The 70,888-nt window shown below is 43.6% G+C and overlaps 6 protein-coding genes and 2 pseudogenes across 6 annotated transcripts; all 8 read right to left on the bottom strand.

Annotated features, from left to right (window-relative positions):
• Window positions 1–4,632: 4,632 nt before the first annotated feature.
• Window positions 4,633–5,220, bottom strand: LOC136148399 (interferon omega-1-like). The gene has a single exon (XM_065907926.1). It carries the CDS (start codon window positions 5,218–5,220, stop codon window positions 4,633–4,635), a length of 588 nt encoding a protein of 195 aa, XP_065763998.1.
• Window positions 5,221–10,643: 5,423 nt separating this feature from the next.
• Window positions 10,644–11,213, bottom strand: LOC136148490 (interferon alpha-1-like). Its single transcript, XM_065908064.1, has one exon. It carries the CDS (start codon window positions 11,211–11,213, stop codon window positions 10,644–10,646), a length of 570 nt encoding a protein of 189 aa, XP_065764136.1.
• A 5,188-nt stretch (window positions 11,214–16,401) lies between these two features.
• On the bottom strand, window positions 16,402–17,032 carry LOC136148387 (interferon omega-1-like; annotated as a pseudogene).
• Window positions 17,033–28,052: 11,020 nt separating this feature from the next.
• On the bottom strand, window positions 28,053–28,639 carry LOC136148408 (interferon tau-like; annotated as a pseudogene).
• An 8,045-nt stretch (window positions 28,640–36,684) lies between these two features.
• On the bottom strand, window positions 36,685–37,272 carry LOC136148416 (interferon tau). Its single transcript, XM_065907945.1, has one exon. The coding sequence runs from the start codon at window positions 37,270–37,272 to the stop codon at window positions 36,685–36,687; it is 588 nt and encodes a 195-aa protein (XP_065764017.1).
• An 8,046-nt stretch (window positions 37,273–45,318) lies between these two features.
• LOC136148417 (interferon tau) lies at window positions 45,319–45,906 on the bottom strand. The gene has a single exon (XM_065907947.1). It carries the CDS (start codon window positions 45,904–45,906, stop codon window positions 45,319–45,321), a length of 588 nt encoding a protein of 195 aa, XP_065764019.1.
• An 8,044-nt stretch (window positions 45,907–53,950) lies between these two features.
• On the bottom strand, window positions 53,951–54,538 carry LOC136148418 (interferon tau). Its single transcript, XM_065907948.1, has one exon. The coding sequence runs from the start codon at window positions 54,536–54,538 to the stop codon at window positions 53,951–53,953; it is 588 nt and encodes a 195-aa protein (XP_065764020.1).
• Window positions 54,539–62,582: 8,044 nt separating this feature from the next.
• Window positions 62,583–63,170, bottom strand: LOC136148410 (interferon tau-like). The gene has a single exon (XM_065907940.1). It carries the CDS (start codon window positions 63,168–63,170, stop codon window positions 62,583–62,585), a length of 588 nt encoding a protein of 195 aa, XP_065764012.1.
• Window positions 63,171–70,888: the final 7,718 nt, after the last annotated feature.

The following is a 70,888-nucleotide window of genomic DNA, read 5'->3' as shown; positions in this document are numbered from 1 at the left end:
TGCTACCAAATTACATGAATGTGGGAAACGACTGGAAGAATACAAGACCACGCACGCTAACGGGTGAGTTGTGAGGGATGGAGCAGAGCATCCCCATGGCCACCAGCAGGGAAACCAGGAGTCCAGAAAGTCAGCACTTCCCCTGGGCCTCAGGGAAACAGCTCAGGTCCTGCACTGAGCTAAGCCGCCCTCCAGGCTGCTTTCGCTGCGCCCCAAAGGCCGGGAGGGGGCGCCCGATCTCTCAGGAACTGACAGACCGGCGCCACAAACCCAGCTGGACCCGCCTCCAGGTACAGAGCGGCCAACTCGGGCGGCGGATCCACGGGGAGAACTCGGGGGTCGCCCTCGGCGGGAGCCGCCACAGCCCAGGCAGCGCCTGGGGCCGCGTGAACAGAGAGGAAAGTTCTTTTTCGGCCCGACTGCCCAGGGCAGCTTTGCCGCTGCTTCTGTCAGAGCCTTTGATGTCTGCACCTGCCCTTGTATCCACCCTCCCCTTCCTGGGAGAAGATTTTACCCAGAGCGATTTACACCGGTGACCGTTTATGCTGCGATTGGTGGCTGGAAATCAGAGCATGTTGTGGTATGTTTTCAGATTTAGGACTGCTTCTGAGGGAAAGGACTAATTCAGGGACAATGGGAAAGGCATCTACAGTCCGGACAGAAATCTACTGGATATTGGGACCCTCCAGTGGGAAGACCTGGGGACAAGATTGAACATTAAAGGAGCCCCAGGGGAAAGAGAAAATGATTTCATTCAATATTAATATACATGTGAATATAAAAGGTTTATCTCTGCTGTAATGTTGTTTGAAAAATCTTTTAAAATGTACGTCTTAAACTCACATCAAATTGAAATATTTTCCTTATGCCACAACAGTACTTTTAAGTTCCTGGCATTAATGGAAGCAAAATCATCAGTAATGTATTCAAATTGCTACTTTGTATATATCTTATTTCTCTTCAACTGAGCAAATGCCATATTTGACAAACTTCAGTTCAGTTCAGTTCAGTTGCTCAGTCGTGTCTGACTGTTTGCGACCCCATGGACTGCAGCACACCAGGCCTCCCTGTCTATCACCAGCTCCCAGAGTTTACTCAAACTCATGCCCATTGAGTCAGTGATGCCATCCAACCATCTCATGCTCTGTCGTATCCTTCTCCACCTGCCTTTAATCTTTCCCAGCATCAGGGTCTTTTCAAATGAGTCAGTTCTTCGTATCAGGTGGCCAAAGTATTGGAGTTTCAGCTTCAGCATCAGTCCTTCCAGTGAATATTCAGGACTGATTTCCTTTAGGATGGACGGGCTGGATCTCCTTGCAGTCCAAGGGAATCCTGAGAGTCTTCTCCAATACAGTTGACAAGCATCAATTCTTTGGCGCTCAGCTTTCTTTATAGTCCAAGTCTCCCATCCATACATGACCACTGGAAAAACCACAGCCTTGACTAGATGGACCTTCGTTGGCAAAGTAATGTCTCTGCTTCTTAATATGCTGTCTAGGTTGGTCATAACTTTCCTTCCAAGGGGTAAGCATCTTTTAATTTCATGGCTCCACTCACCATCTGCAGTGATTTTGGAGCCCAAAAAATAAAGTCTGACACTGTTTCCACTGTTTCTCCATCGATTTGCCATGAAGTGATGGGACTGGATGCCATGATCTTTGTTTTCTGAATGTTGAGTTTTAAGCCAACTTTTTCACTCTCCTCTTTCACTTTCATCCAGAGGCTCTTTAGTTCTTCTTCACTTTCTGCCACAAGGGTGGTATCATCTGCATATCTGAGGTTATTGATATATCTCCCAGCAATCTTGATTCCAGTTTGTGCTTCATCCAGCCCAGCATTTCTTATGATGTACTCTGCATATAAGTTAAATAAGCAGTGACAATATATAGCCTTGACTTACTCCTTTTCTATTTGGAACCCGTCTGTTGTTCCAGGTCCAGTTCTAACTGTTGCTTCCTGACCTGCATAGAGATTTCTCAGGAGGCAGGTCAGGTGGTCTGGTATTCCCATCTCTTCCAGAATTTTCCACAGTTTATTGTGATCCACACAGTCAAAGGCTTTGGCACAGTCCATAAAGCAGAAATAGATGTTTCTCTGGAACTCTCTTGCTTTTTCGATGATCCAGCAGATGTGGGCAATTTGACAAACCAATGACCCGGTAACTACCTTACATAACCAATCTCAATTTACAAAATCCATTTTTCCTTCCATTTCTTTTAACCAACGGTCATCTATTAAGCATTCATGTTTTTATGTAGTCAGTTTTTCTTTGGAGAATTTCATCAACTTTTTCAAAACTTCAGATCATACGGATAAGTTGCTTAAAAACCTACAATCTCAATGCTTTTGATTTCAGCATCATGTGTGCTCAGTAGGTACCAACTGTGAAATAGGCAGTTGTGTATATGATTGCAGCATGCATCTTTGGAAGATCTCACCAGCAAGACATAGTTTTAAAGCCCTGGTAATTAGAGTAGGTTATGGCCTATTTTATGAGTTTGAAGGGAAAGCAGTGCTGAGTCTTGAACACAGGAAAACCACAAGTGTCTTTGTCACAAGTGAAACTCAGACTGGATACCAGCCAGACGGCAGGAGTGCAGTGTGAGTGTGGAGCCTGGGATCCAGCTGAGGACCTTGAAATCTGTGTGTCTTCTAGCTGGAGATCACAGAGTTTGAACAGAAATGAATAATGAACTTCTTTACATGAGTAAAGTGACAATGGAAGAGCAATGGGTGCATTGTGTATGGATCAGAAATTCACAGAAGAAACCTACATTTCCAGTGAATATGATGGGGAAAGGCTGTCACCTATTCTAGCATACCAGTCTTAAAACTAAAGTCTCAACTCCACAGGTCTTCTCAACTCTACGCTGTGATGCTGGGGCTCCAGTTCCTTCCAGCACATTTCTCCTTTGCCTGCAGATTGTTTTTCTTTCAGAGTTCTCCCGAACCAATTCCAAGAGGTGGACCAGAAGGTTGGAGTATGACTGATGACAACCACCATCAATTAGGAAAAGGAAAGGTAATGGTTGCTTCTAGATGCTGTCTGTCACCAGTCAGATTGGCAAAACCTAAAAAGGATGATAAGATCCTGTTTTGGTCAAAGTGTGAGCACATAGAAGGACTTAAATGGTCTTGAATATAGATTAATGTAGCCATTATTCTCGTGAGAAGTTGGCAATATGCATGTGCAAGGTTTATGTATTTTGACCAATCAAATTGACTTCATGGCCCCTTCTTGAGACAAAGACTCTCACTTGCGTATAAGACACCTGCATACACTTCTAGCAGTCTCTCCTCTAAAGGCATAATTTCTGAGAAGGAGTGACTCTAGGAGGTGACACTGCCAGCACTTAGGGACTGAAGTTTTGATGGAACATTGAGCACAGGAGAGTTCACACACTGAATATACTGTGAAACTAGCACCCGAGTTAAATATTTTGACCGAAGACCTAGCGTCTTTCCAGTGTTGCCTTTCAGTCACTGCCTCAGGCCAGCTGTCCTGTCTTGTCCCTGGGGGCAGCTACTCTGGGACTCTCACTGTCCTGATTATTTCTGCCAGGCACACTTTTATCCTTCTTGTAATATGGACTCATTGGTCCAAACAGTAGTCCTATGAAAAACTACTGTAATTTTCCCCATACTTGAGGAGAAGATCAAGACAGCATGTATGCCTGCGCACAGGCTAAGTTGGTTCAGTCCTGTCTGACTCTTGTGACCCATGGACTGTAGCCCACGAGGCTCCTCTGTCCATGGGATTTTCAAGAAAGAATATTGGAGTGGGTTGCCATGTCCTTCTCCTTAGTGTTTGTGACATTTTTCAGGGTCACACTGCTGTGAAATAGCAGAGCTGCAATTCAAAGGTTTTGAAACTTTGAGAACTCTCCCTTCACTTGTGCTGTCTTCCAGTGATTTCCACTGAGAGAAACTCTGAAGCTAGAAACCATCACAGAACACAGCTCCTGTGTTGGAGGCAATGAAGTTATTGTGTAAGGGAGTGGACTGTTCAGTAAAGCAGGACTGAGGAGAAGGTGGGAGGAAGAATAACAGGTGTCAGGATCAGCCACTCAGCACCTCATGTTGGCAACTTCCCTGGAGGAGGTGAGTCCTCCCCCCACATACTGACACCAACCATTCCTTGCTGACTGGGTATAAACTAGCTATACTGTGACTTCAGGACTAATCATTTACCACGGTTTCAGAGACTCCTTTCTGCCTGTTTTCTTTGGGGGTGGAGGCGGGGCTGCACTCCACAGCTTGCAGAATCTTTGTTTCCTGACCAGGTATCCATGGTACCTGAGCTTCTCACAGTGGAAGCACAGAGTCCTAACCACTGGACTGCCAGGGAATTCAGGAATTCCATCTTTTGAGAATCATTTCCTGAAAAGTGGCAGAACTATTCTGTAGTATAAATGGACAAATGCTATTCCAGAATAGGTATAGACAAAATAAGTATGTGGACTGATACCCCTGTAGCTGAATAATTTCTATCTACTATCCTCTTACTACTGACAATGTATTGGTTGATCTAAACCAATAAATTTTGTGGCCGAAACAGAAATCAGAGTCTTCGGAAATGACTACAGGTAACTGTATAAGGGTGATGTGGCATCTTAGTCAGTGAGGGTCATGTCAAGGTGAGATCAGGTCTCCATCCATCATTCTTAACTTTTCTTGCAAGCTGGTTGATGAAGAGAAGGATCTCATGATTTCCAGTCTGACGATTTCCCAGGCACAGTCGCTGTATTCCTTCTCTTGCAGGTAGACATGGATGCCCTGGAAGTACCTCTTCACGGCCAGTGTGGGGCCCATCCTTCCCAGGGCAGAGTCTTCCTCTCCCATCACCTGCCCCAGGCAGGCATCCAGGTCGTCCAGCTGCTGATGGAGTCCAGTGCGGAGCTGCTCCAGGAGGGTGGTGTCCCAGGCAGCAGAGGAGCGCTCTGTGTGGAAGAGGTTGAAGCTCTGCTGGAGCATCTCGTGGAGCACAGAGATGGCCTGGGCCTCCTGCAGCTGGCCGCCCTCCACCATCTCCTGGGGGAAAGCGAAGTCCATTCTGTCCTGCAGACAGAAGCGAGGGGAGAGTCTCCTCATTTGGCCCAGGAGCCTGAGGGTCTTCCTGCCAACCAGCGCGTGGTTCTGAGACAGGTCACAGCCTAGGGATCCTCTAGGGTCGTAGCTGACTAGCACCAGGGCCGTCAGTAGAGAGAGCACGAAGGCCATGGGGAAGATGAGGCTGCTGCTGGGCTGGCGGAGATGGTGTCTGGCGGAACCTTGAGGTAGGTTCTCTAATGCCATGCTTTCTAAGCAAGGCCATTAAATAGGGAACACGGTAGTTTTCATGTTCTATTTGTTTCTGTACACTTTTACTTCCTTTTTTGTTTTCTGTTATGTATTTTCAATACAGTCATTGAAATGTTTTCTATCTAGACTATTAATTTTGTCTTCTCCTAGTAACTTCAGATGTGCCCATCCAAATGGATATTTCTCAATAAAATGAGAACGTTTTTATTATTAAGCACTTTTACTTAAGCTGTTCAACACTTTTCTGCTCAGTTTCTGGGCTGGAGGATGGAGATTTAGTGATGGTGTTGTCTCTCACTGGAAGCTTATGTCACACAATCTAGTGAGTTTCAGTCTTTCATTCAGGCATTTGATTCCACTGGGCATTGCTGTTCCTCTGTGTATTCTTCCCTCTGAGAATTCAGGATGCTGAGAGCCAGGCCACTCGATCAAGGGGAAATAGCATTCTTTCCTTTGCTTGAGTGTAATGTTTCACTTAGAGTTTCTGCAGTCATTTAGGGACTTGTTTGTCAGAATTTGTCTTGCTGCCCCTGCCCTGGTTCTAATTCAAGCTGAGGTAAGAACAATAAAGCGAAGTAAAGAAGGCAGAGGGACTGTCTCTCTATCATTTTTAAGACTTTAGTTTTTTTGTTGTTGTTTCCCTTTGCCACTTTCCTGGAAAGTAAATTTCATGGAAAGTAAAACAGTTGCTTTGTGGCCAAAAGAAAACTAATCTAAGTCTGAATGTCTAAACATGAATGAAGGGAAGTGGTTTTCCCCGACACAATGATGTATTCTGAGTTAGCAAACTTCAGTGCAGCACAGCTGGGGATGAGGCTGTGGCAGAGGGGAAGCATGAGGCCAGTGTGAACAGCAGAAAGGCTGGGACATTGCTGCTTCTGACAGAAGCTCAACAAAGGTTAAGTCCCGGTCAAGTGACTGTCCTTTACTTTGCAAGATCAGCTACTTCATTTTTCTTTCAATTAATCCATGTAGGATTAGTTTCAAGAGAGAAAGAAGAAGTGGAACTCACCACCTAACAAGAGATGGACAACTAGAATGCCAATTGCTGGAATACTAACCCTCTCTGGCAGTGTCTTGGAGACCAGCCTTGCTGAGCATCTCTCTAGGCAATAAATCCACTCATGCAATGAGAAGCTGCTTTGAAAAAAACTAGATAGAAATGGAATTAAATGATTCCAAAACATCCTGATTTTAATCTAGGTAATAGTAATGATGATATTAAAAATTATACCTGAATTTTATTTCCTGCTACTAATGGACTGGCCACTTTTCAAGTTCTTTAGAATTTTAACTGAATCCTCTCGTTAACTCTTAGGGTCACAGTTACTTATACTCCTGGAGAAAAATATAAATCTAGACAAATGAACTATTCCAATCATAGCAAAGATCAAGAACAAACCTTGGGGGCTTTGATATGTCTGAATGATCCCATTGAAAAAAAAAAGGAAGAGTGCAAAGAAACATGACATTAAGGAGCCAGTGAAATAAGTGATAGGAGGAGAATGAGATGACAAAAACCCCTTGAATGAAGTCGCTCAGTCATGTCCGACTCTTTGGAACACTATGGATTGTAGCCTATCAGGCTCCTCTGTCCATGGGATTTTCCAGGCAAGAGTGTGGAGTGGATTGCCATTTCCTTCTCCAGGGGATCCTCGCGACCCAGGGATCGAACCTGGGTCTTCTGCATTGCAGGCAGACGCTTTACCATCTGAGCCAGCAGCAAAGCCCCAAAGACCTCTTAACCCATTTCAAATGCCAAAGGGTCACTATCTATTGTTTTGTAGGGCCACAGGGTGTGGTCTGAAGTCAGCAGAACTAAGATCTAATCATAAATAGATAAAAATCACTATTAAGTAGTTGGAAGGGAATAGATTGTTCTGCCAGCTAAAAGAAAAGCAGGAGTTTGCTCATTGTCTAGTGGTTAGGATCCAGCACTTTCACTGCTGTGACCTGATTTTAATCCCTGTTGGGGGATGTCTGATCACACAAACCTCGCAGAAGTCTAAGCTTTTATGAGTGGTTTCTTCAATGAAATATAGTAAAATAGTTTTATGAACCCTATGAGAGGTGAGCCCTACTCTCTATGTATTTTAACCTCTTGACCTTTCTTGTGAGTTTAAGAAGAAAGAAAAAGCATCCAACAGTTTCTCACCACATGAGCTCTGATGTTTCTCCTTCAGAATGACAACGAAAACATCTTTCAGCATCAGGTTCTGCAGAATGAAGTCACTACCCACTGCAGTCCCTGACCTCCAACAGGCCCTGATAGGAGTTCAGGATGGAGATCAGGAACGAGGCACTCTGCTCTGGGAAAACTGACACAGCGGGTCAGCAGAGAGTTAGATAATCTCCAGAGGAAATTTATGAACCCAATTTTTACAACTTCTCATGGGTAGAAATGCTCTGAAATCTTTCAGAGAGACATCTGTCCCTCCTGATTCTCAGCCGCTTTCTCCCAAGATATGAGTTGATCTGCACGTCACCCCTTCACCACAATCACATGCATACTGACCTCCTCTACATCCGTGGGGCACTTTCTCAGAGCTGAGGAGAGGCTGACCTCCAGCCTGCAGTCCTCAGCAAGTTCTCCCAATAAAATGAACTCTCGGGAGTCATGTTTTGGGGTTTCTGGGGTTGGTTTGTTGTTTTTATTTTGGTTGACAAGGACCCCTTCCAGGAGACCTCCTCAGGTAACCTGCTGTTCTCACCTGTATTTCTCACCTCCAGTCCAGACGGCTCATCCGGTTGTCTCCTGATGGAGTCCAGTGAGGAACCTCTACTCTATTTTCCAAATTCTGGTCAAGATATGGGTGTTGAGGAGGCCTGTGTGAGACCGAGATGGAGGAACACGTGTGCTTCCTAGACAGAAGCAGTGAAAATGTTCTCCTTAGCAGGGAGAGACTGGCTTGAATTGTGAAATAAGCCTCAAAGTCTTGTAGAGTTATCTTTTTTTTTTTTTAATTTCTAGCTCAACCTATCAAACATTATTAAGTAATACTATAGAATTGAGATGAAAACTTTATTTAGAAAATAATTTGTCAATGAAATGATATTTTTAGCACTAATATAGGAATGTTTTTTACTTGTTTAGCACCCTAATCCTCAAGAAGGTTTCCAAACCTCTCAATGTACTTTAAATGTTCCCTGAGGGGCTTCCATGGGGGCTCAGTGGTAAGGAGTCCACCTGCCAATGGGACCACATGTGGTCCTAGAGGATGCCACGTGCTGCAGAACAGCTGAGCCCGGGTGCCGCAACTATTGAGCCTGTGCTCTAGACCCCGGGACCACCACTACCAAAGCCAAGTGCACGAGAGCCTGTGCTCCCCAACGAGAGAAGCTACCAGAGTGAGGAGCCTGTGCACCCCAACTAGAGAGGACCCACCTTTGCCACAACTGGAGAAAAGGCCGTGCTGCAATGAAGACCCAGCACAGTGAATAATGAATAAATAAATATTATTTTAAAAGTCCCTCTGACTTTACATATAGCTCCTGAGTGCTATATGTCCCAACCAGAAAGAAGAGAAAGATGATTGATCCGTCAGTGTCCTGAAGATTGCCTACATTAAATACATGAATTTCCACAAAGATCTTTGTTTCTTTGAGAAATTGTATTCTTCCAGTGTGCAAGTTACTGACATATGTCCTGAGAGGAAAGCTCTGACCCACTGTTGCTAAATGTATTAAAAGCCCTGCCTGTGTCCCTTCTAGTCCATCTTGTTTGATTTTGTCTCTCAAAGATGCAAAGACACCATGATGGAATTTAACAACTTCCTTGGATGCACTGTCCCCAGGCGCCTCTTGCCCTGCTCTGTGATAACTTGCCGGGTCCTAAGGAAGAAACAATCTGCATGAGGGAGTGACCCTCGCCCCTTCCAGGACTCTGCAGGCTGCTGTGGTGTGAACGTCACCCGTGCTGGGGACACAGCTAGAGGCCAGGCATTCGTGCTCTGTCTCCGTGCTCTCAGCATCCGCTTCAGTCTTCTCATTCTCTGAAAAGGAGTGTTGTGGAGAAACACTTGCCTCAGTGCAGCTCATCTGTGTTGTTCCGTGTCCTGAGGACCCGCTGCTGCTCCAGTGAACAGTTAAACATCTTTGTTCTTCTTCCCAGGTCTCAAGCTGCTGCTGACTTTCAACTCCAAGTTTCCGGTGCTTTGGGCTTTTGAGCAAGTGAGATTCCTGAACGAGGTGAGCTCCTCCTAGTGCAATCAGCAGGGGGGAGAGCCCAGGTAGACGCCCAGAGGAGCCCTGGAGTCTCCCCCCTTGTTCACTGGGGGGCGAGCTTCCCTCTATGTACTGTGTTTCTCTGGGAGCCTGGACAGTCTGGACCTGCAGTGCTTGGCAGGCAGAGCCGGTGAAGTCATAGGAGAGTGTCTGACAGATCTAGAACTTTCTCTCAGGTTCTGCTTTTACTTGGTGGTTTGCAGGCTTAAGGGGAAATTGACAACCAGAAACCGTAATGGAGAAGGACACAGCTGTCTGAATGGAGAGGACACCTTCATGCAGAGTGAATGAGGAGAGAAATAGGGATTTCTACACTGGGAGGAAGTGAATCATTGTGATATTTGAGTGTGAGGATAAGATATTCACCTGACCTCTCACCAACTGAATACCACGTCTTTAAGCATCTTGACAACTTTTTCCAGGGACAGAATACCAGAACCAACAAGAGGCTGAAAATCCTTCCCAAGAATTCATCAAATCCTGAAGATGGAAATTTTTTTTTTAGATCGTTAGTTTTAGGTTACTTATTTTGAAAAAAATCAGAGTTACAAATAGTATTGAAGTGGTTATGTTCCCTTCAAGGTCCTCAGAGCAACAAACAACATAGCTAGAGCTAGAATATGTTTACCTCTAAAGTCCAAATCCTAAAGAGGGGTCAAGGAATTGTAAAATGGATTTTTTAATCAAGTTACCATTCAGGATTGGTGTTTCTGCTTTAACAAAAAAAACAAAATAAGTTTTTTACAGTAAGAATTTAATAAAGTAAGAAAAATCATAAGCTGACTAAATACAAAATATTCATTTTCCCGTAAGTATACATGCATAATATTATATCAACAAAATAATTTAAATATTTATAAGTAGTTAAATAAATATTAAAATAGATAAATAAATGTCCAGGTAGTTAAATATGTAGATAGATTAGCTTCAGCATCTGTGAGGAACCAGTGTCTATAGAGTAGAACATGATGTTACTTAATATTCCAGAAAACATTTGACAACCTGATTCAGTTCAGGGCTCAATGACAGCAGAAATGTGGGCCCTTGACGCGGCCGCGCAGGAGGCATGTGCTCTTGTTGGTCTGTGAGAATCATTTCCGTGTTGAACCAGGTGTGTGTCAGTCCTTCCTCCTGAATCTCTCCTGCAAGTTTGTTGAGGAAGAGAAGGCTCTCATGACTTCTGCTCTGACAACCTCCCAGGCACAAGGGCTGTGTCCCTTCTCTTGCAAATAGAGAGTGACTCTGTGGAAGTATTTCCTCAGAGCCAGGCTGGAGTCCCCCTTGAGCAGGGGAGCCCCTTGCAGCCCCTGCTCCTCCCTCAGACAGGCTTGCAGGTCAGTGAGCTGCTGGTCCAGTGCAGTGCGGAGCTTGTCCAGGAGGCTCTGGTCCCATGCAGTGGCCGAGCCCTGAGTGCTAAAGAGTTGGAAGGTGTGCTGGGTCACCTCGTGGAGCACAGAGATGGCTTGAGCCCTCTGCAGCTGGCTGCCACCCAGCGCCTCCTGGGGGAAGGCGAAGTCATTCCTGTCCTGCAGGCAGGAGGAAGGGGAGACCCTCCTCAGCTGTTGCAGGAGCGTCAGGACCCTCCTGTTGGCCAGGCTGTGGGTGTGAGGCAGGTGGCAGCCCAGAGAGCAGATGGAGTTGCAGCTGAGCAGCAGCAGGGCCAGGAGTGAGGACCAGGCTGGGGCCATCGGGGACCTTGCGGATGCTGCTGGCCTGGGAGGTGGGTGACTCTGTGAGCCTGCTCTCTAGGTTCCCTGAAGACCTTCCTTCAGGCCTGTGTCTTAAATAAGAGTCAATGGTTTCCATTTTCTGAAAGTTCCCTCTTGCTTTCTACTTTTGTTTTTGCTTTTCAATTTGCACTCTCCAATGGGTTAGGGCAGCACTTCTCAATCTTTTTTTTTTTTTTAATGTTGCCCTTCTTTCTTTTGCCCACAGAGCCTTTTTAGATATATTTTCTTAGTTGCCCCACACTGTGAAATTTTGATAACACAGATATACTGTGTATGTATTTATGTACTCTACAGGTATCTTTTCTCTGTACATAGAAAAAGAAAGTGTAAATCTTACTCTTTGTATTCAGTGTAGAATTAAGAATTACATAAAAATTTAAGCTATAATTTAAGTGTGAAAGCTAATGAATTGTATTTTAACTTTATTAACTAAGTTTTCAGAGTGACTTTTAATGTCATATATTTACTTATATAAGTGGGTATGTATCCAATTACATATTGAAATAAAATTTACATAAATAACTTTTTAATAATACCAAGGTATAGGCATACTTAAAAGTCATTTAAAGTTGCTCAAATCATTGAATAACTTAAAAATAGTTCTTTAATATTTAAGTATTTATCATTGAATTTTTTCATATCAGAAAGTAATTTTTAGTTTTACTGCCAGCTAGATACTCATCTGGATATTATCAACATTTTTTCTCTTTAATACTTGGATATGTTAAACAACTATAGTAGGATTATGTAAGAAAATATAATATTTTTGTATTTTATTTACAAATATAATTTTCCACATTTATTTAATTTCTGTAGCCCAAATCACATTGAGATTCAAACATAAACAACATGCACGAGACAGACAATGTTTGCTCATTAGTACAGAAAGGCCACCTCTCACCATATGACTTTGAGATCAAGCAAATGTTGGAGAGAAAGTCCTCCAGTGAACGATCTAGTCACCTTAGGTTGTACCACTGATCCTGAATACAGTTTGTTTATATTCCATAAACTCAGTCTCAGTGCCTCTCCAAATCTCTTCTTCATGCATTCTTCTAAAATGCATGAAAACCTGAACTTTGTAAGAATCATTTTGCCACTGTTTTGTGAAAGCTTTGTTCTTTTTCTTTTTTTCCCCTTAATTTTACAAGTTTGTTAATGAAGATGAAGTATCTGTTGATTTCCACTGCATTAATTTCTTAAAAATGGAAGCCTGTATCCTCCTCCCTTTAGGGAAAGGTTCACTCCTTGAAAGTAGATCTTCACAACCAGTTTTAAATCCTCACTTCTAGCAAATTCTCTTCTAAATTACTCTCTTGTCTCAAACACATCTCCAGCTGTTCCAGCTACTAATGATGTCCAATGTGGAATTTCTCCAAGAGGGTCTCATTCCAAACATCCTGGACCCTCTGTATTGAAGATGCTGTGGAGACATCTCAGGGAAGACAGCAGGGTGTGGGGTTTCCTGAAACTGACCAGCATCCACTGGATCCCAGACATCAGTCAGGCCTGTTTTCCAGAAATTACAGATGCAAAGCACTTGTTTTTTTTTGGAGAAACTTTAAGATGTGCCTCTTGTCTTTAGTATGATGTGTGACACCTCACAACTCAGGTAAAATTTGGGGCTGTTTTTGTGTAGACTTGTGGGCTGTGTTGGTGTTGCACCTGCCTGTATTTACTGCATTTCTGTGTGTTGCAGGATTTCAGGAGCATCTTGATCTCTGCAGAAGGGGGCATGGCAGATGGGGAGGGTTGATTTGTGGCCACGTTCCTAATCTCACACCTGCAGCCAACTGCCTCTCCCTGACAGTGCCCGGTGACCCCCCACAGAAGCTCATGGTCACCCTAGCTGCAACCGTGTCTTCCTTCATCCTTTCCGCATTTGACCACATGTGTCTTGAGCTGCTGAAGTCCTGAGCCCGGGCAGGACCTGTGCGCAGCTGGCTGGCAGCTCAGCACAGGCAGCAGCTCGGTCACCCCTAGTTCTGCTTTAGCAACCCAGCTTCTGGCTTCTCCAATAATTTGGAACCTACAAGTTAATAACATCTGACCATTAAACAGAGGTTTTAGGGCAAGGTGACAGTACTAAACTAACTGGGAGAAGTTTTTCACATTAAATAGAATTTAAAATTAAAATTTAAAAAAGAGAAGTGTATATATATATATATATATATATATATATATATATATATATATATATGCATACTAACCAGCCAAATGGGTGGGTCATTTGTGAGGTATGTATGACTCTTTTAAGTCTCAGACTATGAATTTCTGCCCTCATTTCTTAAATTTGAATTTATGGGATCACTAAACTCTCTTGCTCTCTGTTCTTTTTTTTCTGGCTAATATTATAACTTTCCCGTATATTACTTAATAAAAGTTCTTAGCCTTAGGTTTTGGGAGAAAGATTCTTTGATTCCATTTTTTTCTTTCACTTTTATTGAATGTCTCTTCTTTGTTATAGAACTAGCCATTTCAGTTCAGTTCAGTCGCTCAGTCATGTCCTGACTCTTTGTGACCCCATGGACACCAGGTTTCCCTGTCCATCACCAACTCCCAGAGCTTACTCAAACTCATGTCCATTGAGTCGGTGATGCCATCCAACCATCTCATCCTCTGTTGTCCCCTTCTCCTCCTGCCTTCAATCTTTCCCAGCATCGGGGTCTTTTCAAGTGAGTCAGTTCTTCACATCAGGTGGCCAAAGTATTGGAGTTTCAGCTCCAATCAGTCCTTCCAATGAATATTCAGGACTGATCTCCTTTAGGATGGACTGGTTGGATCTCCTTGCAGTCCAAGAGACTCTCAAGAGTCTTCTCTAACACCACAGTTCAAAAGCATCAATTCTTTGGCCCTCAGCTTTCTTCTGACGCTCAGCTTTCAGCACTCAATTAGCCATTTGGGGATCCACAGATGTTTGTGGTTCTCATTAAGCCAATGTCCTTAACCTTAGAACAATTCTAAAACTAATCAGGAAATAATGCAAGCCATAATATTTAAAAACAGAAAGGAATATTTGACTTTGACTTCCTCAGTCAGAAACAGTAAGTGAGTTTTAAAGTAGCTGTAGTAAAATAGTGTAGCAATGAGTAAAGTTCAGTAACAATATTAATAAAGCAAAAAAAAACCTCAAAAATTGCCATATTATCAGAATTAATTAGATGCTAATTAGTTAACTAAAGATTTATGCGAAAGATATACCTCTTTTTAATGAGGAAAGAAATGATATTTCAATAAAATATTTTAGGAAACTTGCTTGGCACTTGAACAGAAAGCAATTTAGATTCTCATATCATAGATCAAAAAAGGAAAAAAATGCTAATGAAATACTGAATTTAATGTAAAAACAGATGAACAAGAAAGGACACCAAATATATACCAATTCAAAAGAGGAATGAATGTGACTAGGGAGAGGCTTGATTCTATGTCCTAAACAGCGCTTGGCAAAATATACAAGAGACTGTCTAGCTCTGGGTACACAGGAGAAATGAAAAACACATATCCATCAAAAGAATGTGGCTATAACATAGAGAAAATGTATATGTCAATGATTAGAGATTATAAAATGATAAATAATGTAATTTACCAATATGAAACTAAAGTAAAGGAAGTAGCAGATAAAATGAAGCTTGGTTGTAAAACTTGATTGAGCAAAGAACTTAAATTAGCAAGCAAATAGGTTACTGTTGAAATTCACACAAAGTGATTAATTAGAACAATGCTAAATTAATTTTTAGCCAAAAAAACAATGTGTCAACTCAAGTATCTAAATAAGCAATTAGTTAAATGAAATAAGTCATATATTTAAAATGTTTTCTGGCAATTCATCCATCCTTTGAAAATTATTCTTAGAAAACAAGAGAAAAATGTACATAGCCATATTAACCCATAATCTCCTCAATGTGCCATCTTGTTTCACTGCTCCACTTCACAAACAAATTTAATTTTCTATACAGTGTCCCTAATTCTCATTCTTGTGTTTCCTTTTCAACCTACTCCCATCTGGCTTCTGCCCCGTTAATTCTACTAAACCAGATCCTGCTAAGGTCACCAGTGGCGTATGTTTCAGGTCCGCTGGGACAGTTCAGCCCTCACCCACCCTGCAGGACCTATTGCGTCTTTGAAACACACTCCTTCCCTTCAGTAGTCTCTCCCCTGATCATCCTTGTGTCCTCCTCACTGCACTGCCCCCTGCCTCAGTGCCTGTTGCAGACTCTCCTCTGCCTGGCCCTTAGTACTGAGGGTAGGAAGGATTAGGTTTAGGTCCTCTTCTCATTGTCCATTCTATTTATAAGTGACCACATGCATCCCCATGCCCTCATTACCAGACACACAGTAAACAATTTAAAACTAATACCTCTTTGCCATTTTTTAAAAATTTCCAACAGTCAGTGACTCTGAATATTATATGTCTCCAGACAACTTAGAAAGAATATATAATATTATTTTTCCTTTCCAGCATCATTTGTACCTAAAACTTTCAGTGTGAGAACATTCTTTTCCTTCACTTCTCTTTGTAGTCTTTAATATAATTGAAATGAAATAAACAGTAATACTGTTGTAATGTCCTCTTTGTAAGACTGAGAGTTTCAGTGCAATAGGGATTGCATTTGCTTTATTCACTTGTATTTCTTGGTGGCAATTACACAGTCGATCACTAGGGTACTCAATTTATATGTATAATCTGAAAGGAATGAATGAATAAATAAGTGTTACCACCCATTCTTTAATAAAATTTTTAAAATGAGTGTTTGGATTTTAATTTTTGAGTAAAGAGACTCAAATTTTCTTTGATAAGAATTGAATAAATAGAACAAAGTGCAAATTTAATAACATGAAATGGTAAACATGTTTTAGAAATTTTAATATGTACAGATGAAATGTAATTTTATTAATAATTTCCGAATATTATAAATATGATAGATGCAAGAAGGAAACATAAATAAATAATACAGAACTTCAGGGCAGGCATCACTTATGGACTGATGCCCCTGCAGATGAATGCTTTTATATCTATATTACTACTGACAAAATATTGGCTGAAGTATATAAATAAATTTGATGGCTAAAGCAGAAATGAGTCTAATGAAATGAACACAGGTGAGTGTACAAGGGTGATGTGGCATCTTAGTCACTGAGAGTCATCTCAAGGTGAGTTCAGGTCTCCACCCATCTTTCTTAACCTTTCTTGCAAGCTGGTTGGATGAAGAGAGAGCTCTCATCATCTCCACTCTGACTATTTCCGAGGCACAGTCGCTGTATTCCTTCTCTTGCAGGTAGACATGGATGCCCTGGAAACCTCTTCACAGCCAGTGTGGGGCCCGTCTTTCCCAGGGCAGAGTCATCCTCTCCCATCACCTGCCCCAGGCAGACATCCAGGTCATCCAGCTGCTGAAGGAGTCCAGTGCGGAACTGCTCCAGGAGGGTGGTGTCCCAGGCAGCAGAGGAGCGCTCTGTGTGGAAGAGGTTGAAGCTCTGCTGGAGCATCTCGTGGAGCACAGAGAAGGCCTGGGCCTCCTGGAGCTCGCTGCCCTCCACCATCTCCTGGGGGAAAGCGAAGTCTTTTCTGTCCTGCAGACAGAAGCAAGGGGAGAGTCTCCTCATTTGGCCCAGAAGGACAGACAGAAGCGAGGGGACAGCCTCCTCATTTGGCCCAGGAGCCTGAAGTTCTTCCTGCCAACCAGCATGTGGTTCTGAGACAGGTCACAGCCCAGGGATCCTCCCGGGCCGTAGCTGACCAGCACCAGGGCCATCAGTAGAGAAAGCACGAAGGCCATGGGGAAGATGAGGCTGCTGCTGGGCTGGCGGAGATGGTGTCTGGTGGGACCTTGAGGTAGGTTCTCTGATGCCATGCTTTCTAAGCCAGGCTTTTAAATAGGGAAGACAGTACTCACTGTCTGAAAATTTCTCTCCCACTTCCACTTTGTGTTTTCATACAGAGATAATCTACTTGACCTAGAAAATGTAATCAATCTGTACTTTTAATTTTTACAATAGAATTTTAATTTTCCCAATAAACTTTGGATTTGTCAATCCAAATGGATATCAAATGAGAAACTAATTAAAGGCTGAAGTTATGTAGGTATGTAAAATTTATAGACATTTACATACTTATGTACATATTTTAAGATATATATGAACATTCCTTTTCTTTGTGTCAGGACCAAAATTTTTCCCTGTTTCTGAACTACATTTCTTCTCTTTACCTTATACATAGGAAGTCAGTGTCCCTCAGGCCCTATAGGTTTCTTTATTTATTTTCTGTTTTAATCAGAGCAGAGGCTTCTAAGTATTAGCGCATGAGCTACTCAGGTGTTTCTGTTCTTTTGAGGACATTCATTCAGGTTCCCGAGGTTACATTTCACTGGGATCACAATGTCATGAGGAATGGAGTGTTTCCTGTCATTATCAGTAAACCAGGATGACATAGTCATCAGAGTTTCCAGCCCTCCAGGGTGCTCAAGAAGGAGATTTATACCTGTGGTCTAAGAGTTGTCAGATTCTAGCCACTCTCTAAGGTGAGCCCAAGGGAACTCAGAATGTGAAAAAATGCAAGATGCATGGCCCCAAGATAGCTGAGATGCATGAAAGGAATGATCTGAGTGAACCCAGTCTGAGTCTGCCTCTACCTAGACATAGAAAAGTACCAAATTCCTTACCTTGAGATAGCTGGTTTTCTTTAATTCACAAAATTACTTTTGATGTTCAGACTACCTGCCCTTTCTAGCAAACTTCTATGTAACCTGACTACTCCCCTTATCTCCTTGGAGCAGTTCTCTCAGGGTGACTTTCTCCTGAATTCCCACCAAATAAAACATAACTCAACTTTTAGGTTGTGACTGTTTTTTTAAGCTGACACTCAGGAATAATATATATTATGAAAATATATTATGAGATATATATATACATATATATATATAATATATTATATTATGAGAATAATATATCACTGTTTCTTTCCACCAATTTTTTTTTAATGGTAGATCTATATTCATCTACAGGCTATATCAATACTCCCACCAGGAATCCTGATTCTTTTCTGGTGCATGTAGGTGTGAAGATTCTAATTCCAACATAATTATGTTTCCAGCACCACCTCACTCACAAGATGGTTATCACCTCTAGTGGCACTTTTTCTCAGAAATTAGAGAGTGTCCTCAACCCAAACTCTTTGGGACTCACTTGTGAGGGCAGGCTTATCACATCCTGAGAACTTCAGAATTCTACTGTGGAGGGACTTGTCTCTTTTGTTTGCAAAACCATTCATCTTCCAGGATTCCCACCCTCTCCCTGGAGTGTTTCTGTGAAGGACTGGAGTTCTCAGTGATGACCTCCTGTTCTCCTGACCTGTGGCCCCAGGTATCAAGGGTCAGCAGCCCTCAGATGTTGACAACTAAAGTGTGGAGAGCTAAGCAGGTGGAGGCATTATCCAATTACAGTTGTTACACCTTTGGTAGACAATTTTTATTTTTCCACTACAGCTTTTATCACTCTTTTACTTAAAGTGTTGAACATTTATTTTGCTCAGAATTTCTGAGTTGGCCATAGGGAATTCCGTTATGTATTAGTAAAAGCTTATGTCACAGAAGTCGGTGACCCTCAGTTGTTCATTCAGTCTACATCCTTCTGTTGGGCTGACCTGTCGCTCCGTTTCTGTCTCCCGCTCAGAATGCAGAGCAGTGAGGCCCAAGCTCTGTCAGGAAGAAAGAGCCTTGTCTCTTTACTTACCCATGATGCTTTCTTTTAAATATAAATTGTGAGGCTGCCAGGGCTAACACTATGACAGGTGGCCCGGACCTAAGTTTTGGTTTCCCCTGAAATGGTAAGATTCCCTACCCCCATCAGGCGGCCTGGAGCCAGCCAATCAATATGCGCCCAGTAAGAAATAAAGGGAAATCTGAAAAGCCCGTCAACACCCAAGTTTGAAAAAAGCCCATGAAAGTTTGTACCAATAAAATTGCTTTGCAAACATGTAACCAATCCACTTAAGGCAGCTCCCAACTGCTTATGCATACCCTATAAATTTGGGTAACAGCTTGGGCTCGGGGCTCTCTGACCCTGCAGCACTGCGATGGATGTGGCAGGAGCCCTGGCTCGAGCCAGTAATAAACTTCCCTTTTTTGCGAGTTGCATTGTCTTGGAAGCCTTCTCTCTTCCCGCTCGGGGATTCGGGCATCGGGCAAAACATAAATAACAACAACAAAGAAAACTTAAGAACTTATTTTTTCATAGTGAAATACCAACTGAAGTTTGTCTCTCTCCCCTGTTTCATTTTAGGGTAAATACAAAAGGAAGTAAAAAAATGGCAGAGGGGCTTCACCTTATTTTCTCTCATTTCCAAGACTTTGGGTTTTTTGTTTTTCATTTCAGCTTTCCTGGAAAGCAAATCTTCAGAGTTGTTTGTGGACAAAAATAAAACAAGTGTAATTTTTAACATCATAAAAATGAAAAAAGAGAAGTGTCTTTTCTCCTGATAAAATGGCAAAGTGGAAGTTATTCTAAAAGAGTGCACTCAAACAATGGAAGGAAATATAATGTTTGATATACCTTAAACAGTCACAAAGACAGCCATGTATGCATGTTAAGTTGATTCAGGTGTGTCCGACTCTCAGCGATCCTAAGGACACGCTCCTCTACCCGCATGATTCTCCAAGCAAGAATGCTGGAGTGGGTTGCCATTTCTTCCTCCAGAGGATCTTCCCAACCCAGGATGGAGCCCTGGTCTCTTATGTCTCCTCCATCAGCAGGCAGGTTCTTTACCACTAATGCCACCCTAGAAGCCCCCACAAAGACAGCCAGATGACTCAAAAAATTGTCCATGTTGTCTAGTCCCCAGAATGGGCCCCACAGTGAGGAAGAAAGAAGAAAAGGAACAAAACTTATTTAACATATGAATTAGACAGCCCTCTCATCTGTCAGTTGGAGAGAAGCAATCTAACCTGAGGCAAAGATTTGATAGATCTAGGCTAAATTGAAGCCCTTCTCCACACTCTGAGCAAACACACACACACACACACACACACACACACACACACACACACACATGCACATACACATCCTGGTTAATTCCTGAATTGCAACTGGTTACTTTAATAGATCTGAATTCTACCCAAATAGACACACTCCAGGCTATTGGTTGGCAACAGTTGTGTTCTCTGAAATCCCTTTATGTGTGGCTGTGTTCTGTGTTACTACTGAGCCAAGGTGGAAGGGATGCAAGTGCAGTTATTATTCAGAGGGAATAATAAGTCTAAAGCAAGGCTTTAAATAGGGAAGACAGTACTCATTCAGAAATTTTCTCTCTCACGTGCATTTTGTGTTTTCATTTAGACATTTTCTATTTGACCCAGAAAATGTAATCAATCTATACTTATAGTTTTAACAATAAATGCTTTGTTTTCCCAATAAATTTTGGATTTGTCACTCCAAATGGATATCAAATAAATGAGAAACTAATTAAAGGCTGATGTAATGTAAGGATATAAAGACTTATAGACATGTACATACTTATGTACATATTTTAATATACATATAAAGATTCCTTTTCTTTGTGTCAGGAACAAAATTTTTCCTTGACTCTGGACTGCATTTTTTCTCTCCTTACCTTATACATAGGAGGTCAGTGTCCCTCAGGCCCTATAGGTTTCCATGTTTTGTTTTCTGTTTTAATCAGAGCAGAGGCTTGTAATTATTAGTACAAGAGCTAATCAGTTGTTTCTGCTCTTTTGAGAACATTCATTAAAGTTCCTGAGGTTATATTTCACTGAGACTGCAGGTCAAGAGGAATGGAATGTTTGGTACCATATCAGTAAACCAGGATGACACAGTCATCAGAGTTTCCAGCCCTCCAGGTTGCTCAGGAAGGAGGAATATAGTCCTGGTCTGACAGTTATCAGATTGCAGCCACTCCCTAAGGTGAGCCCAAGGGAATTCAGGATGTGAAAAAATGCAAGGCACATGGCCCCAGGATAGCTGAGATGCTTGAAAAGAATGATTTCAGTGAGCCCATTCTCTTGCATCTTCCCATATAAAGCAAAGTGCTAAATTCCTTAACTCGAGATATCTGGTTTTCTCTACTTCACAAAAATACTTTTGAGGTTCAGACTACCTGCCCGTACTTGCAAACTTCTATATAACCTGGCTCCTCCCCCCACCTCCTTGGAGAACTTCTCTCAGGGTGACTTGAAATATTTTCTCCTGAATTCCCACCAAATAAAACAAAGCTCTCAACTTTTCGGTTGTGACTTTTTTTTTCAAGTCCACAGTCAGGAATAATATATTAGACGTTACTGGTTCTTTCCACCGTTTTTTTACGGTAGATCTATAGTCCTCTACAGGCTGTGCCAATATCCCCACCAGGAATCCAGGATCTTTCTGGTGCACTTAAGTTTGAAGATTCTAAACCAAAATAATTAATTGTATTTCCAACTTTGCCTCACTCACAAGGTAGTTTTCACCTCTAATAGCACTTTTACTTTGGAATGACACTGTCCTCAGCCCAAACTCTCTAGTATTCACTCGTGAGGGCAGGCTTAGTACATCCTGAGGACTTCAGAAGTCTACTGTGGTGGGGGGGGGGGTTTCTCTTTGTTTGCGAAATCATTGATCTTCTAGGATCCCCACCCTTTCCCTGGAGACTTTCTGTGAAGGACCGGAGTTCTCAGTGATGACCTCCCCTTCTAACCTGTGTCCCCAGGTGTTAAGGGTCAGCAACCCTAAGATGCTGAGAGCTAAACTCCGTTTTTGTATGTAGGTGGAGGCATTATCCATTTGCAACTGTTACAACTTTAGGAGCAATTTTTATTTTGCCACTACTTCTTTTAATGTTCAAATCTTTTACTTAATCTGTCGAACGTTTGTTTTGCTCAGAATTTCTGAGTTGGCTATAGCAAATTCAGTGATGCTGTTATATATTATTAGAGGCTTATATCACAGAAATCAGTGACCTTTAGTTGTTCGTGCAGTACATCCTTCTGTTGGGCTGACTTGCCTATCCATCTCTGTCTCGAGCTCAGAATGCAGAGTCATGAGGCCAGGTTGTGTCAGAGAGAAATAGCCTTGCTTCTTTACTTACGTATGGTGTTTCATTGTAAATTTAAATAGCAACGAAAGATGTAGGAACTTAGATTTTACATAATCATTTGCTGGTCGAAGTTTGTCTCTATCCTCCTGGATTACGTTCCATTTCATCGTAGGGTTAATACAAAGGGGAATAAAAGAATGGAAGAGGGGTTTCACCTCATTTCTTTAATTTCCAAGACTTGAGATACTTTGCTTGTCATTTCAACTTTCCCAGAAAAACGATAGTTGTTTGTGGGCAAAAATAAACCCTGTATATCTGAACAGCATGAAAGTGAAGAAGGGTAAGTGACTTTTCTGCTGACAAAATGGTAAAGTGTAAGTTAAATATAAAAAGAGCTCACTCAAACAGTGGAAAAATCACAATATTTGAAGGATGTTAAACTGTCACAAAGACAGGCATGAGTGCGTGCTAAGTTGCTTCTGTCACGTCTGACTCTTTGGGACCCAATGGACAGGCTCTCCTGTCCATGGGATTCTCCCTGCAATAACACTGGAGTGGGTTGCCATTTCCTCCACCAGGGGATCTTCCCGACCCAGGGATCAAACCCAGCTCTCTTAAGTCTCCTGCAGTGGCAGGTGGGTTCTCTAGCACTAGTGCCACCTGGGAAGCCCCCACAAAGACAGCCAGATATGTCCAAAACTATCCATGTAGTCTTGCCCCCAAAAATGTCTCCAAAGTGTTGACAGAAGAAAGAAAGAAGCCCAGAACTTACTTAACATACAGAAGAAGCAAATGACAACCCAGTTCAGTTTTCTTGCCTGGAGAATTCTATGGACCGAGGAACCTGGTGGGTAGAGTACAGTTCAGTCAGTAGCTCAGTTGCGTCTGACTCTTGCGACCCCATGGACCGCAGCACAGCAGGCCTCCCTCTCCATCACCCACTTCTGGAGTTTACTCAAACTCATGTCCATTGAGTTGGTGAATACATCCAGCCATCTCATCCTCGGTTGTCCCCTTCTCCTCATGCCTTCAATCTTTCCCAGCGTGAGGGTCTTTTCAAGGAGTCAGGTCTTCGCATCAGTTGGTCAAAGTATTGGAGTTTCAACTTCAACATCAGTCTTTCCAAAGAATATTCAGGACTGATTTCTTTTAGGATGCACTGGTTGGATCTCCTTGCAGTCCAACGGACTCTCAAGAGTCTTCTTTAACACCACACGTCAAAGCATCATTCTTTGGCGATCGGCTTTCTTCATATTCCAACTCTCACATCCATACGTGACCACTGGAAAAACCATACCTTGTTGTTGGCAAAGTAATGCCTCTGCTTTTTAATATGCTCTCTAGGTTGGTCGTAAGTGACAAATGTGGTCCACTGGAGAGGGGAATGGCAAACCACTTCAGTATTCTTGCCTTGAGAACCCCATGAACAGTATGAAAAGGGTACAGTCCACGGAGCTGCAAACAAGTCATACTAAATTGAGCAAATGACATGTATTTAACCTACAAATTAGAGATCTCTGAGAGTGTCGGTTCCTAGGCAGATTGATAAGAAGTCTAGGATCCCCAAGGTCGAGAGAAGGGTCTGGCACTCTCCAGGAGGATGTAGGGTACTGGAGTTCTCAAGGAGGAGAAAAGAACAAATTATTTCCTCGATTGGTTTGTCTTAGTCAATAGAACAATGTTTCTTCCTCGAGGACATGTTTCTCTTTAACAAGAAGCTGCTGACTTATCTTAACATGTACATTGTTGTAGTGGGATGAGTAAGATTTTTCTATCCTTAGTTCTAATCCCATTATCTGAAAATGTATATTGTAGAAGTGGGTCTAGTAAGATCTGTAAATCATCAAACATTCTTTTGATTTATTGTAATAACCAATTTAAAAAGTATATAGCTCCCTTTAAGGCTAGCAAATGGGGCACACTCCATCCCCCTTCTGATGTCTGTATCAGAAGATTTCTCTGTCCCTTTTTATACTTTAATAAAACTCTGCTATACAAAAGCTCTGAGTGATGAAGCCTGGTCCCTGGTTCCGAAGCTAAATGACCTTCTTCTGAAATCACAAATCCAACATCATTCATCAAAAACCATCAGTCCTCTCATCCATTCATTGGAGAGAAGTAATCTAAAGATAGTGTCTGTAATGTGAAGCAGAGATCTGAGAGATCTAATCTATATTGAAGCCCTTCCCTACTACTTAATCAGTATAGACAGACAGACAAACACACACACACATACTCACTCTATCTCTCTCTTCCTGGTTAACTTCCTCACTTGCAGTATCCCATTACCTTACCAGTTCTCAATTCTACCCAAGTAGGTACACCCCAGATTATTGGTTGGCAACAATTATATTCTCTGAAATCCCCTTATTTGTGTCTGTGTTCTCTCTAACTACTGAGTCAAAGAGGAAGTGATGCAACGGACTTATTATTTAAAGGGACATTGAGAATTTTCTCCTGAAGTCAAGCAAAACAACGTACTCTTCAGAAAAGAGTACCTTCAAACAGGAGCTATTTCCTCAGATTCCCTTTGCTTTTCCTTATCCAGCATGCCATGAAAAAGACTCCAAGGGTGTTAAAGTATGTAAAGGAAATGATAAATCTGTAACCTTGGCCAGAGAGCAGCCTGCAAGCGAGAAACACATCCTGACCGTTCTCTCTACACAGCTACCTTAGCCCAAGACATGTCCTGCCTGAAGCTGGGAGGATTTTCCCTCTCTGAAATACACAAGCTAAGGAGGGAGGCTTTTGCAGGTTATTGGTGTCAGTTCTTTCCAGGCAAGATCCTCCTTGAGCTCTGAAGAAAATGCTCATTGAAGAAGACAGACTTCTGCCTAGAAGAGCAAGAAGCCCATTCTAGACTTGATCAATGTCCTAGTCCATCATGGCCAGTAGGTGGCACACTTCCTCTGTAATTGTTTTCATAGCCTCCAGAGGAAAAGGGATCCTGCTTTTTAGTTCATTCTGGCCAAGGCTGTTGTTAACAGGATTATAACAAGGACTTTCTCTCATTCCCAAAAGTATTCATCACAAGAAAAACAATAACCTCTTACATGAGAGTTTCTGAAAAGCCTAGAACTTTGACTCAATCATTTTACTGGTGGCTTTGCACTCTTAGAGCTTCCCTTGTGGCTCAGACAGTAAAGAATCTGCCTCCAAAGTGGGAGAACCAGCTTTGATCCCTGGGTGGGGCAGATCCCCTGGAGAAGGAAATGGCAATCCACTGCAGTTTTCTGCCTGGAGAATCCCATAGACAAAGGAGCCTCGTGGGCTACGCTCTATGGGTGACAGAGAGTTGGCAGGACTGAGTGACTATACTTTCCACTCACCACAAAGAAACAGGAAAGAGTTGTATGAATGGCTGGTGCAGGGGAAGGAGGAGTGAATCTGGAAAGCATACTGGGAATTGCTCCATTGTCAGGAAGTACAGGCATACTTTGTTTTATCCCATTTCATAGATAATTGGATTTCTTACAAATTGAAGCTTTGTGAGGACCCCGTGTCAAACAAGTCTATCAATGCCATTTTCAACAGCCCTTGCACACTCCGTGTCTTTGTGCCACACTGCAGTGATTCTCAGGATAGGTCAAACTTTCACCGGCAAAATAATTGGAAGGTCCAGATGATCACTGGTGATTTTTAGCAATAAAGTATTTTTTAAATGAAGGTATATAAGTACGGTCAGGCCACTCAGGATGGCTGTTCTCTTACTCTCTGTACATCCCCTGCCCCCCCAGTACGGCCTATACACATGACTGGCTTTTCTATGTACTTGTCTGAGGCCCCAGATTTCATCTTTTTCTCAAAGGGGTGGTGAGGGGCATGTCCCTCTACCACTTTCTATGATAATAAATGAGCCCCCCGATCTCACTCCCACTAGGACTGGCAATCTCCTCCTCCACCCCCTCTCCCTCCTTCCCATTCCCCACTTCCCCACCCTCTACTCCCCACCCCTCCATTGCTCTCAGAATGAAGCCTGTCACCATGTATTCACACTTCCCAGCACCAGTGCACCACACATGGTGGGGTGTGTCTCCAGGACATTGCTTCAGACATGTAAGTGCCTCCCGTCCATTAAACTTCTGTTCTTGACGGCAGATTCTCTCTTTGGTCTCGAAGCTGGGCAAACATAGGTCTTGTAAGCCTGCAGGGTGCAACCCAACAATTGGTGGCAGCCAGGAGGTGGCAGAAACTCCTGTGAGTGCCAAGGTCCAGGATGGGGAATGGAAAGTTATTGGGGGCATCCACTAGCATGTGGGGCCCAAAAGTTGCTGGCTGTAATCCCAAAACTGTAGGGTATTCCTGAAGTGGCCATCCGCTCCCATACAGTGCCCAAGAACTTCAGGGGGAATCCCAGAAGCAACAGGAAAATCCCTGGGTGCTGTCCACTAGTCCATGGGGCCTTTGGGTGGCCGTCCTTGATGAGTGGGGGCTGTGCAGCGATCTGTAGTACAATGTCTTCTTCTAGCTCTGCTCCTGTATCAAAGTGAGCAGTTTGTATTTGGTTAAGTCAGCTTGCTGGAAGGAACTGGTATTTCTCTTGTGCCTTTGCCATGTAAGTGATCTATCTGGCTCTCAGGCACTTGAATGGTCTTTGATCTCTAAGAGTAAGGAGAAAAAAGTGCTTTAGGTAAATTCTATGGAAATCATCATGTTTAGGTAATGTTTATCTAAAATAGTCTCCCCAGATTTTGGTAACTTGAAAGTAAGTTAAGAGAATTCATTGACTTTCTGTGCTGTGTGATTAGTAATGTTGCACTCTTTGGAACCCAATGGGCTGCAGCCCTCCAGCCTCCTCTGTCCATGGGGATTCTTTAGACAGCAATACTGGAGTGGGTTGCCTAAGCCTCCTCCTGGGGTCTTCCCAACCCAAGTCTCCTGCATTGCAGGCAGTTTCTTTACCAACTGAACCACCAGGGAAGCCCAAGAATACTGCACAAGGTACGAAACCTATCGCTTCTCCAGGTGATCTTCCTGACCCAGGAATTAAACAGGGGTCTTCAGCTCGCAGGCACATTCTTTACCAGCTGAGCTACCAGGGAAGCCCTACAGGTAGCTTAGAAAGGACATATAATATTATTTGTCTTTCCAGCATCATTTGGACCTAAAGCTTCCCGTGTGAGGACATTCTTTTCCCTTACTTTTCTTTGCAGTCTTTGGTAAAATTGAAAGAAAATAATACTATTTTTATGTCCTCTTCTCTGTAAGACTGAGAGTGTCCATGCAGTAGGAACGACATTTGCTTTATTCACTTGTATTCCTTGCTGACAATTACACAGTCTGTTACGTAGGTACTCAATATATATGTATAATATGAATGGAACGAATGAATAAATCAATGTAAACACCCATTCTATAATAAAGTTTTAAAATGAGGGTGTGAATTTTCATTTTTGAGTAAAGAAACTCGTTTTCTTTGACTTCATAAATAGAACAAAGTACAAATTTAGTAACACGAAATTGTAAACACGTTTTAGAAATTTTAACATGATGTACAGATGACATGTAACTTTACAAATTTCCTAATATTTTACGTATGTTAGATGCAAGAAGAAATAATAAATCAACAACAGATACCATCAGGGCAGGCATCACTTAAGGACTCATGCCCGTACAGCTGAATACATTTATAGCTACTTGCTTATTCCTGCTGACAAAGTATCGGCTAAAGGAATTCAATGCATTTGGTGGCTAAAGCAGAAATCAGAGTCTTCTGAAATGAACACAGGTGAGTGTATGAGGGTGATGTGGCATCTTAGTCGGTGAGAGTCATCTCAAGGTGAGTTCAGATCTCCACCCATCTTTCTTAACCTTTTTTGCAACCTGGATATTGAAGAGAGAGCTCTCATCATCTCCAAATGGACGATTTGCCAGGCACAGTCGCTATATTCCTTCTCTTGCAGGTAGTCATGGATTCCCTGGAAGTACCTCTTCACGGTCATAGTGGGGCCCATCCTTCCCAGGTCAGAGTCTTTCTCTCCCATCACCTGCCCCAGGCAGGCATCCAGGTCGTCCAGCTGCTGATAGAGTCCAGTGCAGAGCTGCTCCAGGATGGTGGTGTCCGAGGCAGCAGAGGAGCGCTCTGTGTGGAAGAGGTTGAAGCATTGCTGGAGCATCTCGTGGAGCACAGAGAAGGCCTGGTCCTTCTGAAGCTGACTGCCCTCCACCATCTCCTGGGGAAGACCGAAGTCTTTTCTGTCCTGCAGACAGGAGTGAGGGGAGAGTCTCCTCATTGGCCCAGGAGCCTGAGGTTCTGCCTGCCAAGCAGCACATGGTACTGAGACAGCTCACAGCCCAAGGATCCTCCCGGGCCATAGCTGACCAGCACCAGGGCCATCAGTAGAGAGAGCACGAAGGCCATGGAGAAGATGAGGCTGCTGCTGGCCTGGCGGAGACGGTGTCTGCTGGGACCGTCAGGTAGGGGTCTGATGACAATCATTCGAAGCTAGGCTTTTAAGTAGGAAGTTGGTACTCGTCCGACAATTTCTCTCCCACTTCCCCTTTGTGGTGTCATTTAGATATTTTCTCTTTGGCCTAGAGTATGTAGTTGAACTAAACTCTTAATTTTTACCGTAGAAGTTTAATTTTCCCAATAAAATTTGGATTTGTCAATGTAAATGTGTATCAATTAAATGAGAAACTATATAAAGGCTGAAGTTATGTAAGTATGTAAAGACTTAGAGATCTGTACATAGTTATTATGTACCAATTTAAGTGTAATATAGATAAGAATTGCTATTGCTTAGATTATGTCAAACCCATAATTTTCCCTTGATTCTTAACTGCATTTTTCCATCCTTATCGTACACATAGGAATTCAGAGTCACTCAGGCCATATTGGTTTCTGTATTTGTCTTCTTGTAATCGAGAGTGAATGAGCTACTCTGCTGTTTCTGTTCTTTAGAGAATGTTCATTCAGGTTCCTGAGATTACATTTCACTGGGGCCACAAGGTCCTGAGGCGTGGAGCATCTCCTGCCATATCAGTAAACCAGGATGATAAACAGTCAAGAGTCTCCAAGCCCTCCAGGGCCCTCAGGAAGGGGAAATACACCTGTGGGCTAACAGCTACCAAATTGCAGCTACTCCCTAAGGTTAGCCCAAGGCAACTCAGGATGTGATAAAATGCAAGATGCAAGAACAGACAAGGGAAAATGCCCCAGGAGAGCTGAAATGCATGAAAGGAATGTTTGCAGTGAGCCCAGACACTTGGCTCTTCACATACATAGGAAAAGTGCTGAATTCCATAAGTTGAGATAGCTGGTTTTCTTTAATTCTCAAAGATACTTTGATGTTCACACTACATCCACTTTCTTGAAAATTCCTGTATAAGCTGACTCTTCCCCTCAGTTCCTTGGAGCAATCTCTCAGGGTGAATTGATGTACTGCCTCCCAAATTCCCACCAAATAAAGCATAACTCTCAACTTTTAGGTTGTCACTATGTCTCTCTTTTTTGTAAATTAACTTATTTATTTTAATTGGAGGCTAATTACTTTACAATATTGTAGCGGTTTTGCCATCCATTGACATGAATCACCCATGGGTTTACATGTGCCCCCCATCCTGAACCCCCCTCGTGCCTCCTTCCCTGTGCCATCCCTCCGTGTGGTCCCAGCACACCAGCCCTGAGCGCCCTGTCCCATTCAATGAACCTGGACTGGCGATCTGCTTCACATACGGTAATATACATATTTCAATGCTATTCTCTCAGATTATCCCACCTCACCTTCTTGCGTGGAATCCAAAATTCTGTTCTTGACATCTGTGTCTCTTTTGCTGTTTTTCTTTCTGACTTACTTCCCTCTGTATAATAGGCTCCAGATCAACAGTCAGGAACAATATATGAGAGATCGTGGTTTCTTTCAACCAGCTTTTTATGGTAGATCTATACTCTTCCACAGGCTGTGCCAATATCCGCGCCAGAAATCCTGCTTCTTTTCTGGTGCATGTCGGTCTTAAGAGTCTCACTCCAAGATAATTAATTGTCTTTCCAGCACCACCTCACTCTCAAGGTGGTTAGCACTTCTGGTAGCACTTTTCCTCTGGAATGACAGTGTCCTCAGCCCAAACTCTCTAGTATTCACTGGTGAGGGCAGGCTTAGTACATCCTGAGGACCTCAGAATTCTACTGTGGTGGGGAGGGGGGGGGGTTGTCCCTTTGTTTGTAAAATCATTGATCTTCTAGGATCCCCACCCTTTCCCTGGAGTCTTTCTGTGAAGGACCGGAGTTTTCAGTGATGACCTCCCCTTCTAACCTGTGTCCCCAGGTATTTAAGGGTCAGGAACCCTAAGATGCTGAGAGCTAAAGTCTGTTTTTGTATGTAGGTGGAGGCATTATCGATTTGCAACTGTTACAACTTTAGGAGCAATTTTTATTTTGCCACTACTGCTTTTAATGTTCAAATCTTTGACTTAATCTGTTGAATGTTTGTTTTGCTCACAATTCCTGAGTTGGCCATAGCAAATTCAGTGATGCTGTTATATACTATTAGAGGCTTATATCACAGAAATCAGTGACCTTTAGTTGTTCGTGCAGTACATCCTTCTGTTGGGCTGACTTGCCTATCCATCTCTGTCTCGAGCTCAGAATGCAGAGCCATGAGGCCAGGCTGTGTCAGAGAGAAATAGCCTTGCTTCTTTACTTACGTATGGTGTTTCATTGTAAATTTAAGTAGCAACAAAAGATGTAGGAACTTAGATTTTACATAGTCATTTGCTGGTCGAAGTTTGTCTCTATCCTCCTGGATTACGTTCCATTTCATCGTAGGGTTAATACAAAGGGAAATAAAAGAATGGAAGAGGGGTTTCACCTCATTTCTTTAATTTTCAAGACTTGAGATATTTTGCTTGTCATTTCAACTTTCCCAGAAAAACGATAGTTGTTTGTGGGCAAAAATAAAACCTGTATATCTGAACAGCATGAAAGTGAAGAAGGGCAAGTGACTTTTCTGCTGACAAAATGGCAAAGTGTAAGTTAAATATAAAAAGAGCTCAGTCAAACAGGGGAAGGATCACAATATTTGAAGGATGTTAAACAGTCACAAAGACAGGCAGGCGTGTGTGCTAAGTCACTTCCGGCATGTCTGACTCCTTGGGACCCAATGGACAGCCTCCCCTGTCCATGGGATTCTCCCTGCAATAACAAAGGAGTAGGTTGCCGTTTCCTCCACCAGGGGATCTTCCCGACCCAGGGATCAAACCTAGGTCTTTTACGTCTCCTGCAGTGGCAGTTGGGTTCTTTAGCACCAGTGCCACCTGGGAAGCCTCCACAAAGACAGCCAGAGGTGTCCAAATATTATCCATGTAGTCTTGCCCCCAAAAGTGTCCCCAAAGTGTGACAGAAGAAAGAAAGAAGCCCAGAACTTTCTTAACATACAGAAGAAGGAAATGACAACCCAGTCCAGTTTTCTTGCCTGGAGAATTCCATGGACCGAGGAACCTGGTGGGTAGAGTACAGTTCAGTCAGTAGCTCAGTTGTGTCTGAGTCTTGGGACCCCATGGACCGCAGCACAGCAGGCCTCCCTCTCCATCACCCACTTCTGGAGTTTACTCAAACTCATGTCCATCGAGTCGGTGATGCCGTCCAGCCATCTCATCCTCTGTCGTCCCCTTCTCCTCCTGCCCTCAATCTTTCCCGGCATCAAGGTCTTTTCAAAGGAGTCAGCTCTTCGCATGAGGTGGCCAAAGTATTGGAGTTTCAGCTTCAACATCAGTCCTACCAATGAACACCCAGGACTGATCTCCTTTAGGATGCACTTGTTGGATCTCCTTGCAGTCCAAGGGACTCTCAAGAGTCTTCTCTAACACCACAGTTCAAAAGCGTCATTCTTCGGTGCTCAGCTTTCTTCATATTCCAACTCTCACATCCATACGTGGCCGCTGGAAAAACCATACCTTGACTAGATAGAACTTTGTTGGCAAAGTAATGTCTCTGCTTTTTAATATGCTCTCTAGGTTGGTTGTAAGTGACAAATGTGGTCCCCTGGAGAGGGGAATGGCAAACCACTTCAGTATTCTTGCCTTGAGAACCCCATGAGCAGTATGAAAAGGGTACAGTTCACGGAGCTGCAAAAGAGTCATACTCAACTGAGCAACTGACATGTATTTAACCTGCAAATTAGAGATCTCTGAGAGTGTCAGTTCCTAGGCAGATTGATAAGAAGTCTAGGATCCCCAAGGTCGAGAGAAGGGTCTGGCACTCTCCAGGAGGATATAGGGTTCTGGAGTTCTCAAGGAGGAGAAAAGAACAAACTTTTTCCCTACTTTGCTTTGTCTTAGTCAACAGAACAATGTATTTTATTCGAGGGCATGTTTCTCCTTCAAAAGCTGCTGACTTATCTTAACATGTACATTGTTGTAGTGGGATGAGTAAGATCTTTCTATTCTTAGTTCTAATCCCATTATCTTAATTTGTATATTGTAGAAGTGAGTCTAGTAAGATCTGTAAACCATGAGACATTCTTTTGCTTTATTGTAATAACCAATTTAAAAAGTATATAGCTCCCTTTAAGGCTAGCAAGTGGGGCACTCTCCATCCCCCTTCTGATGTCTATATCAGAAGATTCTCTGTCCCTTTTTATCCTTTAATAAAACTCTGCTATACAAAAGCTCTGAGTGATCAAGCCTGGTCCCTGGTTCCAAAGCTAAATCGTCTTCTTCTGAAATCACAAATCCAGCCACATTCATCAAAAACCATCAGTCCTCTCATCCATTCATTGGAGAGAAGCAATCTAAAGACGGAGTCTGTAATGTGAAGCAGAGATTTGAGAGATCTAATCTATATTGAAGCCCTTCCCTACTACTTAATCAGTATAGACAGACACACACACACACACACACGCACACATAATTTCTCTCTCTCTCTCTCTCTCTCTCTCTTCCTGGTTAACTTCCTCAATTGCAGTATCCCATTACCTTACCAGTTCTCAATTCTTCCCAAGTAGGTACACTCCAGGTTATTGGTTGGCAACAATTGTATTCTCTGAAATCCCCTAATTTGTGTCTGTGTTCTCTCTTACTACTGAGTCAAAGAGGAAGGGATGCAACGCACTCATTATTCAAAGGGACATTGAGAATTTTCTCCTGAAGTCAAGCAACGAACAACGTACTCTTCAGAAAAGAGTACCTTCAAACAGGAGCTGTTTCCTCTGATTCCCTTTGCTTTTCCTTATCCAGCATGCCATGAAAAAGACTCCAAGGGTGTTAAAGGATGTAAAGCAAATGATAAATCTGTAACCTTGGCTAGAGAGCAGCCTGCAAGCGAGAAACACATCCTGACCGTTCTCTCTACACAGCTACCTTAGCCCAAGACATGTCCTGCCTGAAGCTGGGAGGATTTTCCCTCTCTGAAAAACATAAGCTAAGGAGGGAGGATTTTGCAGGTTATGGGTGTCAGTTCTTTCCAGGCAAGATCCTCCTTGAGCTCTGAAGAAAATGCTCATTGAAGAAGACAGACTTCTGCCTAGAAGAGCAAGAAGCCCTTTCTAGACTTGATCAATGTCCTAGTCCATCATGGCCAGTAGGTGGCACACTTCCTCTGTAATTGTTTTCATAGCCTCCAGAGGAAAAGGGATCCTGCTTTTTAGTTCATTCTGGCCAAGGCTGTTGTTAACAGGATTATAACAAGGACTTTCTCTCATTCCCAAAAGTATTCATCACAAGAAAAACAATAACCTCTTACATGAGAGTTTCTGAAAAGCCTAGAACTTTGACTCAATCATTTTACTGGTGGCTTTGCACTCTTAGAGCTTCCCTTATGGCTCAGACAGTAAAGAATCTGCCTCCAAAGTGGGAGAACCAGCTTTGATCCCTGGGTGGGGCAGATCCCCTGGAGAAGGAAATGGCAATCCACTGCAGTTTTCTGCCTGGAGAATCCCATAGACAAAGGAGCCTGGTGGGCTATGGTTCATGGGTGACAGAGAGTTGGCAGGAGTGAGTGACTACACTTTTCACTCACCACAAAGAAACAGGAAAGAGTTGTATGAATGGCTGGTGCAAGGGAAGGAGGAGTGAATCTGGAAAGCATACTGGGAATTGCTACATTGTGAGGAAGTACAGGCATACTTTGTTTTATCCCATTTCATAGATAATTGGATTTCTTACAAATTGAAGTTTTGCGAGGACCCCGTGTCAAACAAGTCTATCAATGCCATTTTCAACAGCCCTTGCACACTCCGTGTCTTTGTGCCACACTGCAGTGATTCACAGAATAGGTCAAACTTTCACCGGCAAAATAATTGGAAGGTCCAGATGATCACTGGTGATTTTTAGCAATAAAGTATTTTTTAAATGAAGGTATATAAGTATGGTCAGGCCACTCAGGATGGCTGTTCTCTTATTCTCTGTACATCCCATGTCCCCCCAGTACGGCCTGTACACATGACTGGCTTTTCTATGTACTTGTCCGAGGCCCCAGATTTCATCTTTTTCTCAAAGGGGTGGTGAGGGGCATGTCCCTCTACCACTTTCTATGATAATAAATGAGCCCCCCTGATCTCACTCCCACTCGGACTGGCAATCTCCTCCCACACCCCCCTCTCCCTCCTTCCCATTCCCCACTTCCCCACCCTCTACTCCCCACCCCTCCATTGCTCTCAGAATGAAGCCTGTCACCATGTATTCACACTTCCCAGCACCAGTGCACCACACATTGTGGGGTGTGTCTCCAGGACATTGCTTCAGACATGTAAGTGCCTCCCGTCCATTAAACCTCTGTTCTTGACGGCAGAATCTCTCTTTGGTCTCGAAGCTGGGCAAACATAGGTCTTGTAAGCCTGCAGGGTACAACCCAACAATTGGTGGCAGCCAGGAGGTGGCAGAAACTCCTGTGAGTGCCAAGGTCCAGGATGGGGAATGGAAAGTTATTGGGGGCATCCACTAACATGTGGGGCCCAAAAGTTGCTGGCTGTAATCCCAAAACTGTAGGGTATTCCTCAAGTGGCCATCCACTCCCGTACGGTGCCCAAGAACTTCAGGGGGAATCCCAGAAGCAACAGGAAAATCCCTGGGTGGCTGTCCACTAGTCCATGGGGCCTTTGGGTGGCTGTCCTTGATGAATGGGGGCTGCGCAGAGATCGGGAGAACAATGGCTTCTGCTAGCTCTGCTACTGTATCAAAGTGAGGAGTTTGTATTTGGTTAAGTCAGCTTGCTGGAAGGAATTGGTATTTCTCTTGTGCCTTTGCCATGTAAGTGATCTATCTGGCTCTCTGGAACTTGAATGGTCTCTGATCTCTAAGAGTAAGGAGAAAAAAGTGCTTTTAGGTAAATTCTATGAAAATAATCATATATAGGTAATGTTTATCTAAAATAGTCTCCCCAGAATTTGGTAACTTGAAAGTAAGTTAAGAGAATTCATTGACTTTCTGTGCTGTGTGATTAGTAATGTTGCACTCTTTGGGACCCAATGGGCTGCAGCCCTCCAGCCTCCTCTGTCCATGGGGATTCTTTAGACAACAGTACTGGAGTGGGTTGCCTAACCTTCCTCCTGGCATCTTCCCAACCCAGGTCTCCTGCATTGCAGGCAGTTTCTTTACCAACTGAACCACCAGGGAAGCCCAAGAATACTGCTCGGGGTACGAAACCTATCCCTTCTCCAGGTGATCTTCCTGACCCAGGAGTTGAACAGGGGTCTTCAGCTCTGCAGGCGCATTCTTTACCAGCTGAGCTACCAGGGAAGCCCTACAGGTAGCTTAGAAAGGACATAGAATATTATTTGTCTTTCCAGCATCATTTGGACCTAAAGCTTCCCGTGTGAGGACATTCTTTTCCCTTACTTTTCTTTGCAGTCTTTGGTAAAATTGAAAGAAAATAATACTATTTTTATGTCCTCTTCTCTGTAAGACTGAGAGTGTCCATGCAGTAGGAACGACATTTGCTTTATTCACTTGTATTCCTTGGTGACAATTACACAGTCTGTTATGTAGGTACTCAATATATATGAATAATATGAATGGAACGAATGAATAAATCAATGTAAACACCCATTCTATAATAAAGTTTTAAAATGAGGGTGTGAATTTTCATTTTTGAGTAAAGAAACTCATTTTCTTTGACTTCATAAATAGAACAAAGTACAAATTTAGTAACACGAAATTGTAAACATGTTTTAGCAATTTTAATATGATGTACAGATGACATGTAACTTTACAAATTTCCTAATATTTTACGTATGTTAGATGCAAGAAGAAATAATAAATCAACAACAGATACCATCAGGGCAGGCATCACTTAAGGACTCATGCCCGTACAGCTGAATACATTTATAGCTACTTGCTTATCCCTGCTGACAAAGTATCGGCTAAAGGAATTCAATGCATTTGGTGGCTAAAGCAGAAATCAGAGTCTTCTGAAATGAACACAGGTGAGTGTATGAGGGTGATGTGGCATCTTAGTCGGTGAGAGTCATCTCAAGGTGAGTTCAGATCTCCACCCATCTTTCTTAACCTTTTTTGCAACCTGGATATTGAAGAGAGAGCTCTCATCATCTCCAAATGGACGATTTGCCAGGCACAGTCGCTGTATTCCTTCTCTTGCAGGTAGTCATGGATTCCCTGGAAGTACCTCTTCACGGTCAGAGTGGGGCCCATCCTTCCCAGGTCAGAGTCTTTCTCTCCCATCACCTGCCCCAGGCAGGCATCCAGGTCGTCCAGCTGCTGATAGAGTCCAGTGCAGAGCTGCTCCAGGATGGTGGTGTCCGAGGCAGCAGAGGAGCGCTCTGTGTGGAAGAGGTTGAAGCATTGCTGGAGCATCTCGTGGAGCACAGAGAAGGCCTGGTCCTTCTGAAGCTGACTGCCCTCCACCATCTCCTGGGGAAGACCGAAGTCTTTTCTGTCCTGCAGACAGGAGTGAGGGGAGAGTCTCTTCATTTGGCCCAGGAGCCTGAGGTTCCGCCTGCCAAGCAGCACATGGTACTGAGACAGCTCACAGCCCAAGGATCCTCCCGGGCCATAGCTGACCAGCACCAGGGCCATCAGTAGAGAGAGCACGAAGGCCATGGAGAAGATGAGGCTGCTGCTGGCCTGGCGGAGACGGCGTCTGCTGGGACCGTCAGGTAGGGGTCTGATGACAATCATTCGAAGCTAGGCTTTTAAATAGGAAGTCGGTACTCGTCCGACAATTTCTCTCCCACTTCCCCTTTGTGGTGTCATTTAGATATTTTCTCTTTGCCCTAGAGTATGTAGTTGAGCTAAACTCTTAATTTTTACCGTAGAAGTTTAATTTTCCCAATAAAATTTGGATTTGTCAATGTAAATGTGTATCAATTAAATGAGAAACTATATAAAGGCTGAAGTTATGTAAGTATGTAAAGACTTAGAGATCTGTACATAGTTATTATGTACCAATTTAAGTGTAATATAGATAAGAATTGCTATTGCTTAGATTATGTCAAACCCATAATTTTCCCTTGATTCTTAACTGCATTTCTCCATCCTTATCGTACACATAGGAATTCAGAGTCACTCAGGCCATATTGGTTTCTGTATTTGTCTTCTTGTAATCGAGAGTGAATGAGCTACTCTGCTGTTTCTGTTCTTTAGAGAACGTTCATTCAGGTTCCTGAGATTCCATTTCACTGGGGCCACAAGGTCTTGAGGCGTGGAGTGTTTCCTGCCATACCAGTAAACCAGGATGATAAACAGTCAAGAGTCTCCAAGCCCTCCAGGGCCCTCAGGAAGGGGAAATACACCTGTGGGCTAACAGCTACCAAATTGCAGCTACTCCCTAAGGTTAGCCCAAGGCAACTCAGGATGTGAAAAAATGCAAGATGCAAGAAAGTGCAACGGAAAATGCCCCAGGAGAGCTGAGATGCATGAAAGGAATGTTTGCAGTGAGCCCAGACACTTGGCTCTTCACATACATAGGAAAAGTGCTGAATTCCATAAGTTGAGATAGCTGGTTTTCTTTAATTCTCAAAGATACTTTGATGTTCACACTACATCCACTTTCTTGAAAATTCCTGTATAAGCTGACTCTTCCCCTCAGTTCCTTGGAGCAATCTCTCAGGGTGAATTGATGTACTGCCTCCCAAATTCCCACCAAATAAAGCATAACTCTCAACTTTTAGGTTGTCACTATGTCTCTCTTTTTTGTAAATTAACTTATTTATTTTAATTGGAGGCTAATTACTTTACAATATTGTAGCGGTTTTGCCATCCATTGACATGAATCACCCATGGGTTTACATGTGCCCCCCATCCTGAACCCCCCTCGTGCCTCCTTCCCTGTGCCATCCCTCCGTGTGGTCCCAGCACACCAGCCCTGAGCGCCCTGTCCCATTCAATGAACCTGGACTGGCGATCTGCTTCACATACGGTAATATACATATTTCAATGCTATTCTCTCAGATTATCCCACCTCACCTTCTTGCGTGGAATCCAAAATTCTGTTCTTGACATCTGTGTCTCTTTTGCTGTTTTTCTTTCTGACTTACTTCCCTCTGTATAATAGGCTCCAGATCAACAGTCAGGAACAATATATGAGAGATCGTGGTTTCTTTCAACCAGCTTTTTATGGTAGATCTATACTCTTCCACAGGCTGTGCCAATATCCGCGCCAGAAATCCTGCTTCTTTTCTGGTGCATGTCGGTCTTAAGAGTCTCACTCCAAGATAATTAATTGTCTTTCCAGCACCACCTCACTCTCAAGGTGGTTAGCACTTCTGGTAGCACTTTTCCTCTGGAATGACAGTGTCCTCAGCCCAAACTCTCTAGTATTCACTGGTGAGGGCAGGCTTAGTACATCCTGAGGACCTCAGAATTCTACTGTGGTGGGGAGGGGGGGGGGTTGTCCCTTTGTTTGTAAAATCATTGATCTTCTAGGATCCCCACCCTTTCCCTGGAGTCTTTCTGTGAAGGACCGGAGTTTTCAGTGATGACCTCCCCTTCTAACCTGTGTCCCCAGGTATTTAAGGGTCAGGAACCCTAAGATGCTGAGAGCTAAAGTCTGTTTTTGTATGTAGGTGGAGGCATTATCGATTTGCAACTGTTACAACTTTAGGAGCAATTTTTATTTTGCCACTACTGCTTTTAATGTTCAAATCTTTGACTTAATCTGTTGAATGTTTGTTTTGCTCACAATTCCTGAGTTGGCCATAGCAAATTCAGTGATGCTGTTATATACTATTAGAGGCTTATATCACAGAAATCAGTGACCTTTAGTTGTTCGTGCAGTACATCCTTCTGTTGGGCTGACTTGCCTATCCATCTCTGTCTCGAGCTCAGAATGCAGAGCCATGAGGCCAGGCTGTGTCAGAGAGAAATAGCCTTGCTTCTTTACTTACGTATGGTGTTTCATTGTAAATTTAAGTAGCAACAAAAGATGTAGGAACTTAGATTTTACATAGTCATTTGCTGGTCGAAGTTTGTCTCTATCCTCCTGGATTACGTTCCATTTCATCGTAGGGTTAATACAAAGGGAAATAAAAGAATGGAAGAGGGGTTTCACCTCATTTCTTTAATTTTCAAGACTTGAGATATTTTGCTTGTCATTTCAACTTTCCCAGAAAAACGATAGTTGTTTGTGGGCAAAAATAAAACCTGTATATCTGAACAGCATGAAAGTGAAGAAGGGCAAGTGACTTTTCTGCTGACAAAATGGCAAAGTGTAAGTTAAATATAAAAAGAGCTCAGTCAAACAGGGGAAGGATCACAATATTTGAAGGATGTTAAACAGTCACAAAGACAGGCAGGCGTGTGTGCTAAGTCACTTCCGGCATGTCTGACTCCTTGGGACCCAATGGACAGCCTCCCCTGTCCATGGGATTCTCCCTGCAATAACAAAGGAGTAGGTTGCCGTTTCCTCCACCAGGGGATCTTCCCGACCCAGGGATCAAACCTAGGTCTTTTACGTCTCCTGCAGTGGCAGTTGGGTTCTTTAGCACCAGTGCCACCTGGGAAGCCTCCACAAAGACAGCCAGAGGTGTCCAAATATTATCCATGTAGTCTTGCCCCCAAAAGTGTCCCCAAAGTGTGACAGAAGAAAGAAAGAAGCCCAGAACTTTCTTAACATACAGAAGAAGGAAATGACAACCCAGTCCAGTTTTCTTGCCTGGAGAATTCCATGGACCGAGGAACCTGGTGGGTAGAGTACAGTTCAGTCAGTAGCTCAGTTGTGTCTGAGTCTTGGGACCCCATGGACCGCAGCACAGCAGGCCTCCCTCTCCATCACCCACTTCTGGAGTTTACTCAAACTCATGTCCATCGAGTCGGTGATGCCGTCCAGCCATCTCATCCTCTGTCGTCCCCTTCTCCTCCTGCCCTCAATCTTTCCCGGCATCAAGGTCTTTTCAAAGGAGTCAGCTCTTCGCATGAGGTGGCCAAAGTATTGGAGTTTCAGCTTCAACATCAGTCCTACCAATGAACACCCAGGACTGATCTCCTTTAGGATGCACTTGTTGGATCTCCTTGCAGTCCAAGGGACTCTCAAGAGTCTTCTCTAACACCACAGTTCAAAAGCGTCATTCTCCGGTGCTCAGCTTTCTTCATATTCCAACTCTCACATCCATACGTGGCCGCTGGAAAAACCATACCTTGACTAGATAGAACTTTGTTGGCAAAGTAATGTCTCTGCTTTTTAATATGCTCTCTAGGTTGGTTGTAAGTGACAAATGTGGTCCCCTGGAGAGGGGAATGGCAAACCACTTCAGTATTCTTGCCTTGAGAACCCCATGAGCAGTATGAAAAGGGTACAGTTCACGGAGCTGCAAAAGAGTCATACTCAACTGAGCAACTGACATGTATTTAACCTGCAAATTAGAGATCTCTGAGAGTGTCAGTTCCTAGGCAGATTGATAAGAAGTCTAGGATCCCCAAGGTCGAGAGAAGGGTCTGGCACTCTCCAGGAGGATATAGGGTTCTGGAGTTCTCAAGGAGGAGAAAAGAACAAACTTTTTCCCTACTTTGCTTTGTCTTAGTCAACAGAACAATGTATTTTGTTCGAGGGCATGTTTCTCCTTCAAAAGCTGCTGACTTATCTTAACATGTACATTGTTGTAGTGGGATGAGTAAGATCTTTCTATTCTTAGTTCTAATCCCATTATCTTAATTTGTATATTGTAGAAGTGAGTCTAGTAAGATCTGTAAACCATGAGACATTCTTTTGCTTTATTGTAATAACCAATTTAAAAAGTATATAGCTCCCTTTAAGGCTAGCAAGTGGGGCACTCTCCATCCCCCTTCTGATGTCTATATCAGAAGATTCTCTGTCCCTTTTTATCCTTTAATAAAACTCTGCTATACAAAAGCTCTGAGTGATCAAGCCTGGTCCCTGGTTCCAAAGCTAAATCGTCTTCTTCTGAAATCACAAATCCAGCCACATTCATCAAAAACCATCAGTCCTCTCATCCATTCATTGGAGAGAAGCAATCTAAAGACGGAGTCTGTAATGTGAAGCAGAGATTTGAGAGATCTAATCTATATTGAAGCCCTTCCCTACTACTTAATCAGTATAGACAGACACACACACACACACACACGCACACATAATTTCTCTCTCTCTCTCTCTCTCTCTCTCTTCCTGGTTAACTTCCTCAATTGCAGTATCCCATTACCTTACCAGTTCTCAATTCTTCCCAAGTAGGTACACTCCAGGTTATTGGTTGGCAACAATTGTATTCTCTGAAATCCCCTAATTTGTGTCTGTGTTCTCTCTTACTACTGAGTCAAAGAGGAAGGGATGCAACGCACTCATTATTCAAAGGGACATTGAGAATTTTCTCCTGAAGTCAAGCAACGAACAACGTACTCTTCAGAAAAGAGTACCTTCAAACAGGAGCTGTTTCCTCTGATTCCCTTTGCTTTTCCTTATCCAGCATGCCATGAAAAAGACTCCAAGGGTGTTAAAGGATGTAAAGCAAATGATAAATCTGTAACCTTGGCTAGAGAGCAGCCTGCAAGCGAGAAACACATCCTGACCGTTCTCTCTACACAGCTACCTTAGCCCAAGACATGTCCTGCCTGAAGCTGGGAGGATTTTCCCTCTCTGAAAAACATAAGCTAAGGAGGGAGGATTTTGCAGGTTATGGGTGTCAGTTCTTTCCAGGCAAGATCCTCCTTGAGCTCTGAAGAAAATGCTCATTGAAGAAGACAGACTTCTGCCTAGAAGAGCAAGAAGCCCATTCTAGACTTGATCAATGTCCTAGTCCATCATGGCCAGTAGGTGGCACACTTCCTCTGTAATTGTTTTCATAGCCTCCAGAGGAAAAGGGATCCTGCTTTTTAGTTCATTCTGGCCAAGGCTGTTGTTAACAGGATTATAACAAGGACTTTCTCTCATTCCCAAAAGTATTCATCACAAGAAAAACAATAACCTCTTACATGAGAGTTTCTGAAAAGCCTAGAACTTTGACTCAATCATTTTACTGGTGGCTTTGCACTCTTAGAGCTTCCCTTATGGCTCAGACAGTAAAGAATCTGCCTCCAAAGTGGGAGAACCAGCTTTGATCCCTGGGTGGGGCAGATCCCCTGGAGAAGGAAATGGCAATCCACTGCAGTTTTCTGCCTGGAGAATCCCATAGACAAAGGAGCCTGGTGGGCTATGGTTCATGGGTGACAGAGACTTGGCAGGAGTGAGTGACTACACTTTTCACTCACCACAAAGAAACAGGAAAGAGTTGTATGAATGGCTGGTGCAGGGGAAGGAGGAGTGAATCTGGAAAGCATACTGGGAATTGCTCCATTGTGAGGAAGTACAGGCATACTTTGTTTTATCCCATTTCATAGATAATTGGATTTCTTACAAATTGAAGTTTTGCGAGGACCCCGTGTCAAACAAGTCTATCAATGCCATTTTCAACAGCCCTTGCACACTCCGTGTCTTTGTGCCACACTGCAGTGATTCACAGAATAGGTCAAACTTTCACCGGCAAAATAATTGGAAGGTCCAGATGATCACTGGTGATTTTTAGCAATAAAGTATTTTTTAAATGAAGGTATATAAGTATGGTCAGGCCACTCAGGATGGCTGTTCTCTTACTCTCTGTACATCCCATGCCCCCCCCAGTACGGCCTGTACACATGACTGGCTTTTCTATGTACTTGTCCGAGGCCCCAGATTTCATCTTTTTCTCAAAGGGGTGGTGAGGGGCATGTCCCTCTACCACTTTCTATGATAATAAATGAGCCCCCCTGATCTCACTCCCACTCGGACTGGCAATCTCCTCCCACACCCCCCTCTCCCTCCTTCCCATTCCCCACTTCCCCACCCTCTACTCCCCACCCCTCCATTGCTCTCAGAATGAAGCCTGTCACCATGTATTCACACTTCCCAGCACCAGTGCACCACACATTGTGGGGTGTGTCTCCAGGACATTGCTTCAGACATGTAAGTGCCTCCCGTCCATTAAACCTCTGTTCTTGACGGCAGAATCTCTCTTTGGTCTCGAAGCTGGGCAAACATAGGTCTTGTAAGCCTGCAGGGTACAACCCAACAATTGGTGGCAGCCAGGAGGTGGCAGAAACTCCTGTGAGTGCCAAGGTCCAGGATGGGGAATGGAAAGTTATTGGGGGCATCCACTAACATGTGGGGCCCAAAAGTTGCTGGCTGTAATCCCAAAACTGTAGGGTATTCCTCAAGTGGCCATCCACTCCCATACGGTGCCCAAGAACTTCAGGGGGAATCCCAGAAGCAACAGGAAAATCCCTGGGTGGCTGTCCACTAGTCCATGGGGCCTTTGGGTGGCTGTCCTTGATGAATGGGGGCTGCGCAGAGATCGGGAGAACAATGGCTTCTGCTAGCTCTGCTACTGTATCAAAGTGAGGAGTTTGTATTTGGTTAAGTCAGCTTGCTGGAAGGAATTGGTATTTCTCTTGTGCCTTTGCCATGTAAGTGATCTATCTGGCTCTCTGGAACTTGAATGGTCTCTGATCTCTAAGAGTAAGGAGAAAAAAGTGCTTTTAGGTAAATTCTATGAAAATAATCATATATAGGTAATGTTTATCTAAAATAGTCTCCCCAGAATTTGGTAACTTGAAAGTAAGTTAAGAGAATTCATTGACTTTCTGTGCTGTGTGATTAGTAATGTTGCACTCTTTGGGACCCAATGGGCTGCAGCCCTCCAGCCTCCTCTGTCCATGGGGATTCTTTAGACAACAGTACTGGAGTGGGTTGCCTAACCTTCCTCCTGGCATCTTCCCAACCCAGGTCTCCTGCATTGCAGGCAGTTTCTTTACCAACTGAACCACCAGGGAAGCCCAAGAATACTGCTCGGGGTACGAAACCTATCCCTTCTCCAGGTGATCTTCCTGACCCAGGAGTTGAACAGGGGTCTTCAGCTCTGCAGGCGCATTCTTTACCAGCTGAGCTACCAGGGAAGCCCTACAGGTAGCTTAGAAAGGACATAGAATATTATTTGTCTTTCCAGCATCATTTGGACCTAAAGCTTCCCGTGTGAGGACATTCTTTTCCCTTACTTTTCTTTGCAGTCTTTGGTAAAATTGAAAGAAAATAATACTATTTTTATGTCCTCTTCTCTGTAAGACTGAGAGTGTCCATGCAGTAGGAACGACATTTGCTTTATTCACTTGTATTCCTTGGTGACAATTACACAGTCTGTTATGTAGGTACTCAATATATATGAATAATATGAATGGAACGAATGAATAAATCAATGTAAACACCCATTCTATAATAAAGTTTTAAAATGAGGGTGTGAATTTTCATTTTTGAGTAAAGAAACTCATTTTCTTTGACTTCATAAATAGAACAAAGTACAAATTTAGTAACACGAAATTGTAAACATGTTTTAGCAATTTTAATATGATGTACAGATGACATGTAACTTTACAAATTTCCTAATATTTTACGTATGTTAGATGCAAGAAGAAATAATAAATCAACAACAGATACCATCAGGGCAGGCATCACTTAAGGACTCATGCCCGTACAGCTGAATACATTTATAGCTACTTGCTTATCCCTGCTGACAAAGTATCGGCTAAAGGAATTCAATGCATTTGGTGGCTAAAGCAGAAATCAGAGTCTTCTGAAATGAACACAGGTGAGTGTATGAGGGTGATGTGGCATCTTAGTCGGTGAGAGTCATCTCAAGGTGAGTTCAGATCTCCACCCATCTTTCTTAACCTTTTTTGCAACCTGGATATTGAAGAGAGAGCTCTCATCATCTCCAAATGGACGATTTGCCAGGCACAGTCGCTGTATTCCTTCTCTTGCAGGTAGTCATGGATTCCCTGGAAGTACCTCTTCACGGTCAGAGTGGGGCCCATCCTTCCCAGGTCAGAGTCTTTCTCTCCCATCACCTGCCCCAGGCAGGCATCCAGGTCGTCCAGCTGCTGATAGAGTCCAGTGCAGAGCTGCTCCAGGATGGTGGTGTCCGAGGCAGCAGAGGAGCGCTCTGTGTGGAAGAGGTTGAAGCATTGCTGGAGCATCTCGTGGAGCACAGAGAAGGCCTGGTCCTTCTGAAGCTGACTGCCCTCCACCATCTCCTGGGGAAGACCGAAGTCTTTTCTGTCCTGCAGACAGGAGTGAGGGGAGAGTCTCTTCATTTGGCCCAGGAGCCTGAGGTTCCGCCTGCCAAGCAGCACATGGTACTGAGACAGCTCACAGCCCAAGGATCCTCCCGGGCCATAGCTGACCAGCACCAGGGCCATCAGTAGAGAGAGCACGAAGGCCATGGAGAAGATGAGGCTGCTGCTGGCCTGGCGGAGACGGCGTCTGCTGGGACCGTCAGGTAGGGGTCTGATGACAATCATTCGAAGCTAGGCTTTTAAATAGGAAGTCGGTACTCGTCCGACAATTTCTCTCCCACTTCCCCTTTGTGGTGTCATTTAGATATTTTCTCTTTGCCCTAGAGTATGTAGTTGAGCTAAACTCTTAATTTTTACCGTAGAAGTTTAATTTTCCCAATAAAATTTGGATTTGTCAATGTAAATGTGTATCAATTAAATGAGAAACTATATAAAGGCTGAAGTTATGTAAGTATGTAAAGACTTAGAGATCTGTACATAGTTATTATGTACCAATTTAAGTGTAATATAGATAAGAATTGCTATTGCTTAGATTATGTCAAACCCATAATTTTCCCTTGATTCTTAACTGCATTTCTCCATCCTTATCGTACACATAGGAATTCAGAGTCACTCAGGCCATATTGGTTTCTGTATTTGTCTTCTTGTAATCGAGAGTGAATGAGCTACTCTGCTGTTTCTGTTCTTTAGAGAACGTTCATTCAGGTTCCTGAGATTCCATTTCACTGGGGCCACAAGGTCTTGAGGCGTGGAGTGTTTCCTGCCATACCAGTAAACCAGGATGATAAACAGTCAAGAGTCTCCAAGCCCTCCAGGGCCCTCAGGAAGGGGAAATACACCTGTGGGCTAACAGCTACCAAATTGCAGCTACTCCCTAAGGTTAGCCCAAGGCAACTCAGGATGTGAAAAAATGCAAGATGCAAGAAAGTGCAACGGAAAATGCCCCAGGAGAGCTGAGATGCATGAAAGGAATGTTTGCAGTGAGCCCAGACACTTGGCTCTTCACATACATAGGAAAAGTGCTGAATTCCATAAGTTGAGATAGCTGGTTTTCTTTAATTCTCAAAGATACTTTGATGTTCACACTACATCCACTTTCTTGAAAATTCCTGTATAAGCTGACTCTTCCCCTCAGTTCCTTGGAGCAATCTCTCAGGGTGAATTGATGTACTGCCTCCCAAATTCCCACCAAATAAAGCATAACTCTCAACTTTTAGGTTGTCACTATGTCTCTCTTTTTTGTAAATTAACTTATTTATTTTAATTGGAGGCTAATTACTTTACAATATTGTAGCGGTTTTGCCATCCATTGACATGAATCACCCATGGGTTTACATGTGCCCCCCATCCTGAACCCCCCTCGTGCCTCCTTCCCTGTGCCATCCCTCCGTGTGGTCCCAGCACACCAGCCCTGAGCGCCCTGTCCCATTCAATGAACCTGGACTGGCGATCTGCTTCACATACGGTAATATACATATTTCAATGCTATTCTCTCAGATTATCCCACCTCACCTTCTTGCGTGGAATCCAAAATTCTGTTCTTGACATCTGTGTCTCTTTTGCTGTTTTTCTTTCTGACTTACTTCCCTCTGTATAATAGGCTCCAGATCAACAGTCAGGAACAATATATGAGAGATCGTGGTTTCTTTCAACCAGCTTTTTATGGTAGATCTATACTCTTCCACAGGCTGTGCCAATATCCGCGCCAGAAATCCTGCTTCTTTTCTGGTGCATGTCGGTCTTAAGAGTCTCACTCCAAGATAATTAATTGTCTTTCCAGCACCACCTCACTCTCAAGGTGGTTAGCACTTCTGGTAGCACTTTTCCTCTGGAATGACAGTGTCCTCAGCCCAAACTCTCTAGTATTCACTGGTGAGGGCAGGCTTAGTACATCCTGAGGACCTCAGAATTCTACTGTGGTGGGGGGGGGGGGGGGTTGTCCCTTTGTTTGTAAAATCGTTGATCTTCTAGGATCCCCACCCTTTCCCTGGAGTCTTTCTGTGAAGGACCGGAGTTTTCAGTGATGACCTCCCCTTCTAACCTGTGTCCCCAGGTATTTAAGGGTCAGGAACCCTAAGATGCTGAGAGCTAAAGTCTGTTTTTGTATGTAGGTGGAGGCATTATCGATTTGCAACTGTTACAACTTTAGGAGCAATTTTTATTTTGCCACTACTGCTTTTAATGTTCAAATCTTTGACTTAATCTGTTGAATGTTTGTTTTGCTCACAATTCCTGAGTTGGCCATAGCAAATTCAGTGATGCTGTTATATACTATTAGAGGCTTATATCACAGAAATCAGTGACCTTTAGTTGTTCGTGCAGTACATCCTTCTGTTGGGCTGACTTGCCTATCCATCTCTGTCTCGAGCTCAGAATGCAGAGCCATGAGGCCAGGCTGTGTCAGAGAGAAATAGCCTTGCTTCTTTACTTACGTATGGTGTTTCATTGTAAATTTAAGTAGCAACAAAAGATGTAGGAACTTAGATTTTACATAGTCATTTGCTGGTCGAAGTTTGTCTCTATCCTCCTGGATTACGTTCCATTTCATCGTAGGGTTAATACAAAGGGAAATAAAAGAATGGAAGAGGGGTTTCACCTCATTTCTTTAATTTTCAAGACTTGAGATATTTTGCTTGTCATTTCAACTTTCCCAGAAAAACGATAGTTGTTTGTGGGCAAAAATAAAACTGTATATCTGAACAGCATGAAAGTGAAGAAGGGCAAGTGACTTTTCTGCTGACAAAATGGCAAAGTGTAAGTTAAATATAAAAAGAGCTCAGTCAAACAGGGGAAGGATCACAATATTTGAAGGATGTTAAACAGTCACAAAGACAGGCAGGCGTGTGTGCTAAGTCACTTCCGGCATGTCTGACTCCTTGGGACCCAATGGACAGCCTCCCCTGTCCATGGGATTCTCCCTGCAATAACAAAGGAGTAGGTTGCCGTTTCCTCCACCAGGGGATCTTCCCGACCCAGGGATCAAACCTAGGTCTTTTACGTCTCCTGCAGTGGCAGTTGGGTTCTTTAGCACCAGTGCCACCTGGGAAGCCTCCACAAAGACAGCCAGAGGTGTCCAAATATTATCCATGTAGTCTTGCCCCCAAAAGTGTCCCCAAAGTGTGACAGAAGAAAGAAAGAAGCCCAGAACTTTCTTAACATACAGAAGAAGGAAATGACAACCCAGTCCAGTTTTCTTGCCTGGAGAATTCCATGGACCGAGGAACCTGGTGGGTAGAGTACAGTTCAGTCAGTAGCTCAGTTGTGTCTGAGTCTTGGGACCCCATGGACCGCAGCACAGCAGGCCTCCCTCTCCATCACCCACTTCTGGAGTTTACTCAAACTCATGTCCATCGAGTCGGTGATGCCGTCCAGCCATCTCATCCTCTGTCGTCCCCTTCTCCTCCTGCCCTCAATCTTTCCCGGCATCAAGGTCTTTTCAAAGGAGTCAGCTCTTCGCATGAGGTGGCCAAAGTATTGGAGTTTCAGCTTCAACATCAGTCCTACCAATGAACACCCAGGACTGATCTCCTTTAGGATGCACTTGTTGGATCTCCTTGCAGTCCAAGGGACTCTCAAGAGTCTTCTCTAACACCACAGTTCAAAAGCGTCATTCTCCGGTGCTCAGCTTTCTTCATATTCCAACTCTCACATCCATACGTGGCCGCTGGAAAAACCATACCTTGACTAGATAGAACTTTGTTGGCAAAGTAATGTCTCTGCTTTTTAATATGCTCTCTAGGTTGGTTGTAAGTGACAAATGTGGTCCCCTGGAGAGGGGAATGGCAAACCACTTCAGTATTCTTGCCTTGAGAACCCCATGAGCAGTATGAAAAGGGTACAGTTCACGGAGCTGCAAAAGAGTCATACTCAACTGAGCAACTGACATGTATTTAACCTGCAAATTAGAGATCTCTGAGAGTGTCAGTTCCTAGGCAGATTGATAAGAAGTCTAGGATCCCCAAGGTCGAGAGAAGGGTCTGGCACTCTCCAGGAGGATATAGGGTTCTGGAGTTCTCAAGGAGGAGAAAAGAACAAACTTTTTCCCTACTTTGCTTTGTCTTAGTCAACAGAACAATGTATTTTGTTCGAGGGCATGTTTCTCCTTCAAAAGCTGCTGACTTATCTTAACATGTACATTGTTGTAGTGGGATGAGTAAGATCTTTCTATTCTTAGTTCTAATCCCATTATCTTAATTTGGATATTGTAGAAGTGAGTCTAGTAAGATCTGTAAACCATGAGACATTCTTTTGCTTTATTGTAATAACCAATTTAAAAAGTATATAGCTCCCTTTAAGGCTAGCAAGTGGGGCACTCTCCATCCCCCTTCTGATGTCTATATCAGAAGATTCTCTGTCCCTTTTTATCCTTTAATAAAACTCTGCTATACAAAAGCTCTGAGTGATCAAGCCTGGTCCCTGGTTCCAAAGCTAAATCGTCTTCTTCTGAAATCACAAATCCAGCCACATTCATCAAAAACCATCAGTCCTCTCATCCATTCATTGGAGAGAAGCAATCTAAAGACGGAGTCTGTAATGTGAAGCAGAGATTTGAGAGATCTAATCTATATTGAAGCCCTTCCCTACTACTTAATCAGTATAGACAGACACACACACACACACACACGCACACATAATTTCTCTCTCTCTCTCTCTCTCTCTCTCTTCCTGGTTAACTTCCTCAATTGCAGTATCCCATTACCTTACCAGTTCTCAATTCTTCCCAAGTAGGTACACTCCAGGTTATTGGTTGGCAACAATTGTATTCTCTGAAATCCCCTAATTTGTGTCTGTGTTCTCTCTTACTACTGAGTCAAAGAGGAAGGGATGCAACGCACTCATTATTCAAAGGGACATTGAGAATTTTCTCCTGAAGTCAAGCAACGAACAACGTACTCTTCAGAAAAGAGTACCTTCAAACAGGAGCTGTTTCCTCTGATTCCCTTTGCTTTTCCTTATCCAGCATGCCATGAAAAAGACTCCAAGGGTGTTAAAGGATGTAAAGCAAATGATAAATCTGTAACCTTGGCTAGAGAGCAGCCTGCAAGCGAGAAACACATCCTGACCGTTCTCTCTACACAGCTACCTTAGCCCAAGACATGTCCTGCCTGAAGCTGGGAGGATTTTCCCTCTCTGAAAAACATAAGCTAAGGAGGGAGGATTTTGCAGGTTATGGGTGTCAGTTCTTTCCAGGCAAGATCCTCCTTGAGCTCTGAAGAAAATGCTCATTGAAGAAGACAGACTTCTGCCTAGAAGAGCAAGAAGCCCATTCTAGACTTGATCAATGTCCTAGTCCATCATGGCCAGTAGGTGGCACACTTCCTCTGTAATTGTTTTCATAGCCTCCAGAGGAAAAGGGATCCTGCTTTTTAGTTCATTCTGGCCAAGGCTGTTGTTAACAGGATTATAACAAGGACTTTCTCTCATTCCCAAAAGTATTCATCACAAGAAAAACAATAACCTCTTACATGAGAGTTTCTGAAAAGCCTAGAACTTTGACTCAATCATTTTACTGGTGGCTTTGCACTCTTAGAGCTTCCCTTATGGCTCAGACAGTAAAGAATCTGCCTCCAAAGTGGGAGAACCAGCTTTGATCCCTGGGTGGGGCAGATCCCCTGGAGAAGGAAATGGCAATCCACTGCAGTTTTCTGCCTGGAGAATCCCATAGACAAAGGAGCCTGGTGGGCTATGGTTCATGGGTGACAGAGAGTTGGCAGGAGTGAGTGACTACACTTTTCACTCACCACAAAGAAACAGGAAAGAGTTGTATGAATGGCTGGTGCAGGGGAAGGAGGAGTGAATCTGGAAAGCATACTGGGAATTGCTCCATTGTGAGGAAGTACAGGCATACTTTGTTTTATCCCATTTCATAGATAATTGGATTTCTTACAAATTGAAGTTTTGCGAGGACCCCGTGTCAAACAAGTCTATCAATGCCATTTTCAACAGCCCTTGCACACTCCGTGTCTTTGTGCCACACTGCAGTGATTCACAGAATAGGTCAAACTTTCACCGGCAAAATAATTGGAAGGTCCAGATGATCACTGGTGATTTTTAGCAATAAAGTATTTTTTAAATGAAGGTATATAAGTATGGTCAGGCCACTCAGGATGGCTGTTCTCTTATTCTCTGTACATCCCATGTCCCCCCAGTACGGCCTGTACACATGACTGGCTTTTCTATGTACTTGTCCGAGGCCCCAGATTTCATCTTTTTCTCAAAGGGGTGGTGAGGGGCATGTCCCTCTACCACTTTCTATGATAATAAATGAGCCCCCCTGATCTCACTCCCACTCGGACTGGCAATCTCCTCCCACACCCCCCTCTCCCTCCTTCCCATTCCCCACTTCCCCACCCTCTACTCCCCACCCCTCCATTGCTCTCAGAATGAAGCCTGTCACCATGTATTCACACTTCCCAGCACCAGTGCACCACACATTGTGGGGTGTGTCTCCAGGACATTGCTTCAGACATGTAAGTGCCTCCCGTCCATTAAACCTCTGTTCTTGACGGCAGAATCTCTCTTTGGTCTCGAAGCTGGGCAAACATAGGTCTTGTAAGCCTGCAGGGTACAACCCAACAATTGGTGGCAGCCAGGAGGTGGCAGAAACTCCTGTGAGTGCCAAGGTCCAGGATGGGGAATGGAAAGTTATTGGGGGCATCCACTAACATGTGGGGCCCAAAAGTTGCTGGCTGTAATCCCAAAACTGTAGGGTATTCCTCAAGTGGCCATCCACTCCCATACGGTGCCCAAGAACTTCAGGGGGAATCCCAGAAGCAACAGGAAAATCCCTGGGTGGCTGTCCACTAGTCCATGGGGCCTTTGGGTGGCTGTCCTTGATGAATGGGGGCTGCGCAGAGATCGGGAGAACAATGGCTTCTGCTAGCTCTGCTACTGTATCAAAGTGAGGAGTTTGTATTTGGTTAAGTCAGCTTGCTGGAAGGAATTGGTATTTCTCTTGTGCCTTTGCCATGTAAGTGATCTATCTGGCTCTCTGGAACTTGAATGGTCTCTGATCTCTAAGAGTAAGGAGAAAAAAGTGCTTTTAGGTAAATTCTATGAAAATAATCATATATAGGTAATGTTTATCTAAAATAGTCTCCCCAGAATTTGGTAACTTGAAAGTAAGTTAAGAGAATTCATTGACTTTCTGTGCTGTGTGATTAGTAATGTTGCACTCTTTGGGACCCAATGGGCTGCAGCCCTCCAGCCTCCTCTGTCCATGGGGATTCTTTAGACAACAGTACTGGAGTGGGTTGCCTAACCTTCCTCCTGGCATCTTCCCAACCCAGGTCTCCTGCATTGCAGGCAGTTTCTTTACCAACTGAACCACCAGGGAAGCCCAAGAATACTGCTCGGGGTACGAAACCTATCCCTTCTCCAGGTGATCTTCCTGACCCAGGAGTTGAACAGGGGTCTTCAGCTCTGCAGGCGCATTCTTTACCAGCTGAGCTACCAGGGAAGCCCTACAGGTAGCTTAGAAAGGACATAGAATATTATTTGTCTTTCCAGCATCATTTGGACCTAAAGCTTCCCGTGTGAGGACATTCTTTTCCCTTACTTTTCTTTGCAGTCTTTGGTAAAATTGAAAGAAAATAATACTATTTTTATGTCCTCTTCTCTGTAAGACTGAGAGTGTCCATGCAGTAGGAACGACATTTGCTTTATTCACTTGTATTCCTTGGTGACAATTACACAGTCTGTTACGTAGGTACTCAATATATATGAATAATATGAATGGAATGAATGAATAAATCAATGTAAACACCCATTCTATAATAAAGTTTTAAAATGAGGGTGTGAATTTTCATTTTTGAGTAAAGAAACTCATTTTCTTTGACTTCATAAATAGAACAAAGTACAAATTTAGTAACACGAAATTGTAAACATGTTTTAGAAATTTTAATATGATGTACAGATGACATGTAACTTTACAAATTTCCTAATATTTTACGTATGTTAGATGCAAGAAGAAATAATAAATCAACAACAGATACCATCAGGGCAGGCATCACTTAAGGACTCATGCCCGTACAGCTGAATACATTTATAGCTACTTGCTTATTCCTGCTGACAAAGTATCGGCTAAAGGAATTCAATGCATTTGGTGGCTAAAGCAGAAATCAGAGTCTTCTGAAATGAACACAGGTGAGTGTATGAGGGTGATGTGGCATCTTAGTCGGTGAGAGTCATCTCAAGGTGAGTTCAGATCTCCACCCATCTTTCTTAACCTTTTTTGCAACCTGGATATTGAAGAGAGAGCTCTCATCATCTCCAAATGGACGATTTGCCAGGCACAGTCGCTGTATTCCTTCTCTTGCAGGTAGTCATGGATTCCCTGGAAGTACCTCTTCACGGTCAGAGTGGGGCCCATCCTTCCCAGGTCAGAGTCTTTCTCTCCCATCACCTGCCCCAGGCAGGCATCCAGGTCGTCCAGCTGCTGATAGAGTCCAGTGCAGAGCTGCTCCAGGATGGTGGTGTCCGAGGCAGCAGAGGAGCGCTCTGTGTGGAAGAGGTTGAAGCATTGCTGGAGCATCTCGTGGAGCACAGAGAAGGCCTGGTCCTTCTGAAGCTGACTGCCCTCCACCATCTCCTGGGGAAGACCGAAGTCTTTTCTGTCCTGCAGACAGGAGTGAGGGGAGAGTCTCTTCATTTGGCCCAGGAGCCTGAGGTTCCGCCTGCCAAGCAGCACATGGTACTGAGACAGCTCACAGCCCAAGGATCCTCCCGGGCCATAGCTGACCAGCACCAGGGCCATCAGTAGAGAGAGCACGAAGGCCATGGAGAAGATGAGGCTGCTGCTGGCCTGGCGGAGACGGCGTCTGCTGGGACCGTCAGGTAGGGGTCTGATGACAATCATTCGAAGCTAGGCTTTTAAATAGGAAGTTGGTACTCGTCCGACAATTTCTCTCCCACTTCCCCTTTGTGGTGTCATTTAGATATTTTCTCTTTGGCCTAGAGTATGTAGTTGAGCTAAACTCTTAATTTTTACCGTAGAAGTTTAATTTTCCCAATAAAATTTGGATGTGTCAATGTAAATGTGTATCAATTAAATGAGAAACTATATAAAGGCTGAAGTTATGTAAGTATGTAAAGACTTAGAGATCTGTACATAGTTATTATGTACCAATTTAAGTGTAATATAGATAAGAATTGCTATTGCTTAGATTATGTCAAACCCATAATTTTCCCTTGATTCTTAACTGCATTTCTCCATCCTTATCGTACACATAGGAATTCAGAGTCACTCAGGCCATATTGGTTTCTGTATTTGTCTTCTTGTAATCGAGAGTGAATGAGCTACTCTGCTGTTTCTGTTCTTTAGAGAACGTTCATTCAGGTTCCTGAGATTCCATTTCACTGGGGCCACAAGGTCTTGAGGCGTGGAGCGTTTCCTGCCATACCAGTAAACCAGGATGATAAACAGTCAAGAGTCTCCAAGCCCTCCAGGGCCCTCAGGAAGGGGAAATACACCTGTGGGCTAACAGCTACCAAATTGCAGCTACTCCCTAAGGTTAGCCCAAGGCAACTCAGGATGTGAAAAAATGCAAGATGCAAGAAAGTGCAACGGAAAATGCCCCAGGAGAGCTGAGATGCATGAAAGGAATGTTTGCAGTGAGCCCAGACACTTGGCTCTTCACATACATAGGAAAAGTGCTGAATTCCATAAGTTGAGATAGCTGGTTTTCTTTAATTCTCAAAGATACTTTGATGTTCACACTACATCCACTTTCTTGAAAATTCCTGTATAAGCTGACTCTTCCCCTCAGTTCCCTGGAGCAATCTCTCAGGGTGAATTGATGTACTGCCTCCCAAATTCCCACCAAATAAAGCATAACTCTCAACTTTTAGGTTGTCACTATGTCTCTCTTTTTTGTAAATTAACTTATTTATTTTAATTGGAGGCTAATTACTTTACAATATTGTAGCGGTTTTGCCATCCATTGACATGAATCACCCATGGGTTTACATGTGCCCCCCATCCTGAACCCCCCTCGTGCCTCCTTCCCTGTGCCATCCCTCCGTGTGGTCCCAGCACACCAGCCCTGAGCGCCCTGTCCCATTCAATGAACCTGGACTGGCGATCTGCTTCACATACGGTAATATACATATTTCAATGCTATTCTCTCAGATTATCCCACCTCACCTTCTTGCGTGGAATCCAAAATTCTGTTCTTGACATCTGTGTCTCTTTTGCTGTTTTTCTTTCTGACTTACTTCCCTCTGTATAATAGGCTCCAGATCAACAGTCAGGAACAATATATGAGAGATCGTGGTTTCTTTCAACCAGCTTTTTATGGTAGATCTATACTCTTCCACAGGCTGTGCCAATATCCGCGCCAGAAATCCTGCTTCTTTTCTGGTGCATGTCGGTCTTAAGAGTCTCACTCCAAGATAATTAATTGTCTTTCCAGCACCACCTCACTCTCAAGGTGGTTAGCACTTCTGGTAGCACTTTTCCTCTGGAATGACAGGGTCCTCAGCCCAAACTCTCTAGTATTCACTGGTGAGGGCAGGCTTAGTACATCCTGAGGACCTCAGAATTCTACTGTGGTGGGGAGGGGGGGGGGTTGTCCCTTTGTTTGTAAAATCATTGATCTTCTAGGATCCCCACCCTTTCCCTGGAGTCTTTCTGTGAAGGACCGGAGTTTTCAGTGATGACCTCCCCTTCTAACCTGTGTCCCCAGGTATTTAAGGGTCAGGAACCCTAAGATGCTGAGAGCTAAAGTCTGTTTTTGTATGTAGGTGGAGGCATTATCGATTTGCAACTGTTACAACTTTAGGAGCAATTTTTATTTTGCCACTACTGCTTTTAATGTTCAAATCTTTGACTTAATCTGTTGAATGTTTGTTTTGCTCACAATTCCTGAGTTGGCCATAGCAAATTCAGTGATGCTGTTATATACTATTAGAGGCTTATATCACAGAAATCAGTGACCTTTAGTTGTTCGTGCAGTACATCCTTCTGTTGGGCTGACTTGCCTATCCATCTCTGTCTCGAGCTCAGAATGCAGAGCCATGAGGCCAGGCTGTGTCAGAGAGAAATAGCCTTGCTTCTTTACTTACGTATGGTGTTTCATTGTAAATTTAAGTAGCAACAAAAGATGTAGGAACTTAGATTTTACATAGTCATTTGCTGGTCGAAGTTTGTCTCTATCCTCCTGGATTACGTTCCATTTCATCGTAGGGTTAATACAAAGGGAAATAAAAGAATGGAAGAGGGGTTTCACCTCATTTCTTTAATTTTCAAGACTTGAGATATTTTGCTTGTCATTTCAACTTTCCCAGAAAAACGATAGTTGTTTGTGGGCAAAAATAAAACCTGTATATCTGAACAGCATGAAAGTGAAGAAGGGCAAGTGACTTTTCTGCTGACAAAATGGCAAAGTGTAAGTTAAATATAAAAAGAGCTCAGTCAAACAGGGGAAGGATCACAATATTTGAAGGATGTTAAACAGTCACAAAGACAGGCAGGCGTGTGTGCTAAGTCACTTCCGGCATGTCTGACTCCTTGGGACCCAATGGACAGCCTCCCCTGTCCATGGGATTCTCCCTGCAATAACAAAGGAGTAGGTTGCCGTTTCCTCCACCAGGGGATCTTCCCGACCCAGGGATCAAACCTAGGTCTTTTACGTCTCCTGCAGTGGCAGTTGGGTTCTTTAGCACCAGTGCCACCTGGGAAGCCTCCACAAAGACAGCCAGAGGTGTCCAAATATTATCCATGTAGTCTTGCCCCCAAAAGTGTCCCCAAAGTGTGACAGAAGAAAGAAAGAAGCCCAGAACTTTCTTAACATACAGAAGAAGGAAATGACAACCCAGTCCAGTTTTCTTGCCTGGAGAATTCCATGGACCGAGGAACCTGGTGGGTAGAGTACAGTTCAGTCAGTAGCTCAGTTGTGTCTGAGTCTTGGGACCCCATGGACCGCAGCACAGCAGGCCTCCCTCTCCATCACCCACTTCTGGAGTTTACTCAAACTCATGTCCATCGAGTCGGTGATGCCGTCCAGCCATCTCATCCTCTGTCGTCCCCTTCTCCTCCTGCCCTCAATCTTTCCCGGCATCAAGGTCTTTTCAAAGGAGTCAGCTCTTCGCATGAGGTGGCCAAAGTATTGGAGTTTCAGCTTCAACATCAGTCCTACCAATGAACACCCAGGACTGATCTCCTTTAGGATGCACTTGTTGGATCTCCTTGCAGTCCAAGGGACTCTCAAGAGTCTTCTCTAACACCACAGTTCAAAAGCGTCATTCTCCGGTGCTCAGCTTTCTTCATATTCCAACTCTCACATCCATACGTGGCCGCTGGAAAAACCATACCTTGACTAGATAGAACTTTGTTGGCAAAGTAATGTCTCTGCTTTTTAATATGCTCTCTAGGTTGGTTGTAAGTGACAAATGTGGTCCCCTGGAGAGGGGAATGGCAAACCACTTCAGTATTCTTGCCTTGAGAACCCCATGAGCAGTATGAAAAGGGTACAGTTCACGGAGCTGCAAAAGAGTCATACTCAACTGAGCAACTGACATGTATTTAACCTGCAAATTAGAGATCTCTGAGAGTGTCAGTTCCTAGGCAGATTGATAAGAAGTCTAGGATCCCCAAGGTCGAGAGAAGGGTCTGGCACTCTCCAGGAGGATATAGGGTTCTGGAGTTCTCAAGGAGGAGAAAAGAACAAACTTTTTCCCTACTTTGCTTTGTCTTAGTCAACAGAACAATGTATTTTGTTCGAGGGCATGTTTCTCCTTCAAAAGCTGCTGACTTATCTTAACATGTACATTGTTGTAGTGGGATGAGTAAGATCTTTCTATTCTTAGTTCTAATCCCATTATCTTAATTTGGATATTGTAGAAGTGAGTCTAGTAAGATCTGTAAACCATGAGACATTCTTTTGCTTTATTGTAATAACCAATTTAAAAAGTATATAGCTCCCTTTAAGGCTAGCAAGTGGGGCACTCTCCATCCCCCTTCTGATGTCTATATCAGAAGATTCTCTGTCCCTTTTTATCCTTTAATAAAACTCTGCTATACAAAAGCTCTGAGTGATCAAGCCTGGTCCCTGGTTCCGAAGCTAAATCGTCTTCTTCTGAAATCACAAATCCAGCAACATTCATCAAAAACCATCAGTCCTCTCATCCATTCATTGGAGAGAAGCAATCTAAAGACGGAGTCTGTAATGTGAAGCAGAGATTTGAGAGATCTAATCTATATTGAAGCCCTTCCCTACTACTTAATCAGTATAGACAGACACACACACACACACACGCACACATAATTTCTCTCTCTCTCTCTCTCTCTCTCTCTTCCTGGTTAACTTCCTCAATTGCAGTATCCCATTACCTTACCAGTTCTCAATTCTTCCCAAGTAGGTACACTCCAGGTTATTGGTTGGCAACAATTGTATTCTCTGAAGTCCCCTAATTTGTGTCTGTGTTCTCTCTTACTACTGAGTCAAAGAGGAAGGGATGCAACGCACTCATTATTCAAAGGGACATTGAGAATTTTCTCCTGAAGTCAAGCAACGAACAACGTACTCTTCAGAAAAGAGTACCTTCAAACAGGAGCTGTTTCCTCTGATTCCCTTTGCTTTTCCTTATCCAGCATGCCATGAAAAAGACTCCAAGGGTGTTAAAGGATGTAAAGCAAATGATAAATCTGTAACCTTGGCCAGAGAGCAGCCTGCAAGCGAGAAACACATCCTGACCGTTCTCTCTACACAGCTACCTTAGCCCAAGACATGTCCTGCCTGAAGCTGGGAGGATTTTCCCTCTCTGAAAAACATAAGCTAAGGAGGGAGGATTTTGCAGGTTATGGGTGTCAGTTCTTTCCAGGCAAGATCCTCCTTGAGCTCTGAAGAAAATGCTCATTGAAGAAGACAGACTTCTGCCTAGAAGAGCAAGAAGCCCATTCTAGACTTGATCAATGTCCTAGTCCATCATGGCCAGTAGGTGGCACACTTCTCCTCTGTAATTGTTTTCATTGCCTCCAGAGGAAAAGGGATCCTGCTTTTTAGTTCATTCTGGCCTAGGCTGTTGTTAACAGGATTATAACAAGGACTTTCTCTCATTCCCAAAAGTATTCATCACAAGAAAAACAATAACCTCTTACATGAGAGTTTCTGAAAAGCCTAGAACTTTGACTCAATCATTTTACTGGTGGCTTTGCACTCTTAGAGCTTCCCTTATGGCTCAGACAGTAAAGAATCTGCCTCCAAAGTGGGAGAACCAGCTTTGATCCCTGGGTGGGGCAGATCCCCTGGAGAAGGAAATGGCAATCCACTGCAGTTTTCTGCCTGGAGAATCCCATAGACAAAGGAGCCTGGTGGGCTATGGTTCATGGGTGACAGAGAGTTGGCAGGAGAGAGTGACTACACTTTTCACTCACCACAAAGAAACAGGAAAGAGTTGTATGAATGGCTGGTGCAGGGGAAGGAGGAGTGAATCTGGAAAGCATACTGGGAATTGCTCCATTGTGAGGAAGTACAGGCATACTTTGTTTTATCCCATTTCATAGATAATTGGATTTCTTACAAATTGAAGTTTTGCGAGGACCCCGTGTCAAACAAGTCTATCAATGCCATTTTCAACAGCCCTTGCACACTCCGTGTCTTTGTGCCACACTGCAGTGATTCACAGAATAGGTCAAACTTTCACCGGCAAAATAATTGGAAGGTCCAGATGATCACTGGTGATTTTTAGCAATAAAGTATTTTTTAAATGAAGGTATATAAGTATGGTCAGGCCACTCAGGATGGCTGTTCTCTTACTCTCTGTACATCCCATGCCCCCCCAGTACGGCCTGTACACATGACTGGCTTTTCTATGTACTTGTCCGAGGCCCCAGATTTCATCTTTTTCTCAAAGGGGTGGTGAGGGGCATGTCCCTCTACCACTTTCTATGATAATAAATGAGCCCCCCTGATCTCACTCCCACTCGGACTGGCAATCTCCTCCCACACCCCCCTCTCCCTCCTTCCCATTCCCCACTTCCCCACCCTCTACTCCCCACCCCTCCATTGCTCTCAGAATGAAGCCTGTCACCATGTATTCACACTTCCCAGCACCAGTGCACCACACATGGTGGGGTGTGTCTCCAGGACATTGCTTCAGACATGTAAGTGCCTCCCGTCCATTAAACCTCTGTTCTTGACGGCAGAATCTCTCTTTGGTCTCGAAGCTGGGCAAACATAGGTCTTGTAAGCCTGCAGGGTACAACCCAACAATTGGTGGCAGCCAGGAGGTGGCAGAAACTCCTGTGAGTGCCAAGGTCCAGGATGGGGAATGGAAAGTTATTGGGGGCATCCACTAACATGTGGGGCCCAAAAGTTGCTGGCTGTAATCCCAAAACTGTAGGGTATTCCTCAAGTGGCCATCCACTCCCATACGGTGCCCAAGAACTTCAGGGGGAATCCCAGAAGCAACAGGAAAATCCCTGGGTGGCTGTCCACTAGTCCATGGGGCCTTTGGGTGGCTGTCCTTGATGAATGGGGGCTGCGCAGAGATCGGGAGAACAATGGCTTCTGCTAGCTCTGCTACTGTATCAAAGCGAGGAGTTTGTATTTGGTTAAGTCAGCTTGCTGGAAGGAATTGGTATTTCTCTTGTGCCTTTGCCATGTAAGTGATCTATCTGGCTCTCTGGAACTTGAATGGTCTCTGATCTCTAAGAGTAAGGAGAAAAAAGTGCTTTTAGGTAAATTCTATGAAAATAATCATATATAGGTAATGTTTATCTAAAATAGTCTCCCCAGAATTTGGTAACTTGAAAGTAAGTTAAGAGAATTCATTGACTTTCTGTGCTGTGTGATTAGTAATGTTGCACTCTTTGGGACCCAATGGGCTGCAGCCCTCCAGCCTCCTCTGTCCATGGGGATTCTTTAGACAACAGTACTGGAGTGGGTTGCCTAACCTTCCTCCTGGGATCTTCCCAACCCAGGTCTCCTGCATTGCAGGCAGTTTCTTTACCAACTGAACCACCAGGGAAGCCCAAGAATACTGCTCGGGGTACGAAACCTATCCCTTCTCCAGGTGATCTTCATGACCCAGGAGTTGAACAGGGGTCTTCAGCTCTGCAGGCGCATTCTTTACCAGCTGAGCTACCAGGGAAGCCCTACAGGTAGCTTAGAAAGGACATAGAATATTATTTGTCTTTCCAGCATCATTTGGACCTAAAGCTTCCCGTGTGAGGACATTCTTTTCCCTTACTTTTCTTTGCAGTCTTTGGTAAAATTGAAAGAAAATAATACTATTTTTATGTCCTCTTCTCTGTAAGACTGAGAGTGTCCATGCAGTAGGAACGACATTTGCTTTATTCACTTGTATTCCTTGGTGACAATTACACAGTCTGTTATGTAGGTACTCAATATATATGAATAATATGAATGGAACGAATGAATAAATCAATGTAAACACCCATTCTATAATAAAGTTTTAAAATGAGGGTGTGAATTTTCATTTTTGAGTAAAGAAACTCATTTTCTTTGACTTCATAAATAGAACAAAGTACAAATTTAGTAACACGAAATTGTAAACATGTTTTAGAAATTTTAATATGATGTACAGATGACATGTAACTTTACAAATTTCCTAATATTTTACGTTGTTAGATGCAAGAAGAAATAATAAATCAACAACAGATACCATCAGGGCAGGCATCACTTAAGGACTCATGCCCGTACAGCTGAATACATTTATAGCTACTTGCTTATTCCTGCTGACAAAGTATCGGCTAAAGGAATTCAATGCATTTGGTGGCTAAAGCAGAAATCAGAGTCTTCTGAAATGAACACAGGTGAGTGTATGAGGGTGATGTGGCATCTTAGTCGGTGAGAGTCATCTCAAGGTGAGTTCAGATCTCCACCCATCTTTCTTAACCTTTTTTGCAACCTGGATATTGAAGAGAGAGCTCTCATCATCTCCAAATGGACGATTTGCCAGGCACAGTCGCTGTATTCCTTCTCTTGCAGGTAGTCATGGATTCCCTGGAAGTACCTCTTCACGGTCAGAGTGGGGCCCATCCTTCCCAGGTCAGAGTCTTTCTCTCCCATCACCTGCCCCAGGCAGGCATCCAGGTCGTCCAGCTGCTGATAGAGTCCAGTGCAGAGCTGCTCCAGGATGGTGGTGTCCGAGGCAGCAGAGGAGCGCTCTGTGTGGAAGAGGTTGAAGCTCTGCTGGAGCATCTCGTGGAGCACAGAGAAGGCCTGGTCCTTCTGAAGCTGACTGCCCTCCACCATCTCCTGGGGAAGACCGAAGTCTTTTCTGTCCTGCAGACAGGAGTGAGGGGAGAGTCTCTTCATTTGGCCCAGGAGCCTGAGGTTCCGCCTGCCAAGCAGCACATGGTACTGAGACAGCTCACAGCCCAAGGATCCTCCCGGGCCATAGCTGACCAGCACCAGGGCCATCAGTAGAGAGAGCACGAAGGCCATGGAGCAGATGAGGCTGCTGCTGGCCTGGCGGAGACGGCGTCTGCTGGGACCGTCAGGTAGGGGTCTGATGACAATCATTCGAAGCTAGGCTTTTAAATAGGAAGTTGGTACTCGTCCGACAATTTCTCTCCCACTTCCTCTTGGTGGTGTCATTTAGATATTTTCTATTTGCCCTAGAGTATGTAGTTGATCTAAACTCTTAATTTTTACAGTAGAAGTTTAATTTTCCCAATAAAATTTGGATTTGTCAATGTAAATGTGTATCAATTAAATGAGAAACTATATAAAGGCTGAAGTTATGTAAGTATGTAAAGACTTAGAGATCTGTACATAGTTATTATGTACCAATTTAAGTGTAATATAGATAAGAATTGCTATTGCTTAGGTTATGTCAAACCCATAATTTTCCCTTGATTCTTAACTGCATTTCTCCATCCTTATCGTACACATAGGAATTCAGAGTCACTCAGGCCATATTGGTTTCTGTATTTGTCTTCTTGTAATCGAGAGTGAATGAGCTACTCTGCTGTTTCTGTTCTTTAGAGAACGTTCATTCAGGTTCCTGAGATTCCATTTCACTGGGGCCACAAGATCCTGAGGCCTGGAGTGTTTCCTGCCATATCAGTAAACCAGGATGATAAACAGTCAAGAGTCTCCAAGCCCTCCAGGGCCCTCAGGAAGGGGAAATACACCTGTGGGCTAACAGCTACCAAATTGCAGCTACTCCCTAAGGATAGCCCAAGGCAACTCAGGATGTGATAAAATGCAAGATGCAAGAAAATGCAAGGAAAAATGCCCCAGGAGCGCTGAGATGCATGAAAGGAATGTTTGCAGTGAGCCCAGACACTTGGCTCTTCACATACATAGGAAAAGTGCTGAATTCCCTAAGTTGAGATAGCTGGTTTTCTTTTAATTCTCAAAGATACTTTGATGTTCATACTACATCCACTCTCTTAAAAATTCCTATATAACCTGACTGTTCCCCTCAGTTCCTTGGAGCAATCTCTCAGGGTGAATTGATGTACTGCCTCCCAAATTCCCACCAAATAAAGCATAACTCTCAACTTTTAGGTTGTCACTATGTCTCTCTTTTTTGTAAATTAACTTATTTATTTTAATTGGAGGCTAATTACTTTACAATATTGTAGCGGTTTTGCCATCCATTGACATGAATCACCCATGGGTTTACATGTGTCCCCCATCCTGAACCCCCCTCGTGCCTCCTTCCCTGTGCCATCCCTCCGTGTGGTCCCAGCACACCAGCCCTGAGCGCCCTGTCCCATTCAATGAACCTTGTCTGGTGATCTGCTGAACATACGGTAATATACATATTTCAATGCTATTCTCTCAAATTATCTCACCCTCACCTTCTTGCATGGAATCCAAAATTCTGTTCTTGACATCTGTGTCTCTTTTGCTGTTTTTCTTTCTGACTTACTTCCCTCTGTATAATAGGCTCCAGATCAACAGTCAGGTACAATATATGAGAGATCGTGGTTTCTTTCAACCAGCTTTTTATGGTAGATCTATACTCTTCCACAGGCTGTGCCAATATCCGCGCCAGAAATCCTGCTTCTTTTCTGGTGCATGTCGGTCTTAAGAGTCTCACTCCAAGATAATTAATTGTCTTTCCAGCACCACCTCACTCACAAGGTGGTTAGCACTTCTGGTAGCAGTTTTCCTCTGGAATGACAGGGTCCTCAGCCCAAACTCTCTAGTATTCACTGCTGAGGGCAGGCTTAGTACATCCTGAGGACCTCAGAATTCTACTGTGGAGGGTGGGGGGGGGGGTTGTCCCTTTGTTTGCAAAATCTTTGATCTTCTAGGATCCCCACCCTTTCCCTGGAGTCTTTCTGTGAAGGACCGGAGTTCTCAGTGATGACCTCCCCTTCTAACCTGTGTCCCCAGGTATTTAAGGGTCAGGAACCCTAAGATGCTGAGAGCTAAAGTCTGTTTTTGTATGTAGGTGGAGGCATTATCGATTTGCAACTGTTACAACTTTAGGAGCAATTTTTATTTTGCCACTACTGCTTTTAATGTTCAAATCTTTGACTTAATCTGTTGAATGTTTGTTTTGCTCACAATTCCTGAGTTGGCCATAGCAAATTCAGTGATGCTGTTATATACTATTAGAGGCTTATATCACAGAAATCAGTGACCTTTAGTTGTTCGTGCAGTACATCCTTCTGTTGGGCTGACTTGCCTATCCATCTCTGTCTCGAGCTCAGAATGCAGAGCCATGAGGCCAGGCTGTGTCAGAGAGAAATAGCCTTGCTTCTTTACTTACGTATGGTGTTTCATTGTAAATTTAAGTAGCAACAAAAGATGTAGGAACTTAGATTTTACATAGTCATTTGCTGGTCGAAGTTTGTCTCTATCCTCCTGGATTACGTTCCATTTCATCGTAGGGTTAATACAAAGGGAAATAAAAGAATGGAAGAGGGGTTTCACCTCATTTCTTTAATTTTCAAGACTTGAGATATTTTGCTTGTCATTTCAACTTTCCCAGAAAAACGATAGTTGTTTGTGGGCAAAAATAAAACCTGTATATCTGAACAGCATGAAAGTGAAGAAGGGCAAGTGACTTTTCTGCTGACAAAATGGCAAAGTGTAAGTTAAATATAAAAAGAGCTCAGTCAAACAGGGGAAGGATCACAATATTTGAAGGATGTTAAACAGTCACAAAGACAGGCAGGCGTGTGTGCTAAGTCACTTCCGGCATGTCTGACTCCTTGGGACCCAATGGACAGCCTCCCCTGTCCATGGGATTCTCCCTGCAATAACAAAGGAGTAGGTTGCCGTTTCCTCCACCAGGGGATCTTCCCGACCCAGGGATCAAACCTAGGTCTTTTACGTCTCCTGCAGTGGCAGTTGGGTTCTTTAGCACCAGTGCCACCTGGGAAGCCTCCACAAAGACAGCCAGAGGTGTCCAAATATTATCCATGTAGTCTTGCCCCCAAAAGTGTCCCCAAAGTGTGACAGAAGAAAGAAAGAAGCCCAGAACTTTCTTAACATACAGAAGAAGGAAATGACAACCCAGTCCAGTTTTCTTGCCTGGAGAATTCCATGGACCGAGGAACCTGGTGGGTAGAGTACAGTTCAGTCAGTAGCTCAGTTGTGTCTGAGTCTTGGGACCCCATGGACCGCAGCACAGCAGGCCTCCCTCTCCATCACCCACTTCTGGAGTTTACTCAAACTCATGTCCATCGAGTCGGTGATGCCGTCCAGCCATCTCATCCTCTGTCGTCCCCTTCTCCTCCTGCCCTCAATCTTTCCCGGCATCAAGGTCTTTTCAAAGGAGTCAGCTCTTCGCATGAGGTGGCCAAAGTATTGGAGTTTCAGCTTCAACATCAGTCCTACCAATGAACACCCAGGACTGATCTCCTTTAGGATGCACTTGTTGGATCTCCTTGCAGTCCAAGGGACTCTCAAGAGTCTTCTCTAACACCACAGTTCAAAAGCGTCATTCTCCGGTGCTCAGCTTTCTTCATATTCCAACTCTCACATCCATACGTGGCCGCTGGAAAAACCATACCTTGACTAGATAGAACTTTGTTGGCAAAGTAATGTCTCTGCTTTTTAATATGCTCTCTAGGTTGGTTGTAAGTGACAAATGTGGTCCCCTGGAGAGGGGAATGGCAAACCACTTCAGTATTCTTGCCTTGAGAACCCCATGAGCAGTATGAAAAGGGTAGAGTTCACGGAGCTGCAAAAGAGTCATACTCAACTGAGCAACTGACATGTATTTAACCTGCAAATTAGAGATCTCTGAGAGTGTCAGTTCCTAGGCAGATTGATAAGAAGTCTAGGATCCCCAAGGTCGAGAGAAGGGTCTGGCACTCTCCAGGAGGATATAGGGTTCTGGAGTTCTCAAGGAGGAGAAAAGAACAAACTTTTTCCCTACTTTGCTTTGTCTTAGTCAACAGAACAATGTATTTTGTTCGAGGGCATGTTTCTCCTTCAAAAGCTGCTGACTTATCTTAACATGTACATTGTTGTAGTGGGATGAGTAAGATCTTTCTATTCTTAGTTCTAATCCCATTATCTTAATTTGTATATTGTAGAAGTGAGTCTAGTAAGATCTGTAAACCATGAGACATTCTTTTGCTTTATTGTAATAACCAATTTAAAAAGTATATAGCTCCCTTTAAGGCTAGCAAGTGGGGCACTCTCCATCCCCCTTCTGATGTCTATATCAGAAGATTCTCTGTCCCTTTTTATCCTTTAATAAAACTCTGCTATACAAAAGCTCTGAGTGATCAAGCCTGGTCCCTGGTTCCGAAGCTAAATCGTCTTCTTCTGAAATCACAAATCCAGCAACATTCATCAAAAACCATCATTCATTGGAGAGAAGCAATCTAAAGACGGAGTCTGTAATGTGAAGCAGAGATTTGAGAGATCTAATCTATATTGAAGCCCTTCCCTACTACTTAACCAGTATAGACAGACACACACACACACACACGCACACATAATTTCTCTCTCTCTCTCTCTCTCTCTCTCTTCCTGGTTAACTTCCTCAATTGCAGTATCCCATTTCCTTACCAGTTCTCAATTCTTCCCAAGTAGGTACACTCCAGGTTATTGGTTGGCAACAATTGTATTCTCTGAAATCCCCTAATTTGTGTCTGTGTTCTCTCTTACTACTGAGTCAAAGAGGAAGGGATGCAACGCACTCATTATTCAAAGGGACATTGAGAATTTTCTCCTGAAGTCAAGCAACGAACAACGTACTCTTCAGAAAAGAGTACCTTCAAACAGGAGCTGTTTCCTCTGATTCCCTTTGCTTTTCCTTATCCAGCATGCCATGAAAAAGACTCCAAGGGTGTTAAAGGATGTAAAGCAAATGATAAATCTGTAACCTTGGCCAGAGAGCAGCCTGCAAGCGAGAAACACATCCTGACCGTTCTCTCTACACAGCTACCTTAGCCCAAGACATGTCCTGCCTGAAGCTGGGAGGATTTTCCCTCTCTGAAAAACATAAGCTAAGGAGGGAGGCTTTTGCAGGTTATGGGTGTCAGTTCTTTCCAGGCAAGATCCTCCTTGAGCTCTGAAGAAAATGCTCATTGAAGAAGACAGACTTCTGCCTAGAAGAGCAAGAAGCCCATTCTAGACTTGATCAATGTCCTAGTCCATCATGGCCAGTAGGTGGCACACTTCCTCTGTAATTGTTTTCATAGCCTCCAGAGGAAAAGGGATCCTGCTTTTTAGTTCATTCTGGCCAAGGCTGTTGTTAACAGGATTATAACAAGGACTTTCTCTCATTCCCAAAAGTATTCATCACAAGAAAAACAATAACCTCTTACATGAGAGTTTCTGAAAAGCCTAGAACTTTGACTCAATCATTTTACTGGTGGCTTTGCACTCTTAGAGCTTCCCTTATGGCTCAGACAGTAAAGAATCTGCCTCCAAAGTGGGAGAACCAGCTTTGATCCCTGGGTGGGGCAGATCCCCTGGAGAAGGAAATGGCAATCCACTGCAGTTTTCTGCCTGGAGAATCCCATAGACAAAGGAGCCTGGTGGGCTATGGTTCATGGGTGACAGAGAGTTGGCAGGAGTGAGTGACTACACTTTTCACTCACCACAAAGAAACAGGAAAGAGTTGTATGAATGGCTGGTGCAGGGGAAGGAGGAGTGAATCTGGAAAGCATACTGGGAATTGCTCCATTGTGAGGAAGTACAGGCATACTTTGTTTTATCCCATTTCATAGATAATTGGATTTCTTACAAATTGAAGTTTTGCGAGGACCCCGTGTCAAACAAGTCTATCAATGCCATTTTCAACAGCCCTTGCACACTCCGTGTCTTTGTGCCACACTGCAGTGATTCACAGAATAGGTCAAACTTTCACCGGCAAAATAATTGGAAGGTCCAGATGATCACTGGTGATTTTTAGCAATAAAGTATTTTTTAAATGAAGGTATATAAGTATGGTCAGGCCACTCAGGATGGCTGTTCTCTTACTCTCTGTACATCCCATGCCCCCCCAGTACGGCCTGTACACATGACTGGCTTTTCTATGTACTTGTCCGAGGCCCCAGATTTCATCTTTTTCTCAAAGGGGTGGTGAGGGGCATGTCCCTCTACCACTTTCTATGATAATAAATGAGCCCCCCTGATCTCACTCCCACTCGGACTGGCAATCTCCTCCCACACCCCCCTCTCCCTCCTTCCCATTCCCCACTTCCCCACCCTCTACTCCCCACCCCTCCATTGCTCTCAGAATGAAGCCTGTCACCATGTATTCACACTTCCCAGCACCAGTGCACCACACATGGTGGGGTGTGTCTCCAGGACATTGCTTCAGACATGTAAGTGCCTCCCGTCCATTAAACCTCTGTTCTTGACGGCAGAATCTCTCTTTGGTCTCGAAGCTGGGCAAACATAGGTCTTGTAAGCCTGCAGGGTACAACCCAACAATTGGTGGCAGCCAGGAGGTGGCAGAAACTCCTGTGAGTGCCAAGGTCCAGGATGGGGAATGGAAAGTTATTGGGGGCATCCACTAACATGTGGGGCCCAAAAGTTGCTGGCTGTAATCCCAAAACTGTAGGGTATTCCTCAAGTGGCCATCCACTCCCATACGGTGCCCAAGAACTTCAGGGGGAATCCCAGAAGCAACAGGAAAATCCCTGGGTGGCTGTCCACTAGTCCATGGGGCCTTTGGGTGGCTGTCCTTGATGAATGGGGGCTGCGCAGAGATCGGGAGAACAATGGCTTCTGCTAGCTCTGCTACTGTATCAAAGTGAGGAGTTTGTATTTGGTTAAGTCAGCTTGCTGGAAGGAATTGGTATTTCTCTTGTGCCTTTGCCATGTAAGTGATCTATCTGGCTCTCTGGAACTTGAATGGTCTCTGATCTCTAAGAGTAAGGAGAAAAAAGTGCTTTTAGGTAAATTCTATGAAAATAATCATATATAGGTAATGTTTATCTAAAATAGTCTCCCCAGAATTTGGTAACTTGAAAGTAAGTTAAGAGAATTCATTGACTTTCTGTGCTGTGTGATTAGTAATGTTGCACTCTTTGGGACCCAATGGGCTGCAGCCCTCCAGCCTCCTCTGTCCATGGGGATTCTTTAGACAACAGTACTGGAGTGGGTTGCCTAACCTTCCTCCTGGCATCTTCCCAACCCAGGTCTCCTGCATTGCAGGCAGTTTCTTTACCAACTGAACCACCAGGGAAGCCCAAGAATACTGCTCGGGGTACGAAACCTATCCCTTCTCCAGGTGATCTTCATGACCCAGGAGTTGAACAGGGGTCTTCAGCTCTGCAGGCGCATTCTTTACCAGCTGAGCTACCAGGGAAGCCCTACAGGTAGCTTAGAAAGGACATAGAATATTATTTGTCTTTCCAGCATCATTTGGACCTAAAGCTTCCCGTGTGAGGACATTCTTTTCCCTTACTTTTCTTTGCAGTCTTTGGTAAAATTGAAAGAAAATAATACTATTTTTATGTCCTCTTCTCTGTAAGACTGAGAGTGTCCATGCAGTAGGAACGACATTTGCTTTATTCACTTGTATTCCTTGGTGACAATTACACAGTCTGTTATGTAGGTACTCAATATATATGAATAATATGAATGGAACGAATGAATAAATCAATGTAAACACCCATTCTATAATAAAGTTTTAAAATGAGGGTGTGAATTTTCATTTTTGAGTAAAGAAACTCATTTTCTTTGACTTCATAAATAGAACAAAGTACAAATTTAGTAACACGAAA

Source organism: Muntiacus reevesi, chromosome 17 (assembly GCF_963930625.1).
Source record: "Muntiacus reevesi chromosome 17, mMunRee1.1, whole genome shotgun sequence".
Taxonomy (NCBI): Eukaryota; Metazoa; Chordata; class Mammalia; order Artiodactyla; family Cervidae; genus Muntiacus; species Muntiacus reevesi.
The sequence above is the reverse complement of the archived record's forward strand: the minus strand, read 5'-3'. Positions and strand labels throughout refer to the sequence as shown.

What these genes read in the sequence shown, in the direction of transcription:
- LOC136148416 (XM_065907945.1), bottom strand. Translation starts at nt 37,272, where the DNA reads ATGGCCTTCGTGCTCTCTCTACTGATGGCCCTGGTGCTGGTCAGCTAT.
- LOC136148490 (XM_065908064.1), bottom strand. Translation starts at nt 11,213, where the DNA reads ATGGCCCCAGCCTGGTCCTCACTCCTGGCCCTGCTGCTGCTCAGCTGC.
- LOC136148399 (XM_065907926.1), bottom strand. Translation starts at nt 5,220, where the DNA reads ATGGCCTTCGTGCTCTCTCTACTGACGGCCCTGGTGCTAGTCAGCTAC.
- LOC136148418 (XM_065907948.1), bottom strand. Translation starts at nt 54,538, where the DNA reads ATGGCCTTCGTGCTCTCTCTACTGATGGCCCTGGTGCTGGTCAGCTAT.
- LOC136148410 (XM_065907940.1), bottom strand. Translation starts at nt 63,170, where the DNA reads ATGGCCTTCGTGCTCTCTCTACTGATGGCCCTGGTGCTGGTCAGCTAT.
- LOC136148417 (XM_065907947.1), bottom strand. Translation starts at nt 45,906, where the DNA reads ATGGCCTTCGTGCTCTCTCTACTGATGGCCCTGGTGCTGGTCAGCTAT.